This window comes from Rhinoderma darwinii, chromosome 2 (genome assembly GCF_050947455.1).
Source record: "Rhinoderma darwinii isolate aRhiDar2 chromosome 2, aRhiDar2.hap1, whole genome shotgun sequence".
NCBI lineage: Eukaryota > Metazoa > Chordata > Amphibia > Anura > Rhinodermatidae > Rhinoderma > Rhinoderma darwinii.
The window spans coordinates 259,660,861-259,732,949 of record NC_134688.1 but is presented as its reverse complement, the minus strand read 5'-3'; the positions used below and the strand labels follow the sequence as shown (position 1 = coordinate 259,732,949).

General features: G+C 44.3%; 1 protein-coding gene across 8 annotated transcripts; it reads left to right on the top strand.

Moving 5' to 3' along the window:
* The first annotated feature begins 31,743 nt into the window (after positions 1–31,743).
* KDM1A (lysine demethylase 1A) lies at positions 31,744–70,691 on the top strand. 8 transcript variants are annotated; one of them, XM_075853196.1, is made up of 21 exons: positions 31,744–31,969; positions 47,831–47,872; positions 48,240–48,405; positions 49,620–49,753; positions 49,844–49,922; positions 50,033–50,125; positions 51,379–51,485; positions 52,601–52,682; positions 53,653–53,747; positions 56,619–56,735; positions 57,365–57,507; positions 57,707–57,797; positions 58,736–58,870; positions 62,081–62,154; positions 62,754–62,865; positions 62,947–63,079; positions 65,570–65,757; positions 67,252–67,366; positions 67,489–67,616; positions 67,859–68,005; positions 70,147–70,691. In XM_075853196.1, exons 2-21 carry the CDS (start codon positions 47,864–47,866, stop codon positions 70,324–70,326), a joined length of 2,328 nt encoding a protein of 775 aa, XP_075709311.1. In that variant the 5' UTR covers positions 31,744–31,969; positions 47,831–47,863; the 3' UTR covers positions 70,327–70,691. The 8 variants fall into 8 exon arrangements, with proteins under 8 accessions (XP_075709311.1, XP_075709312.1, XP_075709306.1 ...); XM_075853191.1 differs by lacking the exon at positions 31,744–31,969 and adding an exon at positions 32,036–32,507; XM_075853197.1 differs by lacking the exon at positions 47,831–47,872.
* Positions 70,692–72,089: the final 1,398 nt, after the last annotated feature.

Below are 72,089 nucleotides of genomic sequence, written 5' to 3'. Positions count from 1 at the left end.
TGACTCCTGCTTCCACCATTCAGGCTGGCAGGCTTAGGAGTGGGAGAGCCTATCGTAACCTGGCCAGACTCAGCTAGCTCCCGCCCTCGGTCTATTTAAGCCTGCACTTCCTGTCCCTCTGTGCTTGTTATTGCTTTTGTTTCTTTCCTTGTGGTTTCCTGGCCCAGCTACAGCTCCTGCTATTTTTGATCCTGCTCCATACCGACCCTGGCTTACCGACTACTCTTCTGCTTTTCGTTTTGTACCTCGCACACTCCTGGCTTGACTCGGCTCGTTCACCACTCTGGTTGCTCACGGTGTTGCCGTGGGCAACGGCCCCTTTTCCTTGCTTGTGTTCCTTGTATGTTTGTCGTGTTTGTCGTGCACTTACTGAGCGCAGGGACTGCCGCCCAGTTGTACCCCGTCGTCTAGGGCGGGTCGTTGCAAGTAGGCAGGGACAGAGTGGCGGGTAGATTAGGGCTCACTTGTCCGTCTCCCTACCCCCTGCCATTACAGATGCGGTGCCAATGGTTTCCGCTTGTCTCCGTTGTGTAAGGGTTCCGTAGTTTTGACGGAATCAATATCGTAGTCAACTACGCTATTGATTCTGTCACAACGACCAAACCCTTGCACAACTGAGACAAACGGAAACCATTAGCACCGGATCCGTCACCATTGGAATCAAATACAACATTACCTATGGTTTCTGTTTGTGTCTGTCAGGGCTCCGTTCCGACGGAAAGCTCAGTCGGAACGGAGCCCTAGCGCAGATGTGAACGAAGCCTAACAGGTACATATCTCCCTAATGATCTTCTAAGGAGCTGGAAATAATAATGTTCTACATGTAAGAAAATATAACAGATAAGAGTGAGATGGATGATTTGTATTGAAGGAAGAGATTGTGTGTAGTAATGCTGGGTCGCCCTACATTACACATTAGAGAGGCGTACCTCTTTCATTAGCGAGACTGCTGGGTTTGACTTTTCTAAGGGAGCAATATATGAAGGTATAAAAGTGGGGTAAAAACAAGTTGAGATGAATATTGGGAGGGGGGGGGGTCACCACAGTATTTAATGGAAGTAAAAGTAATGTTATCAGGAGTGCTTATGTGGACACTCAGTCTTAGACCAGCAATTGTTGAGTTTTATTATTAATGTGATGAGACTTCGTGTTATGTTTGTGGCCACTGACAGCCGGCATCTCCCTCTTACCGGCAGTCGCAGAACTGTGCATCTTCGCCGACGACTCTCTTCCCAGGGACGCTAGCATGCTCTGCTTTCTCCTTCTCCCCCGGTCTGTGCCTGTAGGGTGCGCGCTTGTCCCAGTTCTGTAAGGGCCAGCATACACACAAGTAAAACTGTCCCCGCCTATCCCTGCACACCCTGGCCCTTATAGGTGACCCTGCCCCTTTCCCTAGTGCCTAAGCAAAGTTGGACAAACCTAGTTATCCTGCGAAGGTTCCGTATCCAAAATCCTGAGTCCGTTACCTATTGGTATCCTATATCCTGAGTCTGTTACCTGTCGGTATCCCATGCACTTTGGGTGCTTCCAGAAATTTGGATCCAGCATGCTTCCAGCAATCCGGTACCAGTGTGCTTCCAGTAATCCGGTTCCTGTCTACTACCACCAAAGTTCCATCAGCCTGTCTCTGCCTAGCTTCTGTTTGGCCAGCAGCTATGCCGCCGGGACCATCTAAAGAGGTAGTGACCTGGCAGTCTCCCCGCAACGACAGACCATACGAAGATTGCTTTCATTGTCTCCCTGTTGACGGGCAAGGCCTTGGCATGGGCAAATCCCCTCTGGGAACATGAAGGACTGGAGTCCACTAATCTACAGATCTTCTTGGATACCTTCCGTACCGTCTATGAGGAGCCAGGCCGTACATCCTCAATCGCTGCTTCCATTCTTTCTCTATATCACGCAAGTTCGAAAGTGGGATAATATGCCATCCAATTTTGTATTCTTGCAGCAGAGCTTGCCTGGAATGATAAGGCTCTGGTGGCCACCTTCTGGCAAGGATTAGCGATGAGCTGGCAGGACCTGATCTCCCCTCTTCTCTGGATGCACTAATACTGCTGGGCACTTACATTGAACTGAGGTTCCAGGAACGACCCCAAGAAGCCATCCAAGGGATACAGTTTTCTAGACTGGCACCTAAGTTTCATAGACCCCTGCTTCTTCCTTCCACTAATGCCTCTGAAGAGCCTATGCAGGTTGACTGGGTCAGAATATCGGACCAGAAGCGACAGCACAGACGTGCTGCTAACTTGTGTATGTACTGTTGGAGAAAGGGTAATTTTGTGCGTCAGTGTCCTCAGAAGCCGGAAAACTCCAGCACCTAGGATTGATAGGAGAGACTACCCTAACCAATGTCTTCTGTAAAATCCTCTCCTAAACTCTCGAACGCAGTCTCTATTCTCACTGATGAAGCTTCACGTTCCGTCTTAGCCTAATTAAAGTCCCGAGCAGCCAGGAACTTCATACACCAGGCCTTAGCAGACTGTCTCCACTTGCCCACGATTCCTCTAAAGAAACCTCTAGTGGTGGCTTCTGTGAAGGGTCATCCATTGCCAGATCCATTCTTGTCAATCACTGAACCATTTAAGGTAGAACTGGGTGTTCTACACTCAGAACAAATAGCTTTCTACGTTCTCCCCGAGGCTATTAATCCAATCTTGCTGGGACTACCCTCGCTACCCAAGCACGGTCCCATCCTTGACTGGAATTCTGGAGAAATTCTTCAGTGGGGACCCTGTTGTCAACACAGCTGTCTGCCTCTGGTTCATCCTGCCCGAATTCCAGTGTCAGTCACCCTCTGGTCTATCTCTGCAACATGCTTGCTATACTGACGTGTTCAGCAAGAAGGACAAGACCTTGCCTCCGCATCATCCATACGACCATCCTATCGAGTTGCTTCCTGGGACTTCACCTCCTCATGGACAGGTATATCCTCTCTCTCTGCCTGAGAACCAAGCCATGTTGGCATATGTCAAGAAAAACCTCAAGAGTGGGTTTATTATGAAGTCAACTTCTCCAGTCGGAGCCGGATTTTAATTTGTAGGCAAAAAAGATGGATCCCTCCGGCCCTGCATAGACTATCGTGGTCTGAATAAGATCACTGTCAAAAACAAGTACCCAGTGCCACTGATCTCTTCTACCATATTCGTGGAGCCAGGATTTTCAGTAAGTAGGATCTCTGAGGGGCTTATAACTTGATCCGTATCCGCAAGGGTGACGAGTGGAAAACCGCATTTAACACCCGAGACGGTCACTATGAATATCTCGTGATGCCCTTTTGGTTTTTCTAATGCTCCAGTTGTGTTTCAGGAATTTGTGAACAATATATTCCAGGATCTGTTGTATGTATGTGTGGTGGCCTATCTGGACAGCATCTTGATCTACTCTCCTGATCTGACGACACACCAGAAGCATGTTCACCATGTCCTGTCGCGATTAAGGGGGAGAAACCTCTACGCTAATTTGGAGAAATGCATCTTTGAAAAAAAAAATCCTTGACCTTCCCGGGGTATATGGTCTCTGATCATGGACACCAGATGGATCCGGAAAAAGTAAAGTCTTTTTCTAGATTGGCCTCGTGCTCAAGGTCTTTGTGCTATACAGTGGTTTCTGGGTTTTCTTCGCTTACCACTCCCATCTCTGCCCTCACCAAAAAGGGAGCAAATGCAAAGGATTGGCCCCCTGAATCTGAATTCTCAGAGCTTAAAATGTCCTTCACTTCTGCCTCTGTTCTACACCATCCAGGTGTCACACGTGTCGTTGGAGTTTGACGCCTCTTCCATTGGTGCTGGAGCATTTCCCTTCCAAAAAAAAACTCAAAAGGGAAAAGCTGTCTCCTGTGGCTTTTCTCTAAACTCTTCTCGGTAGCAGAGAGGAACTATTCCATTTGAGATTGTGAGCTTCAAACCATCAAGTTGGCCCTAGAGTGGAGACATTTGTTGGAAGATTCTGCACATCCAGTTGTCATTTACACAGATCACAAGAACCTTACCTACTTACAGTCGGCACAACGTTTAAATTCATGTCAAGCCAGGTGATCGCTTTTCTTTGCCAGGTTTAATACTCAACTTCATTTTCGTCAAAGCGGACAAAAACGTCAAAGCAGACGCTCTATCCCGCTCATTTGAGAAAACTGACCGTGAAGAGGATCTACAGCACATCATTGACCCATTACACATAATAGCTGTTACTCCTCTGCAGATCAAAAACATTCCTTCAGGGAAAACCTATGTCCCTCCTGCAGACAGGAAGAAGATTCTCTCCTGGGGTCACAACTCCAAGTTGGCGGGCCATTCTGGCATTTTAAAAACCCAGGATTTCATCACCAGCCAGTATTGGTGGCCCACACTACCCAAGGAAATCCAAGACTTTGTCTCCACCTGTACCAATTGTGCCCAAAACAAAATTGCTCATTCCAGGGCTGCGGGCCTACTCCAACTCCTGCCCGTACCTGATAGTTCCTGGCAGCATATTGCCATAGATTTTATTACAGATCTTCCACCCTCTGCTGGCTGCCCCCCTGTCTGGGTCGTTATAGATAGTTTCTCCAAGATGGCACATTTCATTCCTCTGTCTGGTCTTCCCTCAGCTCCTCGCCTGGAGTCTTTTCATTCAGCATGTTTCGTCTGCACAGATTGCCTCTCCACATTGTCTTTGATCGTGGCGTCCAGTTCACATCTAAATTGCTCTGCGCAAACGTTTGGACGTAAAACTGAACTCTTCTGTGTACCATCCACATACATATTTGAGAGTTCCACATCCTCATGTGCCTCTAAGGGTATGTTCACACGAGGTCATTACGTCCGTAATTGACGGACGTATTTCGTCCGCAAGTCCCGGACCGAACACAGTGCAGGGAGCCGGGCTCCTAGCATCATAGTTATGTACGACGCTAGGAGTCCCTGCCTCGCTGCCGGACAACTGTACCGTACTGTAATCATGTTTTCAGTACGAGACAGTTGTCCGGAAGCGAGGCAGGGACTCCTAGCATCGTACATAAGTATGATGCTAGGAACCCGGCTCCCTGCAGTGTTCGGTCCGGTACTTGCGGCCGAAATACGTCCGTCAATTACGGACGTAATGACCTCGTGTGAACATACCCTAACTCCAAAGTTCCCGCAGCTAATATTCCCTATGCAAGCTTTCTCCAGATCTGGCAACAAAGCAAGTTAGCGATCTTGCAAGCGGTGGCGCGGATGTAGAAATACGCTGATAGGACGAGAAGGTCATCTCCTCAATTTCCCGCCGAATCTAAAGTTTGGTTGTCCTCGAAGAATATTCGCTTAAAGGTTCCTTCCTAAAAAAAAATTACTCCTAGTTTTCTCTGTCCCTTTTGAAGTCTTACGACAAATCAATCCTGTGTCCTGCAAACTATGTCTGCCTCCTACCCTCAAAATTCCCAACTCCTTCCATGTGTCCCTCCTGAAACCAGTAATTCTCAACCGGTACAGCAAGTCCTCAAACTCTGCAACTGCTCCCAGCGGTTCTTCAGATGTCTTCGAGGTCAAGGAGATTCTAGACTACCAAGAAAGTCGGAGAGAACTTTTATTTTGTGGATTGGAAGGGTTTTGGTCCTGAAGAGAGATCTTTGTAACCTGAAGAGAATATTGACTCCCCAGCTCTCATAAGAAGTTTCTCCTATGCTCTGGACCTAAGAGGAGGGGGTTACTGGTATGTCCGCTGGCATCTCCCTCTTACCGGCAGCCACAGGACTGTGTATCTTCGCCGACGTCTCTCTTCCGAGGGACGCCGACAAACTCTGCTCTCTCCTCCTCCCTGGTCTGTACCCATAGCATGAACACGCGCTCATCCCAATTCTTTAAGTGCCAGCGCGCGCACCAGTAAAACTGTCCCCAGCCTATCCCTGCACATCCTGGCCCTTTTTAGTGGCCCTGCCTCTTTTCCCAATGCCTGAGCAAAGTTGGACAAACCTAGAGTTATCTTGCGAAGTTTCTGTATCCTGAGTCTGTTACCTATATGTACCCAGTATCCTGAGTCTGTAACTGGTCGGTAACCTATACCCTCTGGGCGCTTCCAGCAATCCGGCACCAGCACGCTTCCAGCAATCCGGCACCAGCATGCTTGCTTTAATCTGGTTCTTGTCTACTACCACCAAGGTACTGCATGTCTCTGCCTAGCTTTTGGTTGGCCAGCAGCTACTCCACCGGGACCACCTCAAGAAGTAGCGACGTGACAGTCTCCCCAAAGGCGAAGACGAGATCCCTGTAGAGGGGTTAAAGGGTGAAGATCGGGGATAAATGATCTTAGAGGTGGCCCTACGCCAATCCGATGGATTAACTCGGTGAGTTCACGAACCTGCTGGTCATTACACTTGGTACATGTTCTGATGTTATTTATGGACGCGTTTTGTATGCTAAAATAAATAAATAAGTTTTCCAGGATTTGTTTGGCACGCTGTTGGCCACAGTTAAGTGTATTTAAACCCTGCTTATTTACTCTCTGGCACAATTGTTCTCTTAAAGGGAATGTGTTGCAAATAAAAAAAAAAATCTTCGTAAATTACGAATGTTTGTTATATTTTTTTAGTTTGTTGTTCTATTCTTTTTTTTCTTCCACAAGGTGGGAAGTATTCAAAATTAAATAATAAATTGACATGTTTTCCAATGTTGGTCACCAGAGGGAGTACTTCCCAGAATTACAACACGGTGAATAAGACAAAATAACCTAACTCACAGATGCTGTAAATGTGGGAGGGAGACTCACCACCTCCCTATTTTTGGCTACAAGGCAGGAAGAGGTGTCTTCAAATTGCTAAGCAGTGTCCAGGTCCATTTTAGGAGTGACTTTACAAATGGTAGCTGGCAGGAGCTCTAGGACACACTAAAAGGCTAAGAATCATGAAAGTCAAGAGGGAAGACCCTGTGGTGAATGACTTTTCAGTTGACAGGTTCACACGGCGTGTATTTGATGCGTTTTTTGTAGTGCTAGACTGCGGCTTCTTTACTGGATCTGGCTGGTTATGAAAATAGGGTGGACCCCACGTTGTTTTTGTCAATTATTTATTCATTAAAATAAACAAAAAAAAAACGACATAGGGTCCACCCCATTTTTCATAAGCTTTATTGTATCAGCCAGATACAATAAAGCAGCCGCAGCCTATACAAGGGTGGGCAGGGCCACGGTTTTTGTCCCTTCCCAGCCTCTTAATACCAGCCTGCGGCCACCCCAGTGCCTGACCATCACTCCAGATGGTCGGGTGCTGGATTGTACCCGGCTCTTCCCGATACACATGGTATAGGGGGGTACCGAGGTAATAATGGGGACTTAGTGCTAGCCTTTTTACTGGCTAACGCTAATTACGTAGTAATGGACGCTGTCAGACAACTGCCATTACATTAAAATAAAAACTCCCCCACAAGACCCTTGTTAATCATTTAATTTAAGAAAAACGGAGATCACAGTAGTCCACCGAATCTACGAAGCAGTCCAACAAATCTATGACGTAGTCCAACAGGTCCAGCGGAACGTGCAAAACAAAATAAATAAAGTTAGCAATATCACACACACACACCTTACCTGCTGTGCTGCCAGTCTTCAACAAAATGGCGCTGGCTTTCCCCCTACAAATCAGCCTCTATGCTGGCTGTTGTGAACTGCCCCTGCCACAGAGCGTGTGCAGTTCAGTCAGAACCGCAGAAGCATAGGAGATAGTCGGCTCCCGACTCTATTTCCTATACGCTGTAGCTGCCATATTGAATCTGTGTATGTGTCAAGAAGAGACACATACACAGATGCAACAAAAAACGGCAGCCCCCATAAAATAAGTGTAGATAATAAAAAAGGTGAAAAAATGAAATGAAATATTTAAATTAATAAAAGACACATAAAATATTATGACACCTTTCCTTTAATACATTTATTCTGCTAAATTGTGCTTTGCTACCATCTCGTGGCCAGATTAGTATACTACACATTAAAACTGCCAAATGTAAAAAATAAATAAAAAAAAGACATGGACTGCACATCACTTTATTTACATTGATCTAGTGCTGCTAAGCAAAATTGATAAACATGAACATGTTTGTTACCATTTTGAACAAACTGTATAAGCCAACTTGCCACTTCATGGCGACCTCTTGGTCCCTACTCTATCAGGTGCAGCACAGTATGGCGGCCACCACTATCGCAACACAGCACCTGCAGGGAGAGCAACCTAGAAGCCCAACAACACCCCCGCTGACAGGATGAACCACCTTGGCTCTAGGCCAAATTCCCCCACAGGCCCAGCACCACAGCAACAGATACCTCCACACAGCACCAAAATCAAGTGAACAGTTTAAAAAAAGCTCACCTTTTCATGTGGTCTCGGTGGACAAATAGAGCAAGTAGGTAGAAACCCTTAGGCAGGGTTCTCACTATCACGGCTCTGGGGATATGTGGACCAACTAGGCTGCTTCGCCGTAGCGGAGTAGAGGCTGGCCAAACTACAGTCAATGAAAATCTTTAGAACTGGAGTACCTGTATAGAAATTCTGACAGACGTGGCGTAGTAGACTCCTTGGCACAGAGGAAGAACTCGACTCCAACACTACATTTCACTCAGGAACTATCACAATTACTGGATACGGATACAGGAACACTGGGAACAAGATACAACTAAGGGACCATCTGCTAAACGAGCATGGGTTGACACAACGCTCAGGCAAGGAGAGGAAGGGCAGAACACCTTTTATAGTCCAGGGTGTAAGGGATTGGCTGGGGAACTAAATACAGGTGCGCATGCTGGCCCTTTAAGGCTGGGAGTGAGCACCCACGTGCTCCCTACAAGCGACAGAAGGGAGCTGCAGCAGCGTGTGTCGGCATCTCTGGGGAGGGAGATGTCGGCATGAAGAACGTGTCAGCGACCGCGGGCACAATACTCACGTCATGGTTTAAATGCATTTTTTGCCGTGATGTGTCAAGTATTTCAACGATGATCGATGGCCCTTTAAACTGCTAGGAGAAGGGCAGTCTGGATAATGCCTTGGATGGCTAATTCTATGTCTAAGACCAACCTGTGAATCATTCAGTTCAAACCAGGACACTTATACTTCAGAGCTGGAAGAGTGTTTTGGTGCCGGCATTCTCTTCCCCCTCTCCGGAGACGCCAAGTACTGCCTCTCCATGCTAGTTTCCGTAGGGTGCGCATGCGTGCCCTGGTCTCCCCTTAAAGGGCCAGCACGTGCACCACTATTTCAATCCCTAACCTATCCCTGTCCATCCTGCCTACCTTTCTGTGCTTGAGCGTTGTCGTTGTAGTCCCATGTTAATCTAAGCAAATTGTCCCTTAGTTGTATCCTGCTCCCGTACCCGCTTCCCGTATCCTGTAGCTGTTTGTTCCTGAGCCTAAGTCTATTGTTGGAGTCATGTGTATCTCATCTGCCACGTCCAGTGTCATCTGCCCCGCTTAGCATCATCTGTGCCAAGTGTTTGCTTCACCACATGTCTGCAACCCTGAGTATCTGCCAGATCATCTAGGTACTCTTACACTGGAGACTGTTATTGACTGTCGTTTGCCCATCTGCTACGGCAGAGCGGCCTACTGGGTCCACATACCCCACAGGTGTGACAGTACTCCCAGGCCACAGATCCCACTGGTCAGCCCAAGACTACGACGGCATTCCAGGTGATGCAATCAGACATGCGTGACCTTCGGGCATGGCCGGATCAGCTCCTACAGGCAGTGAACTTGATCGTGAATCGTTCTGATCTTCTTACTGCAACCATCATGGTTGATTCTGGAGTCTCTCTGCCGCTACCACCTCACTACGACGGGGATGCAAAGACCTGCAGAGGCTATATTAACCAATGCCAGATTCACTTCAGGTTGCACGCAAGTCTGTTTCCTTCTGATGTGACCAAGGTTGCTTTCATCGTCTCCCTCCTTTTTGGCAAGGCCGTAGCACGGGCTTATCCTATGTCGGAATGTGAGTATATGGAGACCTCCAATTTACAGTTGTTCCTACAGACTTCCCGACTGTTTTTAAGAAACCTGGCTGGTGATCGACCGCCGCTGCATCTCTACTGACCCTCCGTCAAGGACAGACGATGGTCTATATATGCTATCCAATTCCGTACACAGGCAGCGGAACTTGCCTAGAAAAATGAGGCCTTAGTTGCTACTTCCTCCACAAATTAAAGATGAGCTTGCAACTTGTGACCTCCCATCCACCCTCATTCTGATGGCGAATCAGATCGACATGAGGATCCAGGAACAGGACCAGGAGGCCCGCTGAGACCGTTCTATAAACTGGCACCCAAGTTCCAGAGACCCCCTACTGCCTTCTTCTGTGGTTCCACCTGAAGAACCCATGCAGGTGGACCGAGTCAAATTGTCTGATCGGGAGAAACAGTGTAGACGCACATCTGGACTATGTCTGTATTGCGGCCTCGGAGGCCACTTTGTGCATCAATGTCCACAGAAGCCAGGAAAAACCAGCACCTAGGGTTGGTTGCGGAGATAACCCTAGGTGGAACGACGCCTACTGCCAAATCCTCTTCCAAACGGTCCATTCCAGTGACCATGGTCTCTGGTGAGAAATCACACAATGTCTCTGCCTATCTGGATTCTGAAGTACCTGCAAACTTTATTCAGCAGGATCTAATAGATCGTCTCCATTTGCCCATAGTTCCTTTGGAGAGACCCCTGGCAGTCGCATCTCGGAATGGGCAATCACTGCCTGATCGAATACTGTTCATGAAAAAACCACTGAGACTAGTAGTAGGCATCCACCATGCGCAACAGATTGTCTTCTTCGTCTTGCCCAAAGCTATCAACCCTATTCTGCTAGGCCTGCCTTGGCTTCATCTACATTCTCGGGTTCCAAGTGTCTCCACCACTGTCTGCCACAGGTTCATCCTATGCTGCCTCCTCTGCCTCAGCCATTCTCTGGACTAACCATACACTAAGAGTTTTAGTGCGACGTTTCGGTCGTATATTAGACCTTCATCAGGCACTTGTATCTCCTGGTGTCTGGTTCATCCAGTCGTTGGCGCTGCGTATTTTAGTAGCGGTTTATCGCTTTGTTATGGCGCCATAACGTCCTTAGGGACTTCGGGCTATACAGCGATTTCTGGGATTTGCACATTTCTACCGGCAGTTTATCCCAAATTTCTCATCAATGACGGCTCCTATGTCTGCCCTTACTAAGGGAGTAAACGCCAAAGTGTGGACCCCGGAGGCAGAGTAAGCATTTAACAGTCTCAAGAGTGCCTTCACATCAACCTCAGTTCTTCACCATCCTGACATATCTCGACGGTCCTCTCTAGTTGACACTTCTTCCGTTGGTGCGCGAGCACTTCTGTTTCAGAAAATGGTAAGGCACTTGTGTGTGGCTACTACTCAAAACTATTCTCTCCTGCAAAGCGTAATTACTCCATTGGGGAATGGGAGTTACTGGCCGTCAAGTTGGCCTTGGAGGATAGAGACATTTGCTGGAAGCGCCATACACTCTATCATCATTTAAACGGACCACAAGAATTTCACCTAACTACAGTCTGCTCAACGATTCAATCCTCGTCAAGCCAGGTGGTACCTGGTCTTCTCCCGATTCCAGTTCTTGCTCCACTTCCGTCCCACAGACAAGAATGCTCTATCTTGGTCATTTGAGACGGATGACTCTGAGGAGACTCCTCAATATATTATAGATCCTTCCAGGATTATTGCTGTCAATCCTCTACAAATTAGAGACATTCCCCCAGGGAAGACCTTTGTTCGTCTTGCAGACAGGAAAAAGATTCTCCGCTGGGTACACAGTTCCAAGCTGGCTGAATGCACTACTGTCTGGCTGGTGGTGTACAATTTTTCTAAGATGGCTCATTTCATCCCACTAACGGGCCTTTCTTCTGCTTGTCTGGCAAATTTATTCATACAGCATATCTTCCGTCTGCACGGACTGCTTCTCCAGATCGTGTCTGATTGGTGTGTACAATTTACCTCAAAATTCGGGAGAGCTCTCTGTTATCTCCTTGATGTGAAATTGGACTTTTCCTCTGCATATAATCCTCAGTCTATACTTACCTGGCAGGGGAGATACCATGATCACTAAGGTGAGAGTGGGACTTTCTGGCCAGGTCCTTGCTTCTCGGCCTTTTGGCCAAGATCGAGTGTAGTAGCTGCTCTTATCTGAGGTTAGTAATCATCCCTGCCGGAGGAAGTAGGCCATCATATTGGGGTGACAAAATGCCAAGGAGAGGAGCAGAGAACAACAAGATTGATGCCATGGAACAGGTAGTTTGAAAGCCCGAGTTGCTAAGTGCCCGGTAGAGGTGACCCTGGGGTGCACAAACTCACTGGGGGTGGAATCCCACTGAGTGATGGCACATTTGCATGCACTTGTCTTTCACACTTTTGAGCACACACCTTTATTTTCCTGGACTTTTGGCTGGGAAATGAGGAATTTTTATATCTGGCGAATGTCCAGGCTGTATCACAGCGCACATTCACTTATTTAATATTGTTTTTCACTGTGTGTATGTCACATTGGATTTCTGAGATGCGGTACTCTTTTGGTACCCTCCCGAGGTCTAGGGGGAAGACGTGTGACCATAATGGTTCCGATTTCCCCTGCAACCTCGGCCTCCCTTCCTCTTCTGAGGGGGGCTGCACACCTGATACAGGCTCCTAGGTGGACACTGGGATGGCAGCCTAGGTAGAAGCCTAGGAGTGTTGTTGGGTCTTCCTGAGCTTCGGCGAGGGGGGGACCGTCAATCCTTTGGGCCTAAGGTTCAGAGGGTCGGGGAATGGTTATTCACGGCCTTTCACCTTTTGAGAAGGACTCCAATAGACCGCATCCTTTGTGCATTATTTTGTGTGGCACCTCTGCACTTTTTTTTTGCACTTTGGGTGATAGAGCGCACGACTCGAGCTTTCAAAATAAAAAAAAATATCCTCAGTCTAAACGGCCAAGTCGAGAGAATTAATCAAATATTGGAGAATTACCTTCGTCATTTTATTTCTGTTCAACATGACAACTGGGTGCAGCTTCTTCCTTGGGCCGAGTTCTCCTACAACAACCACACGAGTGAATCTACTGCCTCTACGCCATTCTTCATTGTGTACAGCCAACATCCACATGTTCCTCTTCCAGTGCCTGCTACGTCTCAAGTACCTGCAGCTAACTCTTCATTTGGAGACTTTCTTCCTATCCGACTCTCAAAATTTCCAACTCCTTCCATGTGTCCCTCCTGAAGTCTCTGGTTCTGAATCGTAACAGCAAATCCCCAGGCCCTGTAACATCTCCCAGTGGTGCTTCTGACGTCTTCGAAGTCATGGAGATTCTGGACTTTAAGAGAGTAGGAGGAAAAGTCCCCTACCTGGTTGACTGGAAGGGGTTTGTTCCTGAGGAGAGATCATGGGAACCTGAAGAGAACATTGATGTTCCTGCGCTCATATAGTTCCTTCTGCACTCTGGTCCTAAGAGGGGCGTAAAGGGGGAGTACCATAGTGCTGGCGGCCGACGTTCGCTGATATCCGGCTTCCCATGGTGGCCACCAGCTTAACTGACATCTATGGCGGCGTTCTCATCCCCCTCCCCGGAGATGCCAGCAAGTACTGCCTCTCCCTGCAGCTCGTTCCCATAGGGTGCGAGCACACGCGTCCTGGTATCCTCTTAAGGGCAAGCGCACACTCCACTATTTCATTCCCTAACCAATTCCTGTCTATCCTGCCCTACTTTAATCCGCCCTGCCCACCTTCCTGTGCCTGAGCATTGTTGTATTCCTATGTTAGTCTAAGCAAATGGTCCTCCTAGTTGTATCTTGCTCCCAGTGTTCCCATATTCTGCTTCCCGTATCCTGTTGCTCTGTTTCCTCCTAAGCCGAAGTCTGTTGTTGGAGTCGTGTGTCTCTCTCCTGCCGCGTCCAGTGTCATCTGCCATGCCTAGCATCATCTGTGCCAAGTTTCTGTTACCCTGAGTATCTGCCAGATCATCTTCCCGGGTGCTCTTACCCTAGAGACTGTTATTGACTGTTGTTTGGCCAGTTGCTACTCCACTATGACAGAGCGGCCTAGTGGGTCCACATACCCCACAGGCGTGACAATGAGTTCATGGAAGACCTCTCTAACAAAAAAGGAAAGTGTATTCCTCAGGCTAATAAAGGTCATGGAAAAAGTTCCATTCAGAGGCATTCTCCCCCAAAATTCCGTACCATACAACCCTGTGACGGCACCAAACAGGGCCCTCAGAGTGGTGGTAACAAAAGGTTCTGTAGAGCTAACACACCCAGAAATCCAGAGTTCTGACTTCAAAAATCCAGAAGGAGGACGTTGAAGATACTTCCATCAAAACTGGGAAGAGAACATATCAGATCTGTGGATATGTTGTCACCTGCAGCCAACAATAGACTTTCTTAATTACACATTATCCATCAGGGCTACCTAACTCCTGACAGAAAAAAATAGGTGTCTCAGTTCAGACTACACCCGGATCCTCGTGACAGCACACGGTAGGAATCAATGAAGAAAAGAGAAACTTTGATCCAGCGCTGATAGTTTTAACCCCTTCCTGCTTTGAAAACTCTTGACCTTCCTGACAGAGCCTTATTTTTCAAATCTGACATGTTTCACTTTATGTGGTAATAACTTCGGAATGCTTTTACCTATCCAAGCGATTCTGAGACTGTTTTGTTGTGACACATTGGACTTTATGTTACTGGCACTACATTCAGTTTTTAATTGTGAAAAACACCAAAATTTTGCGAAAAATTGCAAAAATTACCTTTTTTTCCCTCAATATATATGTATCTGCTTGTAAGACAGCCAGTTATACCACACAAGATTGTTGCCAATTAGCATCCCCCATATGTCTACTTTAGATTGGCATTGTTTTTTGAACATCCTTGTATTTTCCTAGGCTTAGAACTTTAGCAGCAATTTCTCACATTTTCAAAAGGCTATTTTTTCAGGGACCAGTTCAGTTGTGAAACAGGTGTTTCATAGAGTTTATTAGAATTGGGCAGTGAAAATAAAAAAAATCCTTTTTCTTCAATAAGACATAGCTTTAGCTCCAAATTTTGGATTTTCTCAACTAATAAAGGAAAAAAAGAACCACAACATTCGTAAAGCAACTTCTCTGGAGTACGGAAATACCCCATATGTGGTTATAAACTACTGTGTGGGCACACAGTAGGGCTCAGAAGGGAAGGAGCATTTGGAGTGCAAATTTTGCTGGATTGGTTTTTGGTCGCTATGTTGCATTTGCAAAGCCCCTGTACTGCCAACCACTAAGATGCAGAGATTGCTTTTGATCGCTGCATCTAATGGGTTAAAGACAGGGATCGCAGCTAGTACCGGTTCCTGTCGTTACAGGTGGATGTCAGCTGTAACATACAGCTGACATCCACCGCTGATGACGCCTGCTCATCTGCTGAGCCGGCGCCATCTTTCCTGGAAGGTTTCCGTACTAGGCAGACCGGGAGGCCAGTACTAGGCCTCCAGTTGCCATTGCAGCCACCGGCACCCTGGCAATTTCATTGCTGGGGTGCCGATGAGCTGCAAACACCTTAAATGCAGCGATCGCTTTTGACCGCTGCATTTAAGGGGTTAATGGCGGGCATCAAAGCTAACTTCAGTCCCTGCCATTATCCCAGGGTGTCAGCTGTAAGATACAGCTGACATCTGGGGATGATGGCACCGACTCAGCTTCTGAGCCGGTGCCATCCACTTGTTATAAGTATACGACAATTTGCAGGAAGCACTGGCTTTCCATGACTTATACTTACGACAAATGTCGGGAAGGGGTTAAACGGAAACTGTGTTCCAATTTTATTGTAAACAAATTTAAATTTTCAATATATGAAAGGGGTGGTTTGCAATAATATTTTTCCTACGCGTTTCAAACACAGCTCGTGTCCTTACTCATGGCATGTGGTCAATGCTGATACAGACTCCCGAAGTCTATAACCTGTCAGTGTGGCCAGAACAAAATCAAGGTTTATTACACCTGTGATTTCCGCATATACAAAAAAAACAAAAAAAAAAACGGCGCGCAACAGTACTATGCACATCAAGTATAAAATTAAAAAACTGGATCCTAAACAAGTTAGCGTATCAGCAGGCTTCGCAACGTGAAAAATTTATTATAGTTTTGATCCATATGCGATGTGGTCATAAATCATGCCTAGGAACCAATTTGATCTGAGACCGGTTGTAAACATACCGGGAGTCACATATCTTAAACACAATATTGAAATACTGTAAAAATAGAAATGAGAAAATTAAATATTAGCTAAAAACAAAACATAAATGAATTGGTCGGAATTATATACCGAATTTTGTTGGTATTTTTGGCAGTATAAGCACCATATTTATAATATATGCATTATTTGACATTAGATAATTTATGTGGTGCAATAGACTGTCCAAATACGCCAAATCACATAGTCATACACCGTCATTGTCAGTAATAGTGATATATAAACCCAATATTGCAAAGACTACTTGACACAGAAATAACCTCCATATTATATATTACACACGTCAGTGTGCAAAGTGATAGAATCACAGAACTAGTCCCATGACTGACCAATTACAGTATACCAGGAGGCTTTATTAACTTATGGATGATGTATTTTGACATAAAAAAAAAAAAAAGAGAACAAAAAATTGTTATTTATGAAAGATTCCACCTGAATCAATAGTCGAACATTCCTTTCTTAGATTAAGGCCTGTTGGGAATCTGGTTTTAAGATTATAAATCCAAAATGCCTCCATATCAAGTAAGGTATGCTTCAAATTACCACCTCGTGCCGAACCCCTAACTCTCTCAATAGCGTATGTCCTGAATGAATTGACTGACCTGTTATGACACGTAATGAAATGTCTGGCAACATTGGAAATGTTAGGAATAGCGGGATTCCTGACACATCCAAAATGTTCAAGGATTCTAATTTTACGTTTTCTTGTTGTGGAGCCGACATACATTAAACTGAACTCGATACATTCAATAACATATATTACAAATTCACTGTTGCGGTTAATGTAGGTTTTAATGGGAAAATTCTTTGCTCCCCCCGATTTATGAAAAATTTTGGTAGGCTAAACAAATGAACAGACTCTACAAGGGTTAGAACCACATCTATAGAATCCTCTATGTTGCCATGTGGTTTTAGTTTTTCATGATGAAGAAGAGAGGGAGACAGTATATTGACTAGTGTGGGTGGTCTACGTGACACAATGCGGTATCCTTCTACCAATATTTCTTCCAATTGCTCATCTTCAAAAAGCATGGGAATGTATTTATGTACAATGTCCCTGATCTGTAGAAATTTGTTACTATATTAGAGAACCAACGTAGGTTTAACTTGACCCTGAATGTGGGATGATTTCTTGTTAAATAACAATTGGTCTCGAGATTTAGATTTCACTAAAGATTTGGCTCTATCAAGAGTCCAATTCTTATAACCTCTATTCTGAAGCCTATGACAAATTTGTGTTTGTTCCATATTGTAGCTCTTGTCTTGGCTACAGTTCCTCCTAGCTCTAATAATCTCTCCTACTAGAATTGAAGAGATGGTGTGTTTGGGGTGGCTGCTTTTAGCATGTAGAATGGTGTTTCCTGTGATGGGTTTGCGGAATGTTTTGGAGCAAATAATTTTCCCTGCTGTGGTTGACAATACCAAATCCAAAAAACAAATTGTATCTTTATGAAAAGTGTGAGTGAATCTTAGATTACACTCATTGTCATTTAGATAGTTCATGAACCCAGTATTGTAGACACATCGTCCTCCCATATGAATAGGAGGTCATCGATGTATCTGCCATACCAGAGGATACATCCGGAGAAGGGGTTGTCCAATGAAAAAATGGTGTACTCTCCCACCAGGCCATGACAAGGTTTGCCAATGAGGGCGAAAAGTTTGCCCCCATTGACACCCCTTCTAAGCTGTAAGAAATATTGCCCGTCAAATTGGAAATAGTTATGTGCCATTAGAAAAGTTAAAACCCCCATGCTAAATGACTAACTCATAATTATATGTACTTTATTTGGATAGATGGTAATCTAAAGCTTTAAGGGCTACTGCATGTGGAATGCTGGTATAAAGTGATACCACATCACAACTCGGCCAGATATAATAATCATGGCTCCAAACTTTGTCATGAAACGTACAGAGAACATCTGTCGTGTCCCGTAAGTGGCCAGGGACCCTAACCACAAGAGGCTGGAGCAGTGAATCTAGCCACTCCGAAAGCCTCTCGGTAAGGGACCCAATGCCGGACACGATACGACGCATACCTAACTCCTCATAGATTGTGTAGAGCGGGGACACTTACCTGCTCTAGATGCTATCAGGAGGGGGCTCAATTCTGACATATGATTTGGGTATGTACACCTATTGCCCAATTCTGGACCCAGGTCCTCAATGTTTGAGTAATATACTTGGGACTAACAGGTCTTTTGACCCTCTGTTTTGCTTGTTTGGGATTATGAATGAGGATCTATGGTTCCATCATCAGCTATTTTTTTTTGTGCGAGTCCCTATTTCTAGCCAGGAAGGGTATTTCCCTTTGCTCGATGGCTAAAGCCATCCCAACCATCTCCCAATAGAAAACCCTGGTAAATGCAGTGCTTTCCTATGAAAAAGTGCTATACCACACAAGTGTCAGCAGAAATCCTTTAAGATTTGGTCCTCCTGGGTTGCATCTGGGGACACAATGGATCTACCTGACACACGATCCTCATCTGATGTGACTAAACCACCATTATGTTCTTAATCTATTCCATTGTGGAGCGCACCCTTAGACTATGTAACAGAGGTGTGGATGCCTTCCGGGTTTTACTGCGACTTTATTCCTTAGACTTTTCATTTCAGGAATATGCGATTTGTTGCCACAGTGCATGACCTTTTTCTTGCTCCCCTGTTGATTCTATTACAAAATTACACGTAAACTTTGATATCATATTGATGACCTATAATGCTCTTGTCAATGCTACATATTGTATCTTTTGTACGGTCACCTGAGTATGATTGTGTCACGGTCACAGGGTATGTGGACCCACTAGACCCCTCCGCAGTAGCGGGTAGGCAACTGACCAGGTCACAGTCTACACTAAAGTCAATAGCAGATAGCAACGCTTGGGTACCTGAACTAGTCCAGACGGAGGCTGTGGCTTCAGCACGGATGGAGGCCGGTGGGGCAGGTAGCGCCAGACGTGGCAGGCAGTATCCGCCGTGGCAGAAGACACGGGACATGGCAGAAGACACGGGACGTGGCAGAAGAAACGGGACGTGGCAGAAAACACTGGACGTGGCAGAAGACAATGGACGTGGCAAACGACAGCAGGTGCAGTAAACACGACTCCAACACTGGTAGGCACAGGAACAAGAACAATACGGGATACAGGAACGGGTAACAGGGCACGGATAACAACTGGAACGGGGAACACTATTGGACCATTTGCAAGACAGACTGGGAAAAACTAACAACGCTCAGGCAAGGATCAGAAGGCCTGGGGCCTTCTTATAGACCAGGAAATCATGGCAGTTGACGGTGATGACGATTTCCTTTGTGCGCGCGCTGGCCCTTTAAGGCCGGGCACGAGCGTGCGCGCGCACCCTACAGGACACAGCAGAACAGAGCAGAAGTGAGCGCTGGCGTCTTCTAGGAAGGAGACGGGGACCAGCGCTCACGGATCCATGGCTGCGGGCGTCGGGAGGTGAGTAAACCCGACGGCCCGCGGCCATGGACGCTACAGTATCCCCCCTCTTACGCCCCCTCTTCTTGGGGCCAGAGCAAGAGAGGAACATTTTAATAAGAGCAGGAGCACTGAGGTTCTCTTCTGGCTCCCAAGACCTCTCCTCAGGACCAAACCCTCTCCAGTCCACCAAATAGAAAGTCCTTCCTGCTAGCCTTTGGCAGTCCAGGATCTCCTTTACCTCGAATACATCTAAAGGATCGATGGGAGCAACTGTGGAACTAGAAGTCTTGCTGTAGCGGTTCAGAACCACTGGTTTCACGAGGGACACATGGAAGGAGTTGGGGATTCTGAGGGTAGGAGGCAGCCGCAGCATATAGGAGACAGGGTTGATTTGTTGCAGAATCTCGAAAAGGACCAAGGAACCTGGGAGCAAACTTATATGAGAGTACCTTCAAGCGAATGTTTCGAGTGGGCAGCCAGACTTTAGTACCTGGAAGATACTGAGGCAGCTCTCTTCTCCTAGTATCTGCCTTTCGCTTCATGCAATCTACTGCCAGCAAAATAGAGGACCGGGTCTGTTGCCAGATTTGCAGGAAGTCCCCATATGCAGAGTCAGCAGCGGGTACCTGAGATTAAGTCGACACAGGAAGAGGGACTCTAGGATGTTGACTGTATACAATGTGAAATGGAGTGGAAATGGTGCACTCACTTGTGTGATAGTATTGTATGAGAACTCGGCTCATGGAAGAAGCTGTACCCAGTTATCCTGCTGTGAAGAGATGAAGTGGCGGAGATAATTCTCCATGATCTGGTTGATCCTCTCAACTTGCCCATTGGACTGGGGGTGATAGGCTGAGGAAAAGTCCAAACTCACATCCAGGAGTTTACAGAGGGCTCTCCAGAACTTTGAAGTAAACTGAACCCCCCGGTCAGACACAATGTGAAGAGGCAAACTATGCAAGCGAAAGATGTGTTGAATGAAGAGACTCGCCAGTCGGGGAGCAGAAGGTAGGCCGGTCAGCGGGATAAAATGTGCCATCTTAGAGAAACGGTCCACCACCACCCAGATGGTGTTGCATCCTGCTGAGGGAGGAAGTTCTGTGACGAAGTCCATTGCAATGTGCTGCCAAGGGGCATTGTGTACAGGCAGAGGTTGAAGCAGACCGGCCGGCTTGGAGTGAGTAACTTTGTCTCTTCTTGTACGGTGTGTGCTTCTAACAAAGTCCAGAACATCTTTAGGTAGCATGGGCCACCAGAAGTGACGAGCAATCAGGTCTTGGGTTTTACGGACACTAGCGTGCCCAGCCAGTTTAGAACGGTGTTCCCAGCGGAGAATTCTTCTCCTGTTCTCCCCGGAGGGATGTCTCTAATCTGCAGAGGATTAGCAGTGACAATGCAGGACGAGTCTATGATAGTCTGAAGGGTCTTTCGTCTCAAACGATCTGGACAGGGCATCGGCCCTCACATTCTTGTCAGAGAGACGGTAGTGGAGCAGAAACTGGAAACAGGTGAAGAACAGCGACCACCTGGCTTGACGAGGATTCAGTCTTTGAGCGGACTGAAGGTAGGTAAGGTTTTTGTGGTCGGTGTAGATCAAGATGGGGTGAGCTGCGCCTTTTAGAAGATGTCTCCACTCCTCCAGAGCCAATTTGATGGCCAGTAGCTCCCGATCTCCAATAGAGTAATTGCGCTCAGCAGAAGAAAAAAAGTCTTGAGTAGTAGCCACATACCTATCCTTTGGAGCTCCTCTGGAACAGAAGTGCACCTGCACCAACAGAGGAAGCGTCAACTTCCAGTGAGAACCGTCGAGATACGTCAGGATGATGGAGGATCGAAGATGAAGTGAAGGCTTTCTTGAGGCTAATGAATGCGGACTCTGCCTCTGGAGTCCACACCTTGGCGTTCACACCCTTCTTGGTAAGGGTAGAGATGGGAGCTGTCAGAGATGAAAAGTTCAGAATAAACTGACGGTAGAAATTGGCGAATCCCAGGAACCGTTGTATGGCCCTTAGGCCTTGAGGACGTGGCCACTCGAGGACAGACTTTAGTTTCTCAGGGTCCATCTTAAGACCTTGATCCGAGATGATGTAGCCCAGGAAGGGCAAAGACGCACTTCTCCAACTTGGCATATAAGCGATTCTCTCTTAGTCGCAGAAGAACTTGACGGACATGCCTCCGATGGGTCATCAGATCTGGGGAGAAAATCAAAATATCATCGAGATAAACTACAACACACATATAGAGGAGATCTCGGAAAATATTATTGACGAATTCCTGAAATACTGCGGGAGCGTTACACAGTCCGAAGGGCATCACTAGGTATTCGTAGCGCCCATCCCGGGTGTCAAATGCCGTCTTCCATTCGTCACCCCGGATTAGATTATAAGCCCCCGCAGATCTAGTTTAGAAAATTTTTTGGCTCCTCGTATGCGATCAAACAGCTCGGATATAAGTGGCAACGGGTATTTGTTCTTGACAGTGATCTGGTTGAGACCACGGTAGTCAATGCAGGGTCGAAGAGATCCATCTCTCTTCTTAACGAAGAAGAAGCCTGCCCCAGCCGGGGAGGAAGATTTTCGAATAAAACCCCTCTCCAAGTTCTCCTTGATATAGGCTGACATAGATAAAGTCTCTGGCAAGGAGAGAGGATATACTCGTCCACGGGGAAGAGAAGCATTAGGAACCAGTTCAATGCGACAGTCATAATTCCGATGTGGAGGCAACGTCTCAGCCTCTCGTTTGCAGAAGACATCCGCAAAACTGGCATACAGAGATGGTAGACCGGAGAGTGATTGAGGCAGATGGGGCATAACAGGACGGACTTGTGACAGGCAATGGCTATGGCATCTGGAACCCCATTGAAGAACCTCTCCGGAATTCCAGTCAAGGACCGGGGAGTGTAGGACAGAGCCATGGCAGACCCAGGATAGGATTGATAGCCTTAGGTAGTACCAGGAAGGTGATATGTTCTGAGTGAAGAGCTTCGACCCGTAGTGTCAACGGCTCCATGATGTGCATAATCGGATCGTGCAATGGTAGACCATTCACAGAGGCAACAGCCAGGTGTCTCTCCAGATGGACTGTGGGTAGACGTAAACGATCCACTGGATCCTGCTGGATGAAATTAGCAGCCGCTCTAGAGTCAAGATAGGCGGAGGAGGGATGTGACGTCTCTCCGGAGAAGATGGCCACAGGAATCGATAATTTGGGAGAGGTTTTAACGTTTGGAGACGTTCCACCTAGAGTTGCCTCTCCAACCAACCCTAGGTCCCGATTTCTGTGGGCATTGGCGCACAAAATGACCCTTAAGGTCACAATACATACATAGTCCAGAGGAACGTCTGCGCTGCTTCTCCTGTTCAGATAACTGGACTCTGTCTACCTGCATGGGTTCTTCAGGTAGCGCACTAGGGGAAGACAATAGTGGTCTCTGGACCGAGGGTGCTGGTCTGTGGGCCCGGCTCTCCTGTCGAACCTCTTGAGTGCGCTCCCGGATTCTCATATCAACCCGGGTGGCTAACAGGATGAGGGCATCCAAGGTAGAAGGAAGGTCGCGGGCTGCCAGTTCGTTCTTGATGTGAGAGAACAGTCCCTGCCAGAAGGTCACCACTAGTGCCTCATTGTTCCATGCCAGCTCGGCTGCTAGGGTACGGAAGGAGATAGCATACTCCCCTACTGTGGAGCCCTCTTGCTTGAGGGTCAACAGAGTGGCTGCAGCAGAGGATGTTCGACCCGGCTCCTCGAACATGGCACGAAAGGACTGCAGGAACAAGGCTAGGTCCGAGGATACAGGTCCTTGTTGCTCCAAGATTGGGTTCGCCCATGCGAGGGCCTTGCCAGCGAGGAGGGAGATAATAAACGCCATTTTGGCCTCCTCGGAGTGGAAGAGATGAGCCCGTAGCCTAAAATGAACCGTGCATTGATTAAGAAATCCTCTACATGCTCTGGGATCACCGTTGTAGCAAGGAGGAAGAGGCAGAGGAACTGTGGATCCAGAACAAACAGGAGGAGCAACGGGCAGTGGCACAGCAACAGCCTCAGGAGGAAGAACTGGGTGTGGAACAGTGAGTAGATCCAGGCGGACCAGGATAGAATTCACAGCCTCAAGGAGTTGATCCTGAAGAGTGCGTAGGTCATGCATCTTCGTCTGTATCTTCTGGACTGCGGTCTTGGGCTGGCCAGCGGGTTCCATGGCCTGAGTGTACTGTTAGGTCATGTGGACCCACTAGGCCGCTCCGCCGTAGTGGGGAGGCAGCTGACCAGGTCACAGTCTACACGAAAGTCAATAGCAGATAGCAACGCTCGGGTACTTGAACTAGTCCAGACGGTGGCTATTGCTTCAGCACGGATGGAGGCCGGTGCGGCAGGTAGCGCCAGACGTGGCGGGCAGTATCCGTTGTGGCAAAAGACACTGGACATGGCAGAAGACATGGGACGTGGCAGAAGACACGGGACGTAGCAGAATACACTGGACGTGGCAAACGACAGTAGGTGCAGTAGACACGACTCCAACACTGGTAGGCACAGGAACAATACGGGATACAGGAACGGGTAACAGGGCACGGGTAACAACTGGAACGGGGAAAACTAAGGGACCATTTGCAAGACGGACTGGGATAAACTAACAACGGCCTGGGGCCTTCTTATAGACCTGGAAATCATGGCAATTCATGATGATGACGATTTCCTTTGTGCGCTTTAAAGCCGGGCACAAGCGTGCGCGCGCACCCTACGGGACACAGAACGGAGCGGAAGTGAGCGTTGGCGTCTACTAGGAAGGACACGGGGACCAGCGCTCACGGATCCATGGCTGCGGGCGTCAGGAGGTGAGTAAACCCGACGGCCCACGGTCATGGACGCTACAGATTGTACTATAACGTTTGTATGTTACTAAAATGTATAAATTAACCAAATAATAATAATTTAAAAAAAGTTACAGCGTTCCTTGCTCCCATCTTCCTTTAAGACCTTTATCTTGTATCTCCTCGTCTTCCCTTTAGAAAAAAAATGCAATTAGAGTCCACTCTACAAGAGCGAATGTTCATGCAAGTCCTAAAATAAATACATGGTCAACAAAATTCTCTGGGTGTATAGTTGAGGGTTTTCTTCCAAAGCCTTTCAGGAAAATACCACATGATAATAGATCTGCGATTTCTAAACCGGTCAATTATTAAAAAGAATTTCAGAATGGAAATTATTTTCTCCATTCTTCCTCACCTTCATCAGAGAGACGTTATGGTCTCTACAGACTTAAAAGACGTCTACTTACATGTTTCCATCACTCCAGCCCATCGACAGTTCCTGAGAATAGTCGTTTTTCTTCAAGGGTTCATTTAGAATATTCAGTTTCTGTGCCTTCCCTTCGTATTCATAAAGATTTTAGTCTGTGGTAGTAACCTCTCTAAAGGGAAAAGGATATTTCCGGAATACCATATCTAGGTGACTGGCTCCTCGAAGTAGAATTAAATGCTAGAACTGCAGTGAGTGGCTAAGATAGTAGTTTAGTGTTTGCTGCTTGTAATAAGCTATATACGAAAAGCCTGTGAGGTCGTAAACATCCCAAAAACGGCTAAAAAAAAATCGGAAGCAGAGCGCCTACAAACATCTGCCTATTGATTTCAATGGGAAATACGGCATTCTGTTCCCATGGGGCGTTTTTTTTACGCGTATTCCAGAAACGGCACGTAAAAAGACACCCACGAAAAAGACGTGCATGTCACTTCTTGGGACGTTTTTGGTACCGTTTTTCTATATAAAAAACGGCCTTAAAAATCCCAACGAAAAACGCGAGTATGATTAAAAAACGGCTGAAAATCAGGAGCGGTTTTCCCTTGAAAACAGCTTTGTATTTTCAGATGTTTTTGATTTTGTGTGTGCAAATACCCTAACAGTCTGATCTCATTCAGCTTCCTCTTCTTGCAGTGTCAGATTGCCCTTGTAGACACAAACTGCCTTGTGCCCCTCCTATCAACAAAGCTGCACCCATTCCAATATCCCCTTATCTAATGGACCACTTAAACCGAAACGACAATGCTTATGTAATAGTGTCCAAATAATACTGCTATGCAATGGCCACAAAAAACTGCTAAACGGTATTCAAATCATAGCCCCTTACATTAACCAAATACCATCATACAGTATTACAAATAATGCAATTAATTGTGCTCAATGCTCACAAAGTCCATGTAAAAAATAAAAAAACAAGATGTAACGCCTTCCATAGTCCACTTTGTCTTTTTTACACTTGAGGTACCTATAGTTCTGGAAGAGGTGGCATAGCGCGGTTGATGAACGAAAGCTGCATTGTTTTCTGTAATCTGGCAGCGGTGAGCTAGACATGCAATCCCTAACATGGGAATGCAGATCTACTGTATGTGGCTGCCTTTCACCTGATTCGGGACTCCAAGTGTCCATTAACATGTTGCGGTTGAGGTGTGGTTGAAACGTAATAAAAAAAAGTATCCAAAAGCCGCATGCATTTTTCAGCGATTTGGTGCGTTTCTTCGATGCGGTTGCATTTTTTACCACAATCCCATTGAAAAATCGCCAAATAATCATGTTTTTTCAATGCGGTTTCAGCCAAATCCTCAACGTCTGTGTGACACTCATGGCCGCGGACCGTCGGGATTACTCCCCCCCCCCCCCCCGAAGGGCGCAGCCACAGATCAGTGAGCGCTGACCTGCATCTCCTCCTCAGGAGACGCCAGTGCTCACTTCCGCTTTACTCTGTGTGTCCAGTAGGACTATAATAAGGCTCCTGCCCCTTCCTTCATTGCCATCCCGTGATACCTTGTTCCTGTGCCTTAAAGAGTTGGAGTGCGTTGTACCAACGGTCTGTCTGCTGTGTTACACCACGCCTGGTGTCTGCTGCCAAGGTTCCATCTGAGCCTAGTCATCGCTACTGTCTGAACTACTACAGGTACCCTTGCTTGAACTATAGATTTTTCTTGGTACTCTGCATTGGCCAGCTGCTATCCCGCTACGGCGGTATGGCCCAGTGAGTCCACATATCCACAGATCGTGACAGTACGCTCAGGCCTTGGACCCCGCTGGTCAAAACAAGCCGGGACGACAGCACAAGCCATGCAAGCAGATATGCTAGTCTACAAGTTACGTCAAGACCAACTCCTCCAGGCAGTGAATGCCATTACGCATCGGCTGGATGTACAAACTGCAGTCATCTCGACATCCGTTCCTGTTGCTCCTCCGACTACACCTCCTGGCAGTGCTAACCCCCCGATTTTCTTTGCCACTACCTCATCATTATGATGGAGATATCTACTAGAGGGCGCAGCTCATCCCATCCTGATATTTACTGACCACAAGAACCATACCTATCTCCAGACAGCCCAACGACTGAACCGCCATCAAGCCAGGTGGTCGCTCCTCTTTGCCTGGTCCGAGTTTGAGCTCCACTACCGCCCTGCCGACAAGAACGTGAGGGCCGATGCCTTGTCCAGGTCGTTCAAGACAGAGGACACCATGGAGTCTCCACAAAATATTATTCCGTCCTGCATTATCCCTGTCAACTCTCTGCAAGTAAGAGATATCCCTCCGGGGAGGACTTTTGAGCGCTTGGCAGACGGAGAATCCTTTGCTGGAGACAGCTCCAAACTGGCAGGTCACGTGGTTGCCCTTAAGACCCGAGAACTGATTGTCCGTCAGTTCTGGTGGCCCACGCTGCCCAAAGACATCATGGACTTTGTCTCATCCTGCACGGTGTGCGCAGCTAACAAGGTTGCTCACTCTAAGCTTGCTGCAGCTGCTGCCTGTGCCCAATGCACACTGGCAGCATATACCAATGGACTTTGTCAGTGTATGCGCACACAACCTCTTTTCAGACGTAATGGAGGCGGTTTACGTCTCGAATTACGCCTGAAAGACGGCTCCAATACGTCGGAAAACATCTGCCCATTGCTTGCAATGGGTCTTACGTTGTTCTGTGCAGACGAGCTGTCATCTTACGCGTCGCTGTCAAAAGACGGCTCGTAAAATTACACCCGCGGCAAAGAAGTGCAGGACACTTCTTGGGACGTATTTGGAGCCATTTTTCATTGACTCCAATGAAAACCAGCTCCAATTACGTCCGTAAAAGACGCCGCAAAAAACGCGTGCATTTGTAAAAACGTCTGAAATTCAGGATGTTTTCTCCTGAAAACAGCTCCGTAATTTCAGACGTATTTGGCGTTGTCGTGTGCACATACGCTTACAGACCTGCCTCCCTCTGCTGGATGCAGTTCGGTCTGGGTGGTGCTGGACCGATTTTCGAAGATGGCTCATTTCGTTCCGCTGACCGGTCTACCTTCTGTTTCTCGACTGGCCAATCTCTTCATCCAACACATCTTCCGCCTGCATGGCTTACCTCGGCATATCGTGTCTGATCGGGGGGGTTCAGTTCACCTCAAAGTTCTGGAGAGCCCTCTATAAACTCCTCGATGTAAAGTTGGACTTTTCCTCAGCATACCATCCCCGGTCCAATGGTCCAGTCGAGAGAATCAATCAGATCATGGAGAACTACCTACAGCACTTCATCTCCGGGCAGCATGATGACTGGATGCAGCTTCTTCCTTGGGCCGAGTTCTCGTATAATAACCATACAAGCGAGTCCACAAGAATCACAGCGTTCTTCATCGTCTACGACCAACACCCACAAATTCCTCTCCCTGTGTCCATTACGTCCGAGGTGCCCGCAGCTGATTCTGCTTTTAGGGACTTCCTGCAGATCTGGCAGCAAACCTGAACCTCTATTCTGCTGATGGTCGACCGCATGAAATGAAAGGCAGGCACAAGGAGAAGAGAACCTCCCCAGTTTCTTCCAGGTACCAAGGTCTGGCTGTCCTTTAGAAATATTCGGTTGAGGGTGCCATCATACAAGTTTGCTCCCAGGTTCGTCGGACCCTTCGAGATTTTGCAACAGATCAACCCTGTCTCCTACTAGCTTCGGCTGCCTGCCACCCTAAAGATCCCCAACTCCTTCCATGTCTCCCTCTTGAAGCCTGTGGTCCTGAACTGTTACACCAAGATTCTTAGTCCTGCAGTTGCCCCCAGCGGTTCATCGGATACATTCGAGTTTAAGGAGATCCTAGACACCAAGAGAGTAGGAGGAAGAACTTTTTATTTGGTGGATTGGGGGGAGTTTGGTCCAGAAGAGAGGTCCTGGGAGCCAGAGGAGAACCTCAATGCTCCTACCCTCCTGAAGAAGTTTCTCTCCCGCTCTGGCCCCAGGAGGAGGGGGCGTAAGAGGGGGGATACTGTGACACCCATGGCCATGGACCATCAGGATTACTCACCCCCCCCCCCCCGATGGACGCAGCCATTGATCAGTGAGCACTGGCCCGCATCTCCTCCTCAGGAGACACCAGCGCTCACTTACGCTTCACTCTGCTGTCCCCAGCGCACGCACCTGAATTGTATACCAATATTAGCCCATGATCTCTGGACTATAAGAAGGGCCCTGCCCCTTCCTTCATTGCCTGAGCGTTGTTGTGTTTACCCGTGTTAGTCTTTACAAATGGTCCCTTAGTGTTTTCCAGTTCCCACTGTTCCCATTCCTGCTACCTGTATCCCGTGCTACCTTGTTCCTATGCCTTAAAGAGTTGGAGTCGTGTTGTACCACCGGTCTGTCTGCTGTCAAGGTCCCAACTGAGCCTAGTCAGTGCTACTGTCTTAACTACCACAGGTACCCTTGCTTGAACTATAGACTTTGCTTGGTAATCTGTATTGGCCAGCTGCTATCCTGCTACGGCCCAGTGGGTCCACATACCCACAGATCATGACTGTCTGAATGAACCCTAATCCTGCTATATAAGGCAAGTGCCGTTCAACTACTATATTGTTTCTCATAACATAACTCCTTAATGAACTTTCACATTATATGTATGACAAGATCATGGTAAATTTCCAACAGTGACTGGCGACACCACACACTGAAGGGGTTGTCCCAGAATCGAGAATTATCACGTATACAGGTGATAATCTGATCGTTGGGGGCCCTACCACTGGGACCCCCCAACGATTGCGAGAACAGGGGTTCAAAACCCCCCATTCCTCCTCAGTGTTCAACTGCAGTGAACGGCAGCTTTTAATGGAGCAGAAGTCGAGCATGCACCCACAGCTGCATTTAATGCCTATGGGACTGACGGAGTGCTAAACTTACGTTTTCCTCAGTTCCATAGACTTTGAATGGAGTGGCAGCACCCCTGCTTGATCACAGCTCCATTCACTGAGGTTGAGCAGTAACGGGGGTGTTTGGGACCCCCAATCTCAGTAGGGCCCTCAGCGATGAGACACTTATCACCTATCCTGATAGGTGATAATTGTCTATTTATAGACAACCCCTTTAACACTGGATGTCTTAGTGTACTTCTGACTGAAATGCTCCATTCCCTTATACCTTTGAAAATAGAAATTCAATATTATACTACAAAATTGGAGGGTATTAGGCTGGGTTCACACGCACTATTTACGGACGTAATTCGGGCGTTTTAGCCCCGAATTACGTCCGAAAATGCGGCTCAATAGCGTCGGCAAACATCTGCCCATTCATTTGAATGTTCTGTTCCGACGGTCATTTTTTTTACGCCCCGCTGTCAAAAGGCGGGGCGTAAAAAAGACGCCCGCGTCAAAGAAGTATCTGTCACTTCTTCAGACGTAAATGGAGCCGTTTTCCATTGACTCCATGGAAAAACAGCTCCATTTACGTCCGTAATGGACGCAGCGAAAAGCGCCTCAACATGCCATGATGGCTGAAATTAGAGCCGTTTTCTCCTGAAAAAAGCCACGTAATTTCAGCCGTAACGGACGCTGCCGTGTGAACATACCCTAATACTCTCATATGAAGAGGAAGTTCTAAATTAGTTGTGACTTGGTACTAGTAGAAAGATGCAGGAGTGCAAAGGGGTAAGTGAAAAATACTGTGGCGATCACTGAAAGGCTAGGATCACTCCATATTCAGAGTGTATGCTGGGAAGATCTCCTGAAGAATACCTCTAACATGCCATGGACTATCATTAGCTAAAGGAGTGTCCTTCTGGCATATGTTAGGCTGGTATACGTTGGCATATCTTTGCTTCAACTGCATTAAACAGCTTAGTTGACTGCTATTCAATTCAACAGGAGACAACGGCAGACATATGTAACATCATACAATTGTATGTTTGGGGTATAAGCCCAGCCAAATGTAGAGCCCTGGACTGTGTAAATGGAATATTAACCGCATTAGGGGGCAGGACGAGCATAACCGTCCTGCTGTAATACACAGCTGCAGTTCCGCTAGAAAGGGTTGAGATCAGAGAAACATCTGATGTCTGCCATTTAACCCTTTGAATTCCGGAATCAATAATGATCGCAGCATTCAAAGGGAGAGACTGAGAAGGGGAATCACAGGGTATTCCTGCGACATGATCCAAGGCATATACCCAGTGTGAGCAAACAGGCCAGGGTCCATTGAAGGACCCCAGGGCTGTCTGACCAGATTTCCTGCTAGGGCATACTTAGTACACAGGCAGTTGTTAGAGTGTTCCTATCAGTACACAGGCTAATATACTGGCATATAGATGCCAGTACGTTACCCGAGATTTTAAAAAAAAAGCGAAACGAGTGATAAAAAAAAACCAAAAAAAACACACATGTGCATTTTTTAAAATAAACCTTATTAAACACACGTATTTGGTTTTCTCAAGAAACGTCAAAAAAATAAATATATGCATTTACGTCAAAATAAAAATTGAATATGCAATAAACACTGATGTAAACGTACCAAAAAATGTCAACTATATAAAGTACAACTCATCTCGCCAAAAACAGCTTTATAAATATAAAAGCTATGACTGTCAGTATGCAGAAAGGAAAAATAAAAAAAATTGTTTTGGTCCATAAGGGCAAAATTGGGCCGGACCAAACGCCCTTGCAGCAGACAAAATGCAAAAAGAACGGTGTGAACGTAACTTTATTGGGGGGTAATATTGCAGTGTCTAGCACTTTTAAGGGGGCAATGTTATGGGGGACTACAGCTCGTAATGTTATTGGGATATTCACTGGAGCTGCTGTGCGCCTGTGCACGTGTAAACCTGAACTACCCCCAACAAAATCCTGCCTCCAGCTAATCCCCCTCCCCAGGCCACCAGGGTCCCCCAGTGTCAGCTCCCAGGGACAGGAAAGTACACTAGAACTTTACACCACTACATCCATATAAATCCACAGAACCCCTTTAACCTCCTTTATATGACGTACAAGGAAGTATGGGGATGTTTACTCTGGCCTAAGCCGACTCCAGGCCAGACGTGACGAGTGTCGGACTTCTCCTCAGAATCGCGGGTGCAGCTACTACAGAGGCAGGTGAGGTACCCAGCATAGGACAATGTCGGGGTGGACGCCCAGTGGTGGGCGGAGCATAAGTAGGGTGCGCGTTCTCGTCGTACAGCGCGGTGGTGTGCGTGGGTCCTGGTGTCTCTCTTGCGCACACACACAAGGCTTCGACCGCCGGTGTATCAGGTCTAGTGTCCACTACTCCACCCATCATCCCTGCACAGGCCCCACCTCTACTTGAGCTCCTCCCCCTACGATCGAAAGCCGCCATCTCGACTCGATGCTTACTGCTAAGAAGTCCGAGTCCGGCGGGGGTGGTGAGAACGGAGCAGAGTCTCAACCCCCTGCATCCTCTTCATCATCCTCGTCATCCTCATCATCTTCTTGTAGCATAATGGCATCGCCAGATACCGGGGTCCCCCTCGAAAGGACCCCGAGGAAGAAGGAGAGGGCCTCTCCAGGGGCAGAACACGGAGGCTCCTCTGTACCAGGGATTATGGCTGGAGCGGATGGGGGGCTTCCTGAAACGCCTGAAGGTCGGAGAACAAGTCGTAGGAAGAGGGCAAAGGTGAGAGTAAGTCGGAGGCCCTCGTACGATCTTAATCGCAGTGCGCCATATGCGGTACCGCACAGTGCCGAGTACCATTGTTCTGTCAGCGCATGCAGCGGGTCAGACACAGCTCCGCCTATTGTCATATATGTAGCAATTGTTCCAGTCATCTCATTGGTGGTGAAATAAAGAAGCCTAATAAATACAAAGATCGGTTACCACTACACGTACAAGCGATGGTAATGTGATCGTGGGGGCAGACAGCTTTCTTCACTTCCTGTGAGTCGTCCCATAAAAACTGCAGCCAGCCGCTTTACAGGCTTAGGTGGCTGATAACAGGGAGCAATAGCGCGCACGGAAATGGTAGGAACCTAATTGTGTGAAACGTCCCACAATCTGTCACTGGGACGTCGTTCTGATTACACACAAGGATTTCTTGCTATCATAGAGCAGTTTTCCCATTGTGGGGTTATGTGGATAGCAGTTTATATGCTTCCGATCTAATAATTTTTACATTCACCCTCATTGATATGATCTGATGGGAGTGGAAACCGGGAGGACACCGAGCTTTTATATGTGGTGGTATATATAGTGCATAGGAAATAATGGGGAGCTATGAATACCCATTCACAGTGCGCTGGGTTTCCCAGCTGGCGTTTTTAGGGAACCTTTTCTTTAGAAAATAGTATTAGGGACATTTCTATTATTTCCTGTTAATAAAAGAGCCGCGACTACAAGACAGAGCCATAGTGGGTGAGGTAGTTGGTTGGTTCTGAATGCCCTGTGTGAACCCAGGCTTATTCACCCTTTCTTCAGTGTTTCTAGAATGTATGAAGTGCCTTGTATTTTAAACTTGACCTTACGCTAAAGTGCGTTCTCGTTCTACTACCTGCTGATTTGCCATGTGATAGGTGCCAATGTCTTTACAGCATCTGCCCATCACCATTGAAAGTTGTCCGGTGCCCTTTATGCCCAGGCGAGTGAACATGGTGTTCTTGCACTTCCTGCCTTTGTGCAAATGAGCTGGAGAGTGTATTGTGAGCCATCTGCTGCAGCTGTTGCAGCACACAATGAGTGTAGTAGGGACGACTGCCCTCACAGAGCCCGTCTGCCATCCCTTACAATAGATTGTGACGTCGTGCATATAGATTTTATGTCTTCATTTCAACTCAGGGAAATGTATACGACAAAATAATGTTTTTTGTTCCTCCTGGTATGTGATGAATACAATGTGGTTGGTCAATGGGTAAGGTAGCCATACAGATCACATATGACCGCCTTAGTTCCCCATATGCTCCTGTTATTTTAATAGAGCAGGGAGATCAGCAGCTGCCAGACATCTCTGGCACTGCTTATCTCCTAAAAGAAGCTGACAGAAGACCATACACTGCTGATAGTTGTTGGCCATAAACATTCTGACTCAAACATATACACTCAGCAGATCGATTTCTTTTGGGAGAGGGGAGTAAGATGCTGCTAGACAACTATCAGCCTTATCTTCCTAGGAACAAAGGATCAGTCTTGTTTGAATCAGACTTGCCAGATCTTTCCTCCTGACGACTGATGTTCATGAGCTGTCAGCTTTCCCCATATACAGTAGGAATCCACAAGACCTTTGAAAGTGTCCTGTGGTATGTGGTATGAAGACGTTAGCAGCAGATCCTTTAAAGAGGCTCTGTCACCACATTATAAGTGCCCTATCCTACATAATCTGATCGGCGCTATAATGTAGATAACACTATTTTTTATTTTGAAAAATGATAATTTTTGAGGAAGTTATGACCTATTTTAGATTTATACTAATTACTTTCTTAATGCCCAACTGGGCGTTTTTTAACTTTTGACCAAGTGGGCGTTGTAAAGAGAAGTGTATGACGCTGACCAATCAGTGACTAATCAGCGTCATACACTTCTCTCCATTCATACTCCGCACAGCGTGATCTAGCGAGATCACGATGTGCTGTCACATGCACCTACATTAACTTTACTGAAGTGTCTTGAGAGTGCATAGACATCACCTCCAGCCAGGACGCGATGTCCATTCACAATCCCTACACTTCGGTAAAGTTTGTGTAGGACTTAATCGCTGCACAGCGTGATCTCGCGAGATCACGCTATGAATGACAGCAGTAGCGAGATCACGCTGTGCTGTGATTAAGTCCCACACAAACTTTACCGAAGTCTCGGGAGTGTGAATAGACATCGCATCATGGCTGGAGGCAATGTCTATTCACTGTCAAGACACTTCAGTAAAGTTAATGTAGGTGTATGTGACAGCACATCGTGATCTCACGAGATCACACAGTGCTTTGTATGAATGGAGAGAAGTATATGACGCTGATTAGTCACTGATTGGTCAGCGTCATACACTCTTTACAACGCCCACTTGGTCAAAAGTAAAAACACGCCCAGTTGGGCATTAAGAAAGTAATTAGTATAAATCTAAAATTGCTCATAACTTGCTCAAAAATTATCATTTTTCAAAATAAAAACCACTGCTGTTATCTACATTACAGCGCCGATCAGATTATATAGGAGATAGAGCATTTATAATCTGGTGACAGAGCCTCTTTAAGTCCTGTAAATTATGATGTGTGGCCTCCATGGACTTGATCTGGGGAATTTGGAGGCCAAATCAACACCTTGAACTCTGTCATGTTCCTCAACCTATTCCTTAATTTTTGCAGTGTGGTAGGGTGCATTATCCTGCTGAAAGAGGCCACTGCCATTAGGGAATATTTTTGCCATGAAGGGGTGTACTTGGTCTGTAATAATGTTTAGTTAGGTGGTAGGTGTCAAAGTAATGTCCACATGAATGCCAGGACCCAAGGTTTCATATTAGAACATTGCCCAGATCATCACACTGCTTCTGGCGACTTGCCTTCTTCCCATAGTGCATTCTGGTGCCATCCCTTTCCCAGGTAAGGGACGCACGTGCACCCGGCTGTTCACATGATGTAAAAGATAATGTGATTTATCAGGCCAGGCACCTTCTTCCATTGCTCCATGGTCCAGTTCTCATGCTCATGTGCCCACTTTAGGCACTTAAAGGCTATGTATCCTTTGAAAGGCATTTTATTTTTTTAAAAAGGTCAATTCGTGTGTTTGGTTCAACTTCATAAATAGTTTTTTATTAAAAATAATTTTTACTTTTTGAGATACAGCTGCTCTGTGTTCTCTCTATAGAGCAGCTGTATCGTTCTCTATGACCTGACTCCGTCAGTCCCGTGGACCTGACAGGTTTATTGTCAGCGGGTCCACCTGTAATCTATCACATCCAAGTTATGACCTTAGATGTGATAGATTACAGGTGGATCCACGCAAGACCCGCTGACACTGAACCCACCTGACCGGAACAGGATTTAGCGAACGATACAGCTGCAGGGTATAGAGAATATAGAGCAGCTGTATCTCCAAAAGTAAAAATAATTTTTAATAACTATTTATAAAGTTGCACCAATCACACTGACCTTTTTATTAGAAAATAAAAAATTGCCTTTCAAAGTTTTACATAACCTTTAACCCCTTCCCTCCTCTTTTTTTGGGGGGGGATTTTCACTTTTTTGTTTTTTCCTACTTATAGTTACATAGTTAGTACGGCTGAAAAAAGACACATGTTCAACCAAGGGATGGGAAAAGGCAAGGGAAAAATTTCTACACATAGGAGCGAATACTTTTTTTGTTCTGTGAAATGATTTAAGCCTTTTTTTAAAGCCATCTACTGTCCCTGCTGTGACGGCTCCTGCGGTAGGCTATTCCATAGATTCACAGTAAAGAAGGCTTGTCGCCTCTGCAGGTTGAACCTTTTTTTCTCCAGATGGAGGGAGCGCCCCCTTGTTTTTTGAGGGGGTTTTACATGGAACAGGATTTCACCATATTTTTTGTATGTGCCATTAATATATTTATATAAGTTAATGTTGTCCCCCCTTAGTCGTCTTTTTTCAAGGCTAAATAGGTTTAGTTCTTTTAATCTTTCCTCATAACTTAGATTCTCCATGCCCCTTATTAGCTTCGTTGCTCTTCTTTGTATTTTTTCCATCTCCAGGGCATCTTTTCTATGAACTGGAGGCCAGAACTGAACTGCATATTCTAGATGAGGCCTCACTAATGCTTTGTAAAGTGGCATTATTACATCCCTGTCCCGCGAGTCCATGCCTCTTTTAATACACGACAATATCCTGCTGGCCTTTGAAGCAGCTGATTGACATTGCATGCTGTTATTTAGTTTATGATCTACAAGTACACCCAGATCCTTCTCAACAAGTGACAAGTCCCAGTATAGCTCCCCCTAGGACATATGATGCATGCAGGTTGTTGGTACCCAGGTGCATAACTTTACATTTATCCACATTAAACCTCATTTGCCAACTGGACGCCCAAACACTTAGTTTGTTTAAATCCGCTTGCAATTCATGAGCATCTTCCATAGTCTGAACTATATTACATAGCTTGGTGTCATCTGCAAAAATAGAAATAGTGCTATTAATCCGATCCTCTATATCATTAATAACTAAGTTGAATAATAGTGGTCCCAGTACTGAACCCTGGGGTACACCACTTATTACCGGGGACCATTCAGAGTAGGAATCATTGACCAAAACTCTCTGGATACGGTCCTTGAGCCAATTCTCAATCCAATTACAAACTATACTTTCTAAACCTATAGTCCTTAATTTACCCATTAGACGTCTATGAGGGACCGTGTCAAATGCCTTTGCAAAGTCCAAAAACACTATATCCACAGCGGCCCCTCTGTCTAGACTTCTGCTCACCTCTTCATAAAAACAAATCAGGTTGGTTTGACAACTTTTGTCCTTAGTAAAACCGTGCTGGCTGTCACTTATAATACTATTTTTTTTGTCACATAATCCTGTATATAGTCCCTCAATAGCCCCTCAAACATTTTCCCCACGATGGATGTTAAAGGGAATGTGTCGCTAGAAATTTTTTAGAAAACACACACACGCTCTAGTGAGCTCACAGAATCCCCCCTCCCTTATCCTGGCTAGTGCCAGGAGAAAGTAGGGGATTGAATGTTCAAGCCTCCTACACTGTGTGCCGCCATTTTTTGAGCGAATACACAGTGTAGTAGGCTTAGATACAGTGGTTATAACACAAAACATACATAAACATGACTTACCTGCTCCTACCGCCGCCTCTCCCTCCGGTCCGTCTGCTCCCTCCGCTTGCTTCTGAACACATTCCCGGAAGCCGCAACCGGAAGTAGTCATCTTACTGTCCGGCCACGGCTTCCGGTCCACAAGAAAATGGCGCCGGATGTCGCTCGGCCAAAGACCTTCCATTTGGACTGTGTGGGAGCAGGACATGCGCCGTTCCCACACAGACGGCGTACAGCATAGTGAATGGAACGGCTCCCGTTCGCATTCTCTATGGGGCTGTATGTGCCGTATTCCATGTCTATATGTGTCGTTAATCGACACATTCAGAGATGAAAAAAAAAATGGCAGCCCCCATAGACAAGAAAAAGTTTGAAGAAAAAAAAAGTAAAACACAAACACACAAATAAATAAACTTTTTTTTAATAAAACACTAAAAGCAAAATTATATATAAAAAATTTTTTTTTCCGCGACACCCTTCCTTTAAGCTTACTGGTCTATAATTACCCTGGGAAGACCTAGAGTCCTTTTTGAAAATAGGCACCACATTTGCCCTGCGCCAGTCCCTTGGCACTATTCCAGTCACTAGAGAATCTCTAAATATTATGAAAAGGGGGACAGAAATAACTGAACTAAGCTCTTTAAGGCTATGTTCACACGGGGTCTTTTGCCGAGTTTTTTGACGCGGAAACCGCGTCGCAAAACTCGGCAGAAACGGCCCGAGAACGCCTCCCATTGATTTCAATGGGAGGCGTCGGCGTCTTTTTCCCGCGAGCAGTAAAACTGCCTCGCGGGAAAAAGAAGCGACATGCCCTATCTTCGGGCGCTTCCGCCTCCGACCTCCCATTGACTTCAATGGGAGGCAGGAGAAAGCGTGTTTTCTGCCCGCGGCGCTCAATGGCCGCGAGCGAAAAACGGCGCGATCATTGCTATTCACACGGAGTATTTTGGGGGAGGAATATCTGCCTCAAAATTCCGTTTGGAGCTTTGAGGCAGATATTCCTCCCCCAAAATACTCCGTGTGAACATAGCCTAAGAATTCTAGGGTTTAACCCATCTGGTCCCGGGGCCTTGTGTACATTTATTTTATTTAATTTAGCTTGGACCATATCTACATTCATCCAATTCAGTATTCAACTGATATATTAACAGCACTGGCACCGGCTACAGCAGCTGCTCTTTCTTCAGTTGTATATACAGAGCTAAAGAACCCATTTAGTAACTCTGCCTTCTCTTGATCCCCTGTGATCAACTCCCCATTACCATTATCTAGGGGTCCTACATGTTCAGACCTTGGCTTTTTAGCATTTATATACTTGAAGAATTTTTTTAGGATTTGTTTTACTATCCTTGGCCACCTGACTTTCATTTTGTATTTTTGCTAATTTTATTACATTTTTACAGATTTTATTAAGCTCTTTATATGTTACAAAGGCTACAGCAGTACCCTCAGATTTGTATTTTTTTAAATGCCCTTTTTTTGTCATGTATTGCCCCTTTCACAGACGGTGTAAGCCATGTGGGGTTTAATTTGAGTCGTTTATACTTGTTACCTATAGGAATACATTTTGCACTATAATAACTCAAAGTTGATTTGAAAATCTCCCATTTATCATTTGTTCCATTATTTGACATTAGTTCTTCCCAGTCCATATCCTGAATTGCAGCCCTCATCCTGGGGAAATTGGCTTTCTTAAAATTAAATGTTTTTGCCCTCCCAGCCTGCGTTTGTTTTTTACAGTATAGGTAAAATGTAACTATATTGTAATCACTATTACCGAGGTTTTCACGAACATTGACATTCCCAACAAGATCTGCATTATTAGAAATGACCAGATCCAACAGAGCTTCACCTCTAGTCGGGTCTTCCACAAACTGGCCCATAAAATTTTCCTGCAACAGGTTGAGGAAATGTCTCCCCTTTGCAGTTGAAGCCGAACCATGACACCAATTAATATCCCGGTAATTAAAATCTCCAATTATCACTACTGTACCCGCCTGTGCAGCCCGCTCCATCTGTTTATATAGCTGAACTTCCATCTCCTCAGTTATATTGGGGGGTCTATAGATTACACCAAAAGTAATTTTTTCAGTGTTTACCTCCCTTTCTAGTTCCACCCACAAGGTTTCAACCTCCTCACAATCTTCACCCTCTAATGTCTCATTCACACTCACCTTCATATCGCTTCTCACATACAGACATACACCACCGCCTTTCCTATTCACCCTGTCTTTCCGAAACAGTGTAAAACCCTGTAGATTTACAGCCCTGTCATGTGAAGAGTCCAGCCATGTTTCAGCAACACCCAGTATATCTTTATTTTCTTCCAGTATCAAGGCCTCCAGCTCCCCCATTTTGCTTGCTAGACTTCTGCCATTTGTGAACATACACTTTAACTTGCCTTTCAGTTTTTCACTTTTATTATCAGAAATGTGATTTGACATTATTTGGGCATTTTTTTTTACACTATTAGGCCTCATGCACACGACCGTAAAAACACCCGTTATTGCGGGTCGTTATTACGACCCGCAATAACGGGCTCATAGGCTTCTGTTAGCCACGGGTACCTTCCCGTTTGCTCACGGGAAGGTACCCGTGCCGTTAAAAAAGATAGAACATGCCCTATTTCATGCCGTAATAACGGCACGGGCATCCCATAGAAGTCTATGGGGCTCCCGTAATCATGGGTGGCTGCGTGTGTTCACCCGTGATTACGGGAGCGTTGCGAGGTGAGGCGAGGTCAGGGAACTACCCGGTCTGCAGGCCACAGCCCAGTGGCGTAACTACCGCCGGGACTACAATGAAAACTATGGCAGAGCGGGGAGGTATCTCCCCGCTCTGCCATAAACAAGACATGTATCCCCTATCCTGTAAAAAATAAAAATAAAAGACGTTCATACTTACCGACAACTTCCTGCTTCCTCCAGCCCGGTCTCCCGCCCGTTGCCTTGGTGACGCGTCCCTCTCGACATCCGGGCCGACGTCCTGGATGACGTTTCAGGCCATGTGACCGCTGCAGCCAATCACAGGTCAATCACAGGCTGCAGCGGTCACATGGACTGCCGCGTCATCCAGGGATGTCGGGCTGGATGTGAAGAGAGGGACGCGTCACCAAGACAACGGCCGGGTAAGTATGAATTTCTTTAACTTTTATTACAGAAAAGGCTGTCCCTTCTCTCTATCCTGCACTGATAGAGAGAAGGGGCTGCCGATTAGTGCAGTGCTATTTTGCTGCCAAAAACGTGCTCGTAAATACGGGTGGAATACGTGTGACACCGGACCCATATTTACGAGCACGGGTTCGTAAATACTGGTGCAAAACGGGTGGAATACGTGTGACACCGGACCCGTATTTACGCCAGTATTTACGGGTGGGAAAAAATACGGTCGTGTGCATGAGGCCTTATAATGTAACGAAAGGATCTTCTTATCTTGTTGTCTAGTCCTCTCCCCTCAGTCTGTTTCTCCCCCCACCAATATAGTCTGACCCCTCTCTAACCTAACTACCCCTTTATTTTCTACATTGACCTCCCTCCTCAGCCCTAGTTTAAATACTCCGCCACCCCAGCTAGAATTCTCTCCCCCAGCACAGCGGACCCCCTTCCATTTAGGTGCAAATCATCTGCAGAATACAGTTTGTACCCCAATGAAAAGTCAGCCCAGTGATATAGGAACCCAAATCCTTCTCCACCAAGACTTGACTTCCAAAAGCTATAATTTTTTTTCTTTCCGTCTATATAGCCATATGAGGACCTTTTTTTTTTTTTTTTTTTTTTTTTTTTGCGGGACAAGTTGTAGTTTTTTATGGCACCACTTACTGTACCGCATAATGCACTAGGAAGCTGAAAAAAACAGATTACGCCATTTTTTGGGTTTTGTTTTTTACGGCATTTATCAGGCGGTAAAAACAACATATTCACCTTATTCTACAGGTTGATACGATTACGGCGATACTGAATTCTTATGTTTTGTTTTATGTTTTACCACTTTTAAAAAAAATCAAACTATTTGCTAAATTAAAAAATCTTTTGTCTCGCCATGTTCTGAGAGCCATAACTTTTTTTTTTTTTTCATAAATTTAGCGATGCGTGGGCTTAAGTTTTCACTGATACCATTTTGGAGTATATGCGACTTTTTGATCACTTTTTATTTCATTTTTTTGGAGCGCTAAGGTGACCAAAAAACAGCAATTCGCGTGTTTTATATATATATATATATATATATATATATATATAATTTATTTATTTTTTACGGTATTCATCGAGCAGGTTAAACAACATTATATTGTGATAGTTCAGACTTTTACGGACGCGGCGATACCAGTTATGTTAACTTTTATGTTTTTAACATTGATGTAGGGAAAGAATGTGAAAAATGTTTTTTTGAAATTGTAATACTTTATTATTATTATTTTTTTGGAACATAATAAAAACCCCTTTTATTTTACTGTTTGTTTTTTTTTGCTTTTTTTTTTTTTATTAGTCCCCCATAGGGGACGTGAAGCAGCGATCGTTGGATCGCTTGCATGATATACTGCAATACTGCCTGAGGCAGAGCTTCAAAGGAGTACAAGGATGGCAGACCTGCCATAAGAACCGTTGCTACCGGCTGATGGTGCTGCGGGGGGACACGATGGCTTGTTTGGGGGGGGGCGCCCCACTAATTCTAACACTTTAAATGCTGCGGTTGCGATTGACCGTGGCATTTAAGTTGTTGAACGGACAGAATCAAAGTGATCTTTGATTCCGCTCTTTGCAGTCAGGTGTCTGGAGTAAGATCAGACAAGCTAACCTTCGCTCCCCACGTGCATCAATGAGCCTAGGGCGCTCACAACCCAGTCACTGGTTCACTGGCTGTCCATCCTTGGGCCACTTTTGGTGGGTACTAACCACTGCATACTGGGAACATTCCACAATGCCTGCCATTTTGGAAATGCTCTTACTCGTCATCTAGTCATCGCAATTTCGCCCTTGGCATAGTCGCTCAGATCCTTACGCCTCATGCACACAACCGTGTGTGCCGTCCGAGTCCCATCAGTGATCCGAGGAAAGATCGGACATGTTCTGGACTATCGGGTGCCACTTGGATTCCGTCAAAAGCGGCCCGGGTCGCACAACGGTCGTGTTCATGAGGCATTACACTTGGCCATTTTTCCTGCTTCCAACACATTGAATTCAAGAACTGACTGTTCACTTGCTGCCTAATATATCCCACCCTTTGACCGGTGCCGTTGTAACAATATAATCAATGTTCAGCTACAGCTGCCGTCCAATTGAATACATTGAGTGGCATTCACTCTTGTGGACTGCAGCGGTCACCCAAAAGTTAATATCAATCAGTGGCACTATAAAAAGTCTAGGTGTAACCCTAGCCTAAATGCTATGGCTGATCAATTATAATTTTTTTTATTTTTTTTTAAATATGGCAATATTAAAGGGGTTCTTAAGTTTCTAGGGGACCACATCTTTGATGTTGACAGTAGTTTACACGCCACGTGTCAGTTCAGGCAGCAGCTGTATGTATGTGCTGTATATGTAGACTGACCGGTATTGGCCAAATAACAGATCCATAGGCATCATTATGAAGAATATTCCCTTGCTGTTATAACAGCCTTTCCGTTATTTGAAAGGGCTCTTGTGGCATCTATTAAAGGCCTATGTAAACTTTTGAAAGGGATTTATTTATTTATTTTAAATAAAAAAAATCTCCGTGTATTTTGTGCAACTTTTATAATTTTATTTTTTATTTTATTTTTACTTTTAGAGATACAGCTAGTTACTACAATTTCTCATCCCCATGCATTAGTCATGTCGGCAGCACATCTCCCTGTTTACACAGGGAGATGTGGCGCCGACAACGATAATATTTTCTGCAGCAGAAACTATACGATTAGATGATGATCGAGCGTTTGCTTTTTCATAGGCTGATTGTTGCCCTGTCTACACAGGGCAATGGTCGGAAACACGCGTTTGCCCAATAATTGGTCTGTGTAGGAGGGCCCTTCGACTAGTTCTTCACTGGTGAATGATCTCTCAGTTATTGGTTAGACACTTCTTAAGCTACATTCACACTGGTGTATCAGATTCATGCGCGTGAAAAACGCGAGTGAATCTTGTCCGTGTGTGTTGCGTTATGCATCAGTGTGCTTTGCGAGTGGCATGCGTTTTTCAAGCACTCGCAAAGCACATATTTAGTTTTTTTTTCAATGGAATTTTCCGCACACAACACGGATGACTTCAATGGGCACGTAGGTGCGTGAAAAACGCACCAATATAGGACATGCAGTGAGTTTCGCGCAACGAACACACGCTGCGTATAAAAATTACTTCATGTGTGAACGGCCCCATTAAAATCAATGGTTCAGTGTGCTGTGCATGATTTTCACGTACCACATACGGACGAGTTTTACGCTCGTCTGAATGAGTCCTTAAGAGGCAGTATGGATAGGAGAGATCGTTTGCTTATTAATCCTATTACAGGCCATTCTCTGGACACCGCAGTCCCTGGATTAGCAGCATATCTCCTTTTGTTAGGGTATGTGCACACGATAACGACAATTACGGCTGAAATTATGGAGCTGCTTTCAGGAGAAAACAGCTCCTGCGTTTCAGAGGTAATTGCTCGTACTCGCGTTTTGCGAGTCGTCAATTACGGCCGTAATTTGGAGCTGTTCTTCATTGAAGTCAATGAAAAACGGCTCAAATTACGTCCCAAGAAGTGTCCTGCACTTCTTTGATGACGCTGTTATTTTACGCGCCGTCTTTTGACAGCGACGCGTAATATTACAGGTTGTCGGCACAGTACGTCGGCAAACCCATTGAAATGAATGGGCAGATGTTTGCCGACGTATTTGAGCCGTGTTTTCAGGCGTAATTCGAGGCGTAAAACGCCTCGTTTACGCCTGTAAATAGGTCGTGTGAACCCAGCCTTATACTGGATTTAGGATACAAAAGTTAAAGAGGCTCTGTCACCACATTATAAGTGCCCTGTCTCCTACATAAGGAGATCGGCGCTATAATGTAGGTGACCGTAATGCTTTTTATTTTAAAAAAATATCTATTTTTACCACTTTATTAGCAATTTTAAATTTATACTAATGAGTTGCTTAATGCCCAAGTGGGCGTATTTTCACTTTAGACCAAGTGGGCGTTGTACAGGGGAGTGTGACGCTGACCAATCCGCATCATGCACTCCTCTCCATTCATTTACTCAGCGCATAGGGATCCTGCTAGATCCTTATGTGCTGTCTTATACTAACACATTAACAATACTGAAGTGTTTAGACAGTGAATAGACATTCCATGGAATGTCTATTCACAATCTCTGCACTTCATTACTCTGTCTGTGGTAAGTTATAGCAGAGGACGCGGTAAATGACAGGTTACAACGAGATCACGCTTCCTCGGCTGTAACTACCATAGAAACAGTAACGAAGTGCAGAGATTGTGAATAGACATCCCGTGGAATGTCTATTCACTGTCTAAACACTTCAGTATTGTTAATGTGTTAGTATAAGACAGCACATAAGGATCTAACAGGATCCCTATGCGCTGTGTAAATTAATGGAGAGGAGTGCATGATGCTGATTGGTCAGCGTCATACACTCCTCTGTACAACGCCCACTTGGTCTAAAGTGAAAACACGCCCACTTGGGCATTAAGCAACTCATTAGCATAAATCTAAAAACGCTAATAAAGTGGTAAAAATAGATCGTTTTTCTAAATAAAAAGCACTGCTGTCACGTACATTATAGCGCCCATTTCCTTATGTAGGAGATAGGGCACTTATAATGTGGTGACAGCCTCTTTAAACTGATTCATTTTTTAAATTTTGGCAAGGAATAGAACCGCTAGTGAAGCTCAGGTGTCACTATGTTCTGGCTGGTGAGGCCCCAGTAGAAAAAGCTTTGGTTACCCTGCTTTATGGGTATGTTCACACGGCTTAGCAAAATACGTCTGGAAATACGGAGCTGTTTTCAAGCAAAAACAGCTCCTGATTTTCAGACGTTTTTGTAGCAATTCGTGCTTTTTGCGGTGTATTTTACGCACGTTTTTGAAGCTGTTTTCTCGTAAGGCACGAGGTGTGATGAATTTAACCTTTATGTGCCTCATATTAATAGTAATTAACCCCATCATGTACCTCAAACATTAACCCAATGTTGGCAAATGTGACGGAGAAACATGATGAGGTTAATTACTATTAATGTGAGGCACATTCAAAATTCATCACACCACGCGCCTCATATCAGAAATTGAAGAACTTATTGATTTTTTTTTATTACTGTTGGCAAAGTATCGTTTTGGTATCGAAAATCGCAATACTACACAAAGTATCGTTATCGAAGTCCAAATTCTGGTATTGTGACAACTCTAGTATGTTTCACTGGAACTTAACCTGAGCCATGTAAGACACCCCCTTATCTAGATAGTGTCTGTATAATCTGCACCACTGTACCCAGAAGTTATCCACTCACTTCAGACCTTCTCCCTAGTACACAGTGTAGTATCTTATATAACACCAGTTCTATATGTAGATTTTAAGTAAAAGAAAAATCACTCCTTCGCATTCTTCTCAAAATAAGCTAAATCAAAGCAGGCAACGGGGTGAGATCCACAGCACCCTTATATAATACAATAAAAAACACAAAATCACCGCACAAAACGGTACTTCACTACAGTCCCTGTTTACTTCAGAGGATACAGCTTTCCCCAGCACATAAGTGATAGACCATAAGTCCTGATGCTGCACTTTGTTCTCCTGGGAAAGTACCGTTTTGAGTGGTGATTTTGTGTTTTTTATTGTATATTTTAAGTGGTGGTAGAAATTGGAAATAAAATAATGGTAATGTGGAGGGAACATTCAAATTCCATACAGATGACCACTGTCTCATGTAGTAACAGTACACTATATTATACCTGTTCGCTTTCATGGTTGCTTTAATTCAATGATGCAGATCTTTGCTATGTTAGTATAGACTTTTTTAACGCTGTGGGAAAGAAAAAGAAAAAAGAGAAATTTATCAGAACTAGTGCAAAAAGTATTCACTTATAGCAACCAGAAAGAGCCTAATTCTCTTTATATAGGACCTTTATAATGATAGAAAATGACAGCAGGAACCGGATTATTTGCTGCCACTTTTACCCCATTCTGTTTCTTTGTAGCCCTAACCTACAACTAGAATACTTTTTATTCTATGACAAAGACGTACGTTTTGGGTCTGGCAGCTTGCGTCCTCACCATTTAAGATTGTGCGTCTCCTGTCCCCAACCTGGCCCCTTATTTCCATTGAGAGGTGCTTCTCCAAAAATGTATGGCCATATGGAGCGTGTTGGAAGAAAATATTTTACCAGCCAACACCAATCAGATCTGTGTTTATATAAGGACGTTTCTACTTTTTTATTTTGTTCCATTACAGTAAGATATTGCTGCAAAGCTGAGGTAAACATTGTGTGTAGGCCCAGCCATAGTTACTGCTTTTCTGGTGGCAATATTGCTGCTCTTTTCCTTATGCACTGAAACTAGGTAGTCGATACTAACGCTTGTAACGCTTGGTTACTCCGGTCTGGCGTTAACTAAGAATTGCTATTAGTTTGCAAGTGTTTTGTATATGTAGAAATGCGCAAACCTTGCCTGCTGCTGTCCATGTGAAATTGTGATAGCCCGGCATTTGACTCTCCTCTTTTTTTTTTTTTCATTAAGGCCTCGTTCCCCGACAATATGTCCCGCTTCTGGGTATCCCAACTATGTGTTTTAATTTGGAGGGGGGGGGGGGGATGCAGCACCACCACAGGTGAGACGAAGTATTACACAGTGCTTATTTAAATCAATGAGCTGCCCATGCACTGTATGGATGTGCCAGGCTCTCCCAAGTAAGGGATGTATTATTATTTTTTGTAGCTGCTAAAAAGTTGACCCTCATTTATTATTTAAGAATGGCTAAGAGGGTATTTGAAATGTGGGGGGAAGGGGGGGTTCTGATTAGATTTATTTTGCTTATTTTTTATTTTATTTTTTTAACCAGACAACCCCTTAAAGCCGTTATAGATGCCATTACTTGCATCGTGCACCACTAATTTACTAAGTGGCAGTCCCATCAATGCCAGTGTTTAACAATAGTGTCTGGAAAACCCATGAGCCTCATAACTTCATGCTCCTTTTCCCCATTGAAAGACGTGATCACTAATATACCTATTCTGAGGTGATTTCTGCTTGACTCATGTAGGTTAGAAAAGGAAGCAAGACAAAGGAAGATCGCATGACTGAGGTAAAAAAAAAATATATATAATTATTTATCAGTCAACATTGAAGATCGGTGAGTGGGACAGCTTTAGTGCTGCTAGACTCCCAAAGCCTTGTAGGCAGCATTCAGTTCTCATACCACAGGCACATCCGTTACCAAATATCTCAGCATGGAGGTCTCCATGCTCCGCCAAATACCGCCACCTGGAATGTTTATGGGGGTAGTTAAGAGTTTAGGAAGAGGGGACCCCACTGATCTTCATCATAGTGAACTGGAGAAGCCAGAGTAAGGGACTGTCTGTTTTGATATTATTAGTGATCACAAGACCCAGCTGTGCCTACGAACTTTGTTTATGCCTTATTGATGATCTTGTTCTTTTTACACTTTATAGGTAGAATATAGGGAGATGGATGAAAGTCTTGCCAACCTTTCTGAAGATGAATATTATTCCGAAGAAGAGAGAAATGCAAAAGCGGAGAGGGAGAAGAAAGTGCCACCACCCCCTCCACAAGCTCCTCCAGAGGAGGAAATTGACAGTGAGCCGGATGAACCCTCAGGTAAATAGTTGTTTTTTTTTTCCAATTTAGTGGTCTTTATGGGCTTAAAGGGGTTGTCCGTGGGTCTTCCCCCATCATCAACAGGCAAATGAATGGGTGACTATGTAATACACGATTGTGGTAAATCTTCAAGAGTGGGTGCTGCTATGTGCAGCTGAAAATAGGGGCCAGAGCAAGGGACCCACTCTATGATGTTGAGAATGCCCTAACAGGGCATATAGACAGCGGTTGTCCCAATGGGACAATACCCTTTTTAATAAAGAAATAATATCCATGAAACTAAAGAGGTACTTGCACTGAAATACTAACTTTTCACAAATGGCATACGTCATTCATAGAAATATATTAAAGGGAATGTGTCGCTAGAATTATTATTTTATTTTATTTTTTCAGTTAAACAGTTAGTATTTAAGTGATTACACATTGTTTTAGTTTTTTACATTTTTTCACAAGTCAGGAAATATTATAAATTAGATTCTAATTTATAACATTTCCATGTGCTGGTCACTAGAGGGAGCAGTTCAAAAAATTGCAGCATTGGCAATGTGGTGAAGCAACCTCATTGCTTTATGCTGCAAATTTTGGGTAGACACACTCGCTCTAGTGTCCTCACACAATCCCACCTCCCTTATTCTGGCTAGTGCCAGGAGAAGGAGGGGGTTGAATCTTCAAACCTACACTGTGTGCCGCCATTTTCTGACCGAATGCACAGTGTAGGAGGATTAGATAGTGGTAATCAGACAGTATTACACGAACATAATACACACATCATATACACAAACATAACTTACCTGCTCCTGCCACCTCCGCTCCTATACCTAGCGTCTTTGCTGCCTTGAACACGTGGACCGGAAGTCGTCATCTTACTGTCCAGCCGTGGCTTCCGGTCCACATGAAAATGGCGCCGGATTTCGCTCTGCTGAAGACCTTCCTTGTGTGGGAGCGGCGCATGCCATAGAGAAGTAAAAGTAAGAAAAAAGTACAACACAAGAACACAAATAAATAAAATTTATTTTAATAACATACTAAAAGCAATGTTCTATTAAAAAAAAATAATCCGTGACACCTTCCCTTTAAAGGAATAATAAAGGGTTAAACCAATAAGTCTTAATTATTTTTGTCCTGGCATATGTCAGAAACCTTTTTATTTTATTTTTATTTTTTTTACATTTTAATGCAATTTACTAAGAATAAGCCTTCCTTTTTTTCTTCAGGTGTAGAGGGTGCAGCTTTCCAGAGCAGACTTCCGCATGACAGGATGACTTCCCAAGAGGCAGCATGCTTCCCTGATATTATTAGTGGCCCACAACCAACTCAGAAGGTCTTCCTCTACATCCGAAACCGCACAGTAAGTAGGACTATACTATATTGTGTCCATTTACAATTGGCTGCGCCAATTTTGCTGTTACTTATGTTGTCGTTACTTTATCTACTGTAGTTGCAGTTGTGGTTAGACAACCCTAAAGTCCAACTGACGTTTGAAGCAACACTTCAGCAGCTAGAAGCACCTTATAATAGTAAGTTCATGGGTATCTAATATAGCATCAAGCTGAAATAGATTATGCACGTTAAAAATTTTAAAAAATGATGCCCGTTTTAATTTTATTTTCAATTTTGTCTTATTTAGGTGATTCTGTGCTGGTTCACAGGATACACTGCTATCTCGAAAGGCATGGATTAATTAACTTTGGTATCTACAAGAGACTGAAGCCTTTACCAAGTAAGGAACCTAAATGTTACCTTTTTTGTTTTGAAATGAAATAGATTTAAGATTCAAACTATTTGCCAACTTTGAATGGCAATAATACAAAAAAAAATTATTAAGTCCAGGATAACACTCCTTTGTGTCCTGTTGGCCTGTACAGTTTTTTTTTTTTTTTTTGTTTTTTTTAATTTAACATTCCATTTTTAAAAAAAAAAAAATTTTAATCCCATAGTGGGATTTTTCATTTTTAATTTAGTTTTTTATCATTAATGTACTGACATATCTATATGCCAGTACACTAGCCTGTGTACTGATTCTACACATGCAGTTGTTAGGGCATACCGCAGTATGGTGAGACAGCCCTGGGGACCCTGCGCTGTCTGTCTATATATGGCATGCCCCTCGATCACATCACATGGATTCCCTGTGACGCAATCAAAGGGGAGGACCCCATGCTCATCTTCCCTCTAAATGCTGCGGTCAGCTTTGATCGCGGCATTCAAGGGGTTAACAACAGAGAGAAGCGGTTTCTGTATTACAGCTGTTGCCCCGCTCCTGATCGCTCGCGCACACTGTCACACAGGACGAGAATGCTCGTCCTAATGTGGCAAGTACCCGCTACTGAGGACAACTATTTGTGTCCTGTGTCAGCAACCAATTTAGGAAATATATGAGCATGGAGGTATAATTCCATTTTATATATATATTTATATTTCTTTCCGGTTTTATTTGTATATGCCGAAATGGTTGAAACAGGATGTCTTTCCTGCTGCATTCCGTTCTGTTGCAATTTACTTCTCTTGTTAGACAAACAGAATCCGTCTGATTCCTGGTCTTCCGCAGGACAAAAAAAAAATCAGATTGCATTATTTCTGTGTCCTGTTGCATCCTGTTTTAGCATTTGACCAAGAAAAGAAATGTTCATATCAACATGCAAAAACATGGTGTGAACGGAGCCTTAAAACTACTATAAAGAGCTTAGTGCATCCCATTGGTGTTTATGCAGTATGGGATAACTTCTGCAATGTGTTATGAGAGTCTATAGATCATCACGTTTGGTAATGTGAAATTGAACTGTGGGCACATCATGGGGGACAAGCTTGCAGATGTAAACATATAGTACGCTCTTGTATTAGCAATGGTGCAGAAAAAAAAGTGGAGAGCAACAAATTTGACTCCATGGGCAATGGGCAAATCTCACTTTTACATAAACTGTCCCTAATTTTAGTCCTTATGTACGTAACTATCTTGCTTCCTAATCCCTTTAGCCAAAAAAACGGGAAAGGTGATAATCATTGGCTCGGGAGTGTCTGGTTTGGCTGCCGCTCGCCAGTTGCAAAGTTTTGGCATGGATGTTACTCTCTTAGAAGCCAGGGTAAGTGATGTAAACCCATAATAGTTTTCAAAACCATAAGCTCTTTTTCTGTTGACGGAGCTACGTGAGAGCCTGTTTTTATTGGTACAATTTTATGGATACATATGATTTTTGATCACTTTTTATTCCATTTTGTGGGAGGTGTCCAAAAAAACACGGATTCTGTTTTTGTTTTATATATAGATATATGGGTGATATATTCATAAAAATTGTATTAAACTTCTTACATTTTGTTCTCTCCTTCTGGGGACTTGAAGATGCGATTATTTAGATATTGCACTACAATACTTCTGTATTCTAAACCTATAGAGAAAAGATGCCATGAAAACAAGAAATATATAAACAATAGAAATAATCTTTATTAGGTTACACAGTAAAAACAAGATACGTAGGATAAAAAAATCCACAACCGACAGATTAAAAAGGACAGTGCGCTGTGTAGCTCCAAAACGTGTCTAAATGACAGAATTTATCACAAAATGACCTCCAAAAGCGTATCTATACAGACCAAAATGTAATAAATAGACATATAAGTACAAACAAATGTTAGACCCGCACAAAAAATATGCAGTGATGAGAGTGAATAGCTAATAGCTCATGCCAGGTCAATACAAACATGGAGAAAAATAGTAGCAAAGATGATGATAGTGCCTATCAAAAGATATCACATACCCATGATAGATATAGGAGACCAAACGCAGCGGACATCTGCCCCAAAGCGCGTTTCGGCGCTAATGCCTTAGTGTGTATTGCAGTGTATCCTTTTTATTATGCCCCTGCTGCAACGACAACCCATTCGCACCTTTCGATCACCAGTTCACACCTCCGATCCCAGCCATTAAATAGGGTGTCAGCTGTATTATACATCTGACACCCGCTGCGTATTGTGCGGACTCCGCTCCTGTGCCCTCTGCATAATTTCCTCCCTCTTGACTATGGTGTACATGTACATCAAACGTAGGGAAGGGGTTAATACACATTGGGGTTTTTCTAACTGGCATCTTGTTTAGCTGCACATACCTTTCAAATTCTTATGCACTGGACATCACCCTGAAGCACACGAGCAATGTTCATAATGGAGTAACATTGATGATTTATTTTATTTTTTTATACAGGACCGTGTTGGAGGAAGGGTTGCTACCTTCCGTAAAGGCAATTATGTTGCTGATTTGGGTGCAATGGTAGTCACCGGACTTGGTAAGTAAATTTATTCTTTGGACAATATAATATAACAAGGTCAGTTTATTTGACTGTTTTTTTTAGAAGTACCATGTGTCTGTAGATCATTCAGTAAGACCAGTTAAATAATTTGTCGTGCTGGAGCTTTGTAATACTGTGGACTTTAACTTTGCCACCATGCAGATTTATCGGCTCCTTGTTCTGACACCACAACAACAGAACAATGGACTTAGTAATATACGGTAGTAATACCACATTAAAGGGGTTTTCCCATCAGGGACATACATGGCATATCCACAGGATATGTCAAATAGATGCAGGTCCATCCTCTGGGGCCCGCACCCATCTCCAGAACAGGCCCCCTAAACCCTGTTCTATCTTTTTCTGCTACTGCCTCCCGGCCACTTCCTGACTATAGGGTCGGAGTACGAAAACCACGTAGCTCGCTGTAGCGAATCGCATTTACGGAAGGAGCGTTGCATGCGAGCTACACTGTTTCCGTAACTACCATTTAGTTCTATCGCACTTACGGAAACCGTGTAGCACAGCGAGCTACGCTGTTTTCATACTCCCGACCATATAGTCAGGAAGTGGCCGGGAGGCAGCTGCAGCAGAAAAACATAGAACAGGGTTTAGGGGGCCCCGTTCTGGAGATGGGTGCGGGACCCAGATGTTCGACCCGCATCTGTCTGACGTATTCTGTGGATATGCCATATTGTCCCTGATGGGAAAAACTCCTTTTTTTGTCATAATAGATCATTGCATACTACATAGGCTGGTATAGGAAAAGTAAAAACTTTTGGTACCTGCACGTGTATTTCACATCTGTGGCTTCTAATGCAGACACTTTTATGCTGTTTTACAAGAAAAATACATACATTTGTAGGGTTTGTAATGATGGAACCCTTATAGGTCATTGAATTTTCAGCTGATGTAGTTCATGGAGTGGAAAATGAAAGCCTCTACTTATTTTTTGCTTTTCCTATAGGTGGCAATCCAATGGCTGTGATCAGCAAACAAGTAAACATGGAATTGGCAAAAATAAAGCAAAAATGCCCACTGTATGAAGCGAATGGACAAGCGGTACATGTATATATTGAATCAAATACTTTTTTCTTATTATACAATTTTCATTATAATGTTCTGTTTTTGATGATGTTTACAAGTGGGCTGATATTATGTACAGCTATTAGGCCTCATGCACACGGCCGTAGCTGTGTGCACGGTCCTTGATTACGGCACCGACGGGCCGCGGAGTGTCATCCGCAGACTGTCTGCAAACCATGGACCTGCACACACAGATTTCAATGAGCCCGGACCGCAAATGCCTCCGTATAATGACACGTCCTATTTTTTTGCGCTCCGGGCAATACACAGACCGTGGAAACCAAGGTCTTGTGCATTGGCCCATAGGTTAACATGGGTTTTATACTATCCGCAATTGCTGCTCCGCATTTGTGGATAGCAAACGGCCGCAAATACACGGTTGTGTGCATGAGGCCTTAGGTCCTGTTCACACAGAGTTTTTTGCAGGTGGAAAAAATCTGCCTCAAAATTCCTTGAGGAATTTTGAGGCAGGTATTGACCTGCCGGCAGAACATTTGCCGCGATTTTTCGCCCGCGGCCATTGAGCGCCATGTGCAAAAACCGCCTTGAAAGACACGATCTTTGCCTCCCATTGATGTCCATGGGAGGTCAGAGACTGAAACGCCCGAAGAAAGAGCATGTCGTCTCTTTCCCCCGCGAGCATTTTTTACCGCTCGCAGGAAAAAAAACTCCTTCGACTCCCATTGAAATCAATGGGAAGTGATTTTTGGCGCTGTTTCCGACATGGATTCCACGTCAAATACAGCGACAAAATACTCTGTGTGAACTAGCCCTATATCTACCATATTCTGGTCATCAACCTTCCGCCTTGATAAGAAAAAGCTTGTGGAGTCTCTTGACCTTCCCATTCAGTCTCTAAATCATCTAGCTTAGGCCTTAGGGTATGTTCACATGACAGCGTCCATAACGGCCAAAATTACAGGGCTGTTTCCAGGAGAAAACAGCCCCGTCATTTCAGCCGTAACGGCATGTGCAGGCGCTTGAACGGTGCGTCCATTACGGACGTAACTGGAGCTGGTTTTCCATGGAGTCCATGGAAAACGGCTCCATTTACGTCTGAAGAAGTGACATGACACTTCTTTGGCGCGGACGTCTATTTACGCGCCGTCTTTTGACAGCGACGCGTAAATATACGCCTCGTGCGAACAGACAAACGTCAGGCCATTGCTTTCAATGGGCAGATGTTTGTCAACGCATTCAAGCCGTAATTTCGGACGTAATTTGGGTGTTAAAACGCCCGAATTACGTACGTAAATAGGCCGTGTGAACATACCCTTACTCACACAAACGTGTTATACGTCTGTGCTACGCGTGTGATTTTCACGGACCTATGTTAGTGAATGGGGCCGTTCAGACTGTCAGTGAATTTCACGCAGCGTATGTGCGCTGCGTAAAACTCAGGACATGTCCTATTTGGCCGTGTTTCGCGCAGCACGCACCCAGTGAAGTCAATGGGTGCGTGCAAATCGCGCACGGCACACGGAAATGCGCTGCAGTAGTAAAATAAATGAATGAAAACAGAAAAGCACCACGCGCTTTTCTGTTTGTCAACATAAAACCAGTGTCCTAATGATGCCGGCTGCACGAAAATCACACAGCCACGCACCATATGCTGATGCCGCACTGACCTTTTGCGCGCGCAAAACGCAGCGGTTTTTTGCGCCCGCAAAACGGACACGTCTGTGTGAATAAGGCTTTAGGCTGGGTTTACAACTGCGTCGCTGCTTTCTGTTTTTCTGCTCCATCAGAGGGGCAGAACAAAGGAAAACCGGAAGCGACTGCTCCGTTACATCATGGACACCACAGGTGGCCGAAGGAACCTATTGACTTTAATTGGCTTTCCATCGGGGTGTCAGTGGTTTTACGGAAAACAATAGCACAGCAAGCTGCGCTATGGTTTCCGGTAATCTCTGCCGGATCTGCGACCGAGGCCCCCAATGGAGCCTCCAACACGGGTATGAGCAGAGCCTTAGACACCATATTTACTGTCAGCTTGCCTCATTACTGGCAACTTATTAGAGCCAATAGTAGGCATAAATCAAGAAGCCTTCATTGTAGTCTGCTGCCAGAGAGCAGGGGGATCTTTGACTCTACGAAATGGGGCATAGAAGGTTAATGAAGTATATAGCCAATATAAATTTGTAAGATGTGCCATATTGTACATTTTATATGAAAAAAAAAAGTATATTTTATTTATTTTAGGCATCTAGCTGTATATGTGTTCCCATGTATTTTCTATTCTATATAAAATTAGTAAGGCTATGTAAGTGATGTAGCTTTCGAGTAACCACCTAGTAGCAATGTCACCTCATCTTTGCTCACACCATGGTAGGTGATGGGTGATAGGTGGAGGTCCCAGCGGTGAGGCACCCATCTATTGTGAGAATAGGGGTCCCTTGATTGGAAAAAGCAAAGCATTTTAAGAAAAATAATTTAATTATTATTATAATAATAATAATAATTTGAAAGCAAATTTGAGAAGAGCTCTTCCTCAAATGTGCCTCTTAAGGAGGCTCTGTCACCAGATTATAAAATCTCTATCTCCTATTGAATGTGATCGGCGCTGCAATGTAGATAACAGCAAAGTTGATTTTTTTTTTTTTTATTTTTTTTTAAAACGATCAATTTTGCCCAAGTTATGAGCAATTTTATATTTATGCAAATGAGTTTTTCAATGAACAACTGGGCGTGTTTTATCGTTTTACCAACTGGGCGTGTATTGTGTTTTTTACCAACTGGGCGTGTTTACTGGTTTTACCAACTGGGCGTTGTGAATAGAAGTGTATGACGCTGACAAATCAGCGTCATGCACTTCTCATCACTCCCACCCAGCTTCTTTCACTGCAGACACACAGCGTGACGTCACCCACAGGTCCTTCAACCTTGGCGTCGGAAGATAGAAGACACGTCGGCTCCAGGCGTCAGAGGGTACAGTTGAATTTGCAGCAGCATCACCATGTGCAGGTAAGCATAGCAAACTCCCTAGAGACGAGCATATTAACCTTTTGGACGCCTGGAGCCGATGTATCTTCTTTGTCCGACGACAAGGTTGAAGGACCTGTGGGTGACATCACCCTGTGGCTGCAGTGAAAGAAGCTGGGTGGGAACGATGAGAAGTGTATGACGCTGATTTATCAGCGTCATACACTTCTATTCACAACGCCCAGTTGGTAAAACCAGTAAACACGCCCAGTTGGTAAAAACACAATACACGCCCAGTTGGTAAAACGAGCAAACACGCCCAGTTGTCCATTGAAAAGCTCATTTGCATAAATATAAAATCGCTCATAACTTGGGCAAAAATTATCGTTTAAAAAAAAAAACTTTGCTGTTATCTACATTGCAGCGCCGATCACATTCAATAGGAGATAGGGATTTTATAATCTGGTGACAGAGCCTCTTTAAATAAGTTTTTATTATGTCATTCACTTCATTTACCACCAGGGGTCTCCCCTGAAAAATATTTTTTTCTACTTTAGTAATTATACTGTGTACCATATATATGTTGTCAAATATATATACTTGGTCTACTACCTGATAGTATACGTTATTTTCCACTTTTTACATGTTACCGGTTATGTTTTGCATTTCAGGTGCCAAAAGAGAAGGATGAAATGGTAGAGCAAGAATTTAACCGTTTATTGGAAGCTACCTCCTACCTCAGCCATCAACTAGATTTTAATGTTCTTAATAATAAACCTGTCTCACTAGGACAAGCTTTGGAAGTTGTTATACAGTAAGTCAGCCTGATATATTTTGTTGAGGACTACGCTACTAGATATAGATGCATATATGATGGTAGCACACCAGTGCATTTTTCTCTCCTGTACGCCCCTTTTTCTTATATTACATTTCTATTATGGTATACTTAATGACTGACATGTCTAGTTTATTTACGTAACAGTCCTTCTTACTTTTTTATTTTTTTATTTAAGACTTCAAGAAAAACACGTTAAAGATGAACAAATTGAGCATTGGAAAAAAATAGTGAAAACGCAGGAAGAATTAAAAGAACTGTTAAATAAGGTATGTATTTTAAGTCGTTGATAAATCCGTACACTTGCTTAAAGGGGTTGATTTAGTTTCTCAAAATCTCGCTCAGCTGTCATGATCTAAAGCAGGATACTTTTTCCCATGGATCAACGGGTTTGCGGCTGCTGTAAATCTCATTCCTTCCGCGCCCCAGAGGTAGCAATCATGTGGCCACTTGTTCGTTGCGCATACATATAGAAGCACTGGCTCAAACTGATCTGCACAAGCGCTTCTATATGTATACGCATGCATTAGCGCTATATGTAGAAAGCAGTCACATGACTGCTACCTCTAGAAGACTGAATGGACGAGATTTACTGTAGCTACAACTGTATACATAAATCACGCATTAAATCCAGAGTGAATTAAAGCAGATCTGGTATTAGTATCGCTTTATTTCATGACAACTGGGTGACATTTATTAGAAATTGGCCAACCCCACTTTAAGGTTGAATTTATGCAACAATCCCATGAAGAAAAAGTTGTAAATGTAGTTCGCTTCAAAACTATATCCTTTCCTCTGTTCTTATAGATGGCTTAGACGATTTTTTACTCCGACCTTCTGCGATTCTATTGTACTGGACTTAGATCACCATCAGATCCTATGGTGATCTAAGCCTAATTCAGCAAAACCTCTGGAGTAAAAGGTGGCTAAATTTAAGGTGGCTAAATTGTGGCCTCACTCTCCTGGTAGTTGCCGTCCTATTTTATTTCACTTTTTCTTTTCTAGTGCTTGTCTTGTCAGTCCACGTTACAGCTGATAGTTTTGATGTCTTTTAAAAAAAATTCAACAGGCTGAGCAATAGCTAAAGCTATAAATAAGAAGTGCTGCTAATTATTAATGCGATGTAAGATTTTTAAATTCTGAATACCTGTCCGGGTTTTAAAAAAAAATAATTTCTATAATCTTATGGTGTTATTGCTCTTAACAGATGGTCAATTTGAAGGAAAAGATAAAGGAGCTACACCAGCAATACAAAGAGGCTTCTGATGTAAAGCCTCCCCGAGACATTACTGCAGAGTTCTTGGTGAAAAGCAAGCACAGAGACCTGACCGCGCTTTGTAAGGTATTGACATTTTATGCATTACTTTTATTATATATTTTATGAATTTGACAAAAGAGTTGTAACGTTTAGGGTATGTGCGCACACAAACGCAAAGACATCTGAAAATACAAAGCTGTTTCAAGGGAAAACCGCTCCTGATTTTCAGGCGTTTTTTAAGCCACTCGCGATTTTTGCTGTGTTTTTTACGGCCATTTTGGAGCTGTTTTTCTATAGAGTCTATGAAAAAAAACTGCCCAACCGAACGCAACACCGTTTTTCCCATTGAAATCAATGGGCAGATGTTTGGAGGCGTTTTGCTTCAGATTTTTCAGCTGTTTTTCGGGACGTTTTACGGCTGAAAAGACACTGTGTGAACATACCCTTAGGCTGGGTTCACACGACATATTTTCAGGCGTAATGGAGGCGTTTTATGCCTCGAATTATGCCTGAAAAGACGGCTCCAATACGTTGGCAAACATCTGCCCATTGCTTTCAATGGGTTTGCCGATGTACTGTGCCGACGACCTGTCATTTTACGCGTCTGTCAAAAGATTGTCAAAAAATTGCAGGACACTTCGTGGGACGTTTTTGGAGCCGTTTTCTCATAGACTCTATTGAAAATCGCTCCAAAAATGGCCGAAAAAACGCGAGTTGCTCAAAAAACGTCTGAAAATCAGGTGCTTTTTTCCCTTGAAAACAGCTCCGTATTTTCAGACGTTTTTGGCTCAGCGTGTGAACATACCCTTATAGTTGCCATTGGTAAAAGGGACGGTGAAGTAATTGAAAATGTGACAATAGTTCCCCTAATAATTATGCTGCACCTTATCATAGATGTATAAGAAAAAGCTGTAGTTGTGTTCTGTGAAACTTCAAATGATCATTTATAAGTTGTTCTTGTCCCTTCTTCATAACTAAGTAGTGTACTTTTAAATCCTTAACGCATCATCACGTAACTGTACGTTATAAGGGTTAAGGGGAAGTATGGAGCGGGCTCACAGGCTGAGCGCGCTCCGTACACAGCGGGTAACTGCTGTGTCACACATCCGACACGTCACTGCAACGGGTGGATTCAAAGATCACTAAGCGGAAGCCCGTTTAACACATTAAATGCCGCAGTCAATCGCGACCGCTTCATATAAAGTGTCAGAATCAGGGGGGCCCCCCCCCCCCCCCCTCCACACACGCACACACAGGTCTGCCACCTTTGTACTCCTTTGAAGCTCTGCCTCCAGCAGGGCTTCAAAGGAGACTGTCAGAATCACGATATACTGCAATACCTTAGTATTACAGTATATCATGCAAGCGATCCAACCATCGCTGATTCAAGTCCCCTGGGGGGGGGGGGGCAAAAAAAGGAAAATACAGTTAAAGTTTTTTTTATGTTCCAAAAAAAGTATTAAAAGTTAAAAAAAAAAAACCTTTTCACAATTTTCCCCTAAATCAATGTTAAAAAAAATAAAAGTGAACATAACTGGTATCGCCGCGTCTCTAAAAGTCAGAACTATCACAATATAGCGTTGTTTAACCCTTTCGGTGAATGCTGTAAAAAATATATATTAACACGCATATTCCTGTTTTTTGGTCACCTTAGCGCTCTAAAAAAATGAAATAAAAGGTGATCAAAAAGTCGCATATACCACAAAATGGTATATGTGAAAACTATGGCTCACACCGCTAAATTGATGGAAAAATAAAGTTATGGCTCTCAGAATATGGCGACAAAAAAGGATTTTTTAAAAGTGGTAAAACATAGAACAAAACATATAAATTTGGTAACGCCGTAATCGTATCAACCTGTAGAATAACGTGAATATGTAGTTTTTCCCGCCTGATGAACGCCGTAAAAACAACCCCCCAAAAAAAGGGTAATCACGGTTTGTTTGTTTGCCCATTTCACCCCACAAATATTTTTCAGCTTCCTAAGGCCTCATGCACACGACCGTAAAAACTCACGTTATTACGGGCTCATAGACTTCTATTGGCGATGGGTGCCTTCCCGTTTTCTCACGGGAAGGTGCCCGTGCCGTTGAAAAAGATAGAACATGTCCTATTTCAGGCCGTAATAACGGCACGGACAGTCCATAGAAGTCTATGGAGCTCTCGTAATGACGGGTGGCTACATGTGTGCACCCGTCATTACGGCAGCGTTGCTAAGCGACGTCAGTAAATAGTCACTGTCCAGGGAGCTGAAAGAGTTAACTGATCGGCAGTAACTCTTTCAGCACCCTGGACAGTGACTACCGATCAGTATAAACCTGTAAAAAATAAAAATAAAAGACGTTCATACTTACCGAGAACTTCCTGCTTCCTCCAGTCCGGTCTCCCGCCCGTTGCCTTGGTGACGCGTCCCTCTCGACATCCGGCCCGACGTCCTGGATGACGTTTCAGGCCATGTGACCGCTGCAGCCAATCACAGGTCAATCACAGGCTGCAGCGGTCACATGGACTGCCGCGTCATCCAGGGATGTCGGGCTGGATGTGAAGAGAGGGACGCGTCACCAAGACAACGGCCGAAAAGTATGAATTTCTTTAACTTTTATTACAGAAAAGGCTGTCCCTTCTCTCTATCCTGCACTGATAGAGAGAAGGGGCTGCCGATTAGTGCAGTGCTATTTTGCCGCCAAAAACGTGCCCGTAAATACGGGTGGAATACGGGTGACACCGGACCCATATTTACGGGCACGGGTTCGTAAATACTGGTGCAAAACGGGTGGAATACGTGTGACACCGGACCCGTATTTACGCCAGTATTTACGGGTGTGAAAAATACGGTCGTGTGCATGAGGCCTCATACGGGACAGTGTAGTACAATAAATGGTGTCATGAAAACTACAACTTCTCCCGCAAAAAACAAGCCCTCATATGGCTATATCGATGGAAAAATTAAAAAATATATAGCTTTTGGAAGGTGGGCAGGAAAAAATAAAAGGGAAAATCCGAAAAATGGCTGAGGAGGGAAGAGGTTAAAGGGTTTAGTTTGTTACAGAGCTATTTGTATAAAAGCTGTGGCCACACCGTGACATCCACGTTGCAGTGGTGGGAATACATAGCGTTGTTTAGGTTGTCCTGATACATGGGCAATTGCAATTCCCACTGACCACCACCACTAGGTAGCATCAGCTGGCACAGGGTATAGAGTTTCTCTGTCATTGTTTAGCCCCAGGCAATGCCTTCACTTATTGTGCAAATTAAGTTGCTCACCTTGTACAACTGCTATTTTGTTGAATACAGGAATATGATCTGCTGGCGGAGGCCCAGGGAAAGCTTGAAGAGAAATTGCAAGAACTTGAAGCCAATCCTCCAAGGTAAGTCTGCAAAGCATTATTATGTCAGACCAGGGTTGTCCGTGGTCAGCAGTCGGAATGTGTACATATTCAAATGAGTAAATTAGAATTGCTATGTCATGCCACTTGAAGAACTACTATAAAACGCCTTATTCACACGAGCGTATTTCACGTCCGTGTTACGCGCGTTAAAACAACGGACGTCAAACGGACCTATGCAATTCAATGGGGTCATTCAGACATTGTGTATGTCCTAACTTATGCGTTTTTTGCGCATCACGCACCCATTGAAGTCAGTGGGTGCATGAAAATCACGGACAGCACACGGACGTCATCCGTGTGCTGTCCGTAATTCATGCAACAGTTGCTAAAGAAATGATGAGAAAAAGAGAAATACCTTCAGTTTTTTTTTGCTGACGTACAAAACACATGACATACGGATGATATATGCAAGTAAAAAACGCAGACGTGCACCGTACACGGATGTCACACGGAACAGCACCGTGCGCAAAACGTTGCGTTTTTTACGTGCGCCTAACTGATACATTCGTGTGAATAAGGCTCAAGGCTGTATTACATAGTTTCACCTGTTTTGATTTCTATTTTTTTTTTTCTCTTAGTGATGTGTATTTATCTTCACGGGACAGACAGATACTAGACTGGCATTTTGCAAATTTAGAGTTTGCTAATGCTACACCCCTTTCTACCCTTTCTCTAAAGCATTGGGATCAGGTAATTCTTATTTCACTTTTCTCCCACAATGTGTGAGTACCATACCTTTTCTGCTATAACCTAGTTACTCGTGTTTGACAGGATGATGACTTTGAGTTCACTGGCAGCCATTTAACGGTCCGGAATGGTTATTCCTGCGTTCCTGTGGCATTAGCAGAAGGTCTCGATATCAAGCTTAACACTGCTGTTCGACAAGTACGCTACACTGCCTCTGGTATGTTTTGGGTTGAAATCGAGAACTTATGAATATTCAAAGGGACTATATCATCAGAAAAGTACATTATTTAAATCCGGTTTCAATAGCAGCCAGGGGGGGGGGGAGCCTGACAAAAGCCCCCTGATCTGCCATCAGTGCATGCCTATTATGCCCTGCCAGTTTTACACTGACCGGCATAGTACACTGCAATACAGAAGTATTACAGTGTATTCTAAAATAAATCAACCGATCACATAGCAAATTCCAATAGTGGGACTAATGAAAAAAAGGAAAATAATAGTTTAACCCTTTCATGGTCAAGGGTCATTGATGCCCCTGTGTCCAGGTCAAATCCTCCATTTTTGATATGCACTTCTTTAAACGATAATATCTTTGGAACCGCTTTGAATATCACAACTATATTTACTTTGTTTTTTTTTACAAGACTTATGAGGCTTTCATTTTCTAGATTAGTTAAATTAATTCAGTGTTTTTAATTTTTATTATGAGCGGACAAATCACTAAAAATTGCAGAAAAAAAACCACTCGTAATTTTTATATATATTTATTAAGAGTATACATAGTATATATCAATATACATACACTGTAGAGCTCTGCAGCAATTAGTCCTCTTCTCTCTCCGTCACCCTGGATCACTGTGAGGGGAGAGTGAAGAGACTTTATACACACGACCGTGAGAAAAATGGTAGTCCACAACCAATCAACTGTCAGTTTTTCATGGCTGTTTTGCATAAATTTGTCTCAAAATTTGAATCCATTTTCCAGCCGTCTGACCATTTTTGACCAGCATTTGCCATCCGTTTTTTATGGACGTTAAAAAGAAAAAAATGGATGAATTTTATTCGTTAGGGATTTTTGTCCCAACCCCCTGAAAACACCACAGTGCCCATGTAGATAGTGACGCAATACCACTGTAGATAGTGCCACATTGCCCACATCGATAGTGCCAGTGCCCACTGTAAATAGTGCCATAGTGCCGCAGTTCTCCTGTAGATAATGGCCACATAGTGCCACACATATTGTCCTCTGTAGATAGGGCCAATATAATGCCACAGTACCCATGTAGATAGTGCCACACCCCTTGTAAATAGCGCCACCCCCCCCCTGTAAATGGCACCCACTTCCTGTAAATGGCACCCCTGTAGGAGCGGAATCCCTATGGCCGAAGATTCCGCTCCTACAGGAAGCCCCTGATGTCTCTGTCCATATATTGACATTGATGTCAGGGGTTAACACTAAAAGCAGAATCTCCTGCCAGAGCGGGGATTCCGCTCAAGGAGTAGCCCCTGACGTCACTGTCCATGTATGGATAGTGACACCAGGGGCTTCTCCAATAGCGGAATCCCCGACAGCGATCTGACACCGGGGATTCCGCTCCTAGAAAGAGCCGCTGACGTCATTGTCAATATATGGATAGTGACACCAGGGGCTTCTCCAGTAGCGGAATCCCCTAGCACAGAGCGACCGGACACTGGGGATTCCGCTCCTAGAAAGAGCCGCTGACGTAATTGTCCATATATGGATGGTGACACCAGGAGCTTCTCCAGTAGCGGAATCCCCGGCCAGAGTGTCGGCCTGGGATTCCGCTCCTAGAGCGAGACACTAACGTCACTGTCCAAATGGACGTTTTGACAGAATCAATAGCGTAGTCGACTAAATATATAGATGTATCTAGAGCTTAATAACATGTAATGCGTGAACACCCTATAATATGTAGGTAATTATCATGCATGTGATATACTATGTGATTTATGTATACATAAATTATAACCCTTCGTTTGCACACTATAGTGTAGTAACAACTGAGAAGGATGCCAAAAAAGGGTAAACCACAATAGTATTTCAAAAGCCATAGGGGATCACCTAGCTGTTAGGCTGGGTTCACACGACCATGTTACGTCCGTAATGTACGGAACGTATTTCGGCCGGAAGACCCGGACCGAACACAGTGCAAGGAGCCGGGCTCCTAGCATCATAGTTATGTACGATGCTAGGAGTCCCTGCCTCGCTGCAGGACAACTGTCCCGTACTGAAAACATGATTACAGTACGGGACAGTAGTTCCACGCAGAGGCAGGGACTCCTAGCGTCGTACATCACTATGATTCTAGGAGCCCGGCTCCCTGCACTGTGTTCGGTCCGGGTCTTCCGGCCGAAATACGTTCCGTACATTACGGACGTAACATGGTCGTGTGAACCCAGCCTAAGTCTTTTTGAGAGTGTTACCAGCCGCCTCGACGCGCGTTTCACAATGGTTTTCCTCAGGAGGCGTAAATTATATTTAATCTGCGTTTGCCCCACCTAACCTCGCCCACTTTTCTTGGCACTTTTTAAAAGTGGCGAGGGGAGTTAAGTCTAAAATATTAGCACAAATGTGACCTGCGCCAAAATTTGCATCTTTTAATGCCAGAAAACGGTTGTAAATAATTTAATCCCCCTTCTACTTTATTTCTTTATATTACTGATTTTTATTTATTTTTTTCTTTAGGATGTGAAGTCATAGCGGTGAACACACGCTCCACTAGTCAGACGTTCATATACAAGTGTGATGCTGTGCTTTGTACTTTGCCACTGGGTGTATTAAAACAACAGCCACCAGCTGTACAGTTTGTCCCTCCACTTCCAGAATGGAAAACATCTGCTGTTCAAAGAATGGGTTTTGGAAATCTAAATAAGGTAATGTTCATATTAAGTATGTTAAACACGGTGTATAAAGTATAGTTTTAATAGGTTGTTCCCAACAATTTATGGAAGATCCGCCCGATACCGTTTCGCCTAGTGAGGTGGCCGCAGATTTCAGACGGGGAGTTCTATTCTATGGGAGTTCTGGAAACAGCCGAGCAAGTTTGAGGATACTCCTTTTAAAGGGAATGTGTTGCCAGCAAAACATGTTTTTGTTTTTTTTAAGTTAAACAATTAGTGTGTAGGTGATTAAACATTGTTCTAATTTTTTGGTTTTTTTTCACGAGTCAGGAAATATTATAAATTGGATTCAATTTATAATATTTCCCAGCACTGGTCACTAGATGGAGCCATTCCCAAAATTGCAGCATTGCATGTGGTAAAGCAACCACATTGCTTTATGCTGCAAAATTGGGTAAAAATCCCTCGCTCTAGTGAGCTCTCAGAATCCCCCCCTCCTTTATCCTGGCTAGTGCCGGGATAAACTAGGGGTTTGAACGGTCTAACCTCCTACACTGTGTGTTGCCATTTTTTGAGCTAACAAACAGTGTAGAAGGTTTACATACACTAGTAAACACACACTGAAACACGAACATACATAGAAATAACTTACCTGCTCCAGTCGCCTCCGGTCCATCCGCTCCGTCTGCTGCCGCTGCTCCATGTGCACAAGTCCGGAAGCCGCGACCGGAAGTAGTAATCTTACTGTCCGGCCGCGACTTCCGGTCCACAGGAAAATGGCGCCGGACGGCGCGCATTTCAAATTGAACTGTGTGGGAGCGGCGCATGCGCCGTTCCCACACAGCGGCGTACACAGAAGTGGATGGAACGGGCCCCGTTCGCATTCCCTATGGGACTGGAGCTGCCGTATTCCATGTCTGTATGTGTCGTTAATCGACACATACAGAAATGGAAAAAAAAATGGCAGCCCCCATAGGGAAGAAAAAGTGTAAAAATAAAAAAAAGTAACACACAAACACACAAATAAATACAAACGTTTTTAATAAAGCACTAACATCTTTAACATATTAAAAAAAAAATTTGGGTGACACTGTTCCTTTAAGGCCGTATGACATCTCTTGTGATGAATTTTATACTACAGGGCAGTTTTACCAATTCAAACACACCAGTTGTGTACCCCGCGGTATAGTTATTTTTTTTACTGTATACGTTTGCATGGAATAGGATAGTCTAGTTCACTATGCAATACTGCAAAATACAAATCATGTTGGCACATAGCAGCTCGATGTGTCCCAAAAGGAGACACTTTTGGCATACGCCAAGTGAATAGGGGCCTGTCTTATGTTCTGCATGGGGCTTTGACGTGGTGTGAACAGGGACTAAATAATGTCTTCTCACAGGAGTATACATTTCTGGCCATGTAGTGGTTAAACTGGTAATAAATTTACTCCAGATACTAAGGGGAGTGGAAGTGGTCTTGCTAGGGCAAGTAGAAATGAACTCATGAGTTGGAATTTGTCTTTTTAGGTGGTGCTATGTTTTGACAGAGTATTTTGGGACCCAACGGTTAATTTATTTGGTCATGTCGGCAGCACTACGGCTAGCAGAGGGGAGCTATTTCTTTTCTGGAATCTTTATAGAGGTAATATTTTTATGTACCAGTTCCCCATGGGTTTATAACGCTGTATTAATATTTTTAAGTGCAATTGATGGACGCTAAAACTAAAAAGGTACATTTTGTTTTTATAAAATGTTCTGTTACAGCACCAATATTGCTAGCCTTGGTGGCAGGAGAAGCTGCGGGAATTATGGAAAACATCAGTGATGACGTTATAGTTGGACGTTGTTTGGCCATTCTGAAAGGGATATTTGGAAGCAGTGCAGTACCACAGGTAACGGTTTTCATTACTCCCCCGCTATTACAGTTACAGATAGGGACTTAAAACACACGTGGCAGATTGAGTGCGACTTGTGTAACTTCTTTATCAAGGTAGAAGCTTTCTGATATAGAATAATCTATTGCTACTTTCATCATGTCTGTGCTACATTAGCATTGTAATACAATTTCCTGTGCTTCAAGATCCCCTACTTGGATACAATATTTATAGTTTCTTTTTTTTATATATACATTCAGCCAAAAGAGACGGTGGTTAGCAGGTGGCGTGCTGACCCATGGGCGCGCGGATCATACTCCTATGTAGCAGCTGGCTCCTCTGGCAACGACTATGATTTGATGGCTCAACCAATTACTCCAGGCCCTGCCATTCCTGGAGCACCTCAAGTACGTATTTACTATAGAAAAGATTCTCCAGCTGGGTTTCATTTATTTTAGAATAGACTCATTACTATTGCAGGCTCACATGGAGAATAACATGGCTTGACTGATGCCAAGCTACCTTTTTCCATTTTTTACAATCGCCACTGTACCGATATGTCTTTGAGCCAAACAAATAAGTTTAACCCCTTTCCTCCGCCGCCATCTTTTGTGGATTTTCATGTTTTGTGTCTTCCTCCCGACCTTCCAAATGCCATAACTTTTTTTTCTTTTTCCATCGATAAAGCTATATGATGGCTTGTTTTTTGCGGGATGACTTGTAGTTTTTCACAGCACTGTTTGTTGGACCATATAATGTACTGGGAAACTGGGGAAAAAAATTTGACACGTCGGAGGCGGCCGCTCCCCTGATTCTAAGGCATCATTTAGACGAGCGTAATATACGCACGTGCCTTTCACGCGTGTCGTACGCACCTATATTAGGCTATGGGGCAGTGCAGACAGTCCGTGAGTTTTGTGCAGCGTGAGTCCGCTGCGTAAAACTCACGACATGTTCTATATTTATGCGTTTTTTGCGCATCACGCACCCATTGAAGTCAATGGGTGCGTGAAAACCACGCAGGTCGCACGGAAGCACTTCCGTGCGAACTGCGTGGTTCGCACAACAGCTGTCATTCTCTGAATGTAAACAGAAAAGCACCACATGCTTTTCTGTTTACAAACATCCAAACGGAGTGTCAAAATGATGGCGGCTGCGCGAAAATCACGCAGCCGCGCATCACACATTAATGACACACGCAGCTGTTAAGTGCCTTTTGCGCACGTAAAACGCAGCGTTTTTTGCGTGCACAAAACGCACACGCACGTGTAAATCAGGCCTAATTCTGCAGTCGCGATTGACTGCAACGTCTAACGGGTTAAATGGGCGGAATCACAGTGATCTTTGATTCCGCCCGTTGCAGTGAGGTGTCTGCTGTATTACACAGCCGTCGCCCACTAAGTATGGTGTGAGCTCAGCCCGTTAGCCCGCTCCATACGTGACCTTAACGGCTGCCACGTACATATACGTGGCATGTCGTTACAGGGTTAATACAAGCTAGTTGCCTGGGTTACCCTGCCCAACAGCTTACAGCTTTTTTTTTTTTTTTAAGGGTAAATCTATATCTCCTGATATGTTATACATGTAAAAAGATCACGTTGGTGAAGTTTGTGATTTGGACCACCACTGGTATCCAGAATGAAAGGCCTTCATTAAAGAGACTCTGTCACCACATTATAAGTGCCCTGTCTCCTACATAAGGAGATCGGCGCTATAATGTAGGTGACAGCAGTGCTATTAATTTAGAAAAACAATATATTTTTACTAGGTTAGGAGCGATTTTTAGCTTTATGCTAATTAGTTTCTTAATGCCCAAGTGGGCGTGTTTTACTTTAGACCAAGTGGGCGTTGTACAGAGGAGTGTATATATAAAAATTGATTTTACGGGCGGAGCTCCCATGCTTTATAATGGAAGCAGGGGCGGCAAATGCGGGTGACTATCAGCTCTTAGTTCCCTAAAAACTTTCGCACTGCTCATAGATTTGTTACTGAAAATCTGATCGAACAAGCAAATGCCATGGCATGATTATAAGGTCTTATGGTGCGAAATAATTCAGTAAGACTTAATAGTCCCCCATAAAATGAAGACTTGTATTGGATCTTCTCTGCTTTTTCACATTCTAGTGGCTGCAGTATAGGATTTTAACAAATCCAGTTCATGCACTGGCATAGTACCAATCTTCTGTAGAACTTTTGTTTTGCTTTGCCTTTTTTTTTTTTTTTTTCATGTATAGCGTCAAACGTGTAGCACTATTTCTTCTGTTTGTGTGACCTTCCCCATCAAATAGTAAAATAAGAAAACTGCTACTTTTTTTTTTCTTTTTCCTTTCTTAATCTTTTTTTTTTTTTTTCTTCAATCAAATCTCAAAACATGTACCTTTAAAACCACACCCACCCAACATCTATATGTCCATGAGTGTAAACTACTATATGAAGGAGCTCCTCTCTGAACTTTCTCAATATAGTGCAAGTGTGACCTTCCCCCATCAAGTAGTGGAGAAAAAATACAACTTAATTTTTAATGTTTTCTCTTGCCTCCTCCCTGTAGCCCATTCCACGTTTGTTCTTTGCTGGGGAGCACACAATTCGGAATTACCCTGCAACTGTCCATGGAGCTCTTCTGAGTGGTTTACGAGAAGCTGGACGTATTGCTGATCAGTTCCTTGGTGTTATGTATAATATACCTCGTCAGGCCACCCCTGGGGTTCCTGCACCACCTATGCCGTAAAAAGCACCTTGGATGGATAAAAACTTTTAAATGGATATACCATTTTACAGTACTGGACTTTATATTTCTGGCTGCTGAGCATTTGCAGACCAGAGTGACTCTCATAGTATTCCATGGATTTGTTTCCTCCACTTATTTTCTAGCAAGACATTGAATCCCGGTGTTAAGCTGTTGTTGGGTAGATTGTAACTGCTATTCTCTAGCACTACTAGCTACATTTTTGCATCATGAATGTTGCCTCCTAATGTTTAAATAAAACATTTCACTGGCATTAATAAATATTATTTTTATTTTTGTTTTGTTTTTTAATCTATGCTATTAAAATTGTCTCAAGTATTTTTATATTAAACAATTTTGTGAAAATCCGCACAGCTCCTTTTTTTTTTGACTGAAGTATGAAATTATCTACACTAAGTTCAACCTGCGTAGCTGCTTTAAATGGACACTAACTTTTCAAACTTATTTGATCTAATAGTATACCGGATCTAAAACAACTTTGTAATTTATGTACTGTTAAAATTCTGTTTTATCCATGCAAAATCTCTGTGAAGTTATTTCCAATAGGTGTCTCAGTTCTTGTAATCTGCTGTCCATCACAGTTTACAGAGCAGAATTGATGACTGCAGAAGGTGGGGGTGTGTCACGTCACTGCCTGGCTATAACTTTCTATGGAGAGAGGGTGCAGAGGGAGAGTGTGACTCCGCAACACACACTGCATGTAAGTGTATGGTGGGTGGAGGAGGGAAGGAAGGTAGTAGAAGAGACAAACACACAGATGTGATGGTAGGATTTCTGTCTCCCAGTGCTGGATTCTCCGCTACACTGGTCTGTACTTCTGTATAATGTCCTCCATGCTGCTGTCTCTATCTCTCTCTATATACAGTCGAGTCACATTATTAGGACCACCTCTTACTTTTGATGTCGGCAGCGCATAGTCCATGGAGTTAGTGATGTGTTGCAGGCTGGCTTGGTGGGTATATAAGTTGTGCGATAGGCTGTCTTAACACATCACTTGTTGCCATAGGAAAAAGGGGTGATTTTTCAGAGTTGCAAAAAGGGATGATTATTGGCTTTCGGGCCAAGGGTGGCAGTATTTCACACAGCGCACTTTGGGAACTGTTCGCGTGCTGCTGTGGCGAAAGTGTATTGTGAGTGGACAAAAGGCAGCATTGGGAATAATCGACGTGGAAACTGCGGAGCACCACGTGCAGTTGATAAGAGGTGAACGTCGGCTACGAATGTGCGTGAGGGCCGAACGACGCGCTACAGTGGAGCAGGTCACCGTGAAAATGAACCAGGGGGCCACCAGACGTGTCTAAAACAACAGTTCAGCGACCCCTACTGCACTGAAGCAGACTGATGTTTCATGACCAGGAACCCAAAACATATACAGAGTACATTTAGATCAGTATGGAGTGTATATATAAGACATCAAAAAAAAGATTTTATATTTACAGCAACAAAAAAAAAATGAGGAAACCGTTTCTTAAAGAGACTGTCACTACATTATAAGTGGCCTATCTTGTACATGATGTGATCGGCGCTGTAATGTAGGTGACAGCAGTGTTTTTTTATTTAGAAAAACAATCATTTTTGACGGAGTTATGACCTATTTTAGCTTTATGCTAATGACTTTCTTAATGGACAACTGGGCGTGTTTTACTTTTTGACCAAGTGGACGTTGTGGAGAGAAGTGTATGACGCTGACCAATCGTAACATCCATAGATTTTTTAGATTTGACAATTAACTATGACAAAAGTAG

Bases quoted from the DNA above. Each gene is read 5' to 3' on its own strand.
- KDM1A (XM_075853191.1), top strand. From the start codon at position 32,220: ATGCTTACTGCTAAGAAGTCCGAGTCCGGCGGGGGTGGTGAGAACGGA. The intron at 50,126-51,378 runs GTAAGGAACCTA...TAATCCCTTTAG, and splicing joins GAGACTGAAGCCTTTACCAA to CCAAAAAAACGGGAAAGGTG. The intron at 65,758-67,251 runs GTAATGTTCATA...TTGTCTTTTTAG, and splicing joins GTTTTGGAAATCTAAATAAG to GTGGTGCTATGTTTTGACAG.